Source organism: Pelodiscus sinensis, chromosome 1, assembly GCF_052426305.1.
Source record: "Pelodiscus sinensis isolate ZL-2025 chromosome 1, ASM5242630v1, whole genome shotgun sequence".
Lineage (NCBI taxonomy): Eukaryota > Metazoa > Chordata > Testudines > Trionychidae > Pelodiscus > Pelodiscus sinensis.
The window spans coordinates 166,563,452-166,624,495 of NC_143052.1; the positions used below are offsets into that span (position 1 = coordinate 166,563,452).

General features: G+C 42.8%; 1 protein-coding gene across 1 annotated transcript; it reads left to right on the plus strand.

The window, feature by feature from the left end:
• Nucleotides 1-41,055: 41,055 nt before the first annotated feature.
• Nucleotides 41,056-60,391, plus strand: CD247 (CD247 molecule; the record flags this gene model as incomplete). The annotated part of the gene is given in 8 exon segments (NM_001286921.1): nucleotides 41,056-41,167; nucleotides 47,187-47,240; nucleotides 51,215-51,301; nucleotides 52,662-52,697; nucleotides 55,153-55,209; nucleotides 56,289-56,330; nucleotides 59,091-59,443; nucleotides 59,770-60,391. Coding segments are annotated over 7 exon segments (454 nt in total), but the record flags the coding sequence as incomplete, so codon positions are not given.
• Between the last annotated feature and the right edge of the window lie 653 nt (nucleotides 60,392-61,044).

The following is a 61,044-nucleotide window of genomic DNA, read 5'->3' on the forward strand; positions in this document are numbered from 1 at the left end:
TGCTGTTGACTGTATAAAGGAGTTAATATTTATCTCTTTGGAGAGGAGGAACTCCTGTGCGTGCTGGGCAAGGAAACGATCGCAGAAGTTTTATACCTACAAATAATGTAGCCAGCATCCTGCAACTGTGTCCTCAAAAGACCACATCCTTGAAAAGTCGTCTTCTGGTGCTGCTCTACAGAAGCTAGCAATGTGGCACTATTATAGAGCCGCTGGGTGATTGATTTAGTCCTCCCCTGAACATGTTTAGACAACATGTTGGTTAAAGTGCTTGTGGACGGGCTGTGTCACTGTTCTGCCATTGCCAGAACCTCTAGAGAGCCGCACCATTCTCACAACAGTATGTGGGAGCTTTTCAAAGAGAACTTCGTTGTTGATGAGTCGCTAGTGTGAACATGGGCAGAGATAAAAGCCACGTCTACGTTGCAAAATCAACCATATGGGGACACCCAATTACAGTGTAGTTAAAGCACAATTTGGTCTTGCAATATAGACAAGAATGAATGGTGTCTTGACTCTTCCCCTGATTCATGCTATAGCCTTTGACTTCAGGTGTGCTGTCACATGGCTTGGCACCATCTATACTGCAAGAATGAATAGTGTTGTAGTGCAGGATTTAGAAACGGTCATCTTATCATCAGCTTCTCTTCTCCACTTCACGGTGTGGTCTTGTGTTTCTGCGATTCAGTGCTTGCTGCTTGCGATATTTTGCATTTATCGATTGTCTGGCTTCTCAAGAACTCATTGTTTTGCAAGCACTAATTAACCCTTGTACTCTCCTGAGGTACGTATGTATAAACCCTCTGTTCTAAATAGAGGAACAGTGGCGTTAAGTGACTCTCTCTCAAGATCACAAACTAAGCCACTGGGAGAATTAGAAATAGAACCAACTTCTGGTCTAGCCTCTAGAGATCTTGCCTCTCCAAGGGCTGTGAATTTTTGATTCTCAGACTAACTGGATGGGACTGTCTAGAAACTATTTGTTCAGAAATCTACTTCAGAACCTTTGTCCATGAATCTTCATCTGAAGCAGAAGGGGGGTTGCTTTTAGCAGTTAGTTTATATGAAAAAACAGCACTATAAAAAGAAGCCTATGCTGAGATAAGCAGAGAGACAGAAAACAACCCACTGTAGCAGGAAAAATAGTGAGATACAGTGCAAAAACAAAAGGCAAATGAATGGGGAAACACTACGATTGCAATTAAAGACAGCAAAAAACCAAGCAGTGGCCAAGGCAAAATCTGATGATCAATGAATTAGGACCAAAGGAAATCAGAATCAGATCCCATTGTAACAAAGATGAATGCTATGCACTTTAAATGAGACATTTCCAAGGGTAAGAGCTGGGATGCAGATAAGAGGATTGTTCATGTCTCTGTGATGACTTCAAAACCTGTCTGCAATGTTAGGGTAGCTGAATCTGTGCAGACGGATGAGCTTACCTAGGGATAAGACCCTACATTTTCAAATATGACTCCAGGTTGAACCTCTCTAAATTGGGACTCTCTGGTCCTTCAACATCTGTGGTATCGCAGGACCATGGAGGTTCCAGGAGTAGAATTCAGGTGGAAGGCTAGCAGCAGGCAGTGGGGCTGCCAGGCGGGGCTAGCCCAGCGGCAGGCTCAGGGAGCCCAGCAGGGCTGGTGTGGTTACAGAGCCTTTACATAAATAAAGAAGAGCAGCTCGCTAGCAGCTTTCCTGAAGCAGGCCTGCTGTTGGCTTTGAGACATCCTACTTGAAGGGTATAATATGCCAGCCCTGGCCCTGCAGCTGAGGGCTGCAACTTAAGTGTGGTTGCATATACATGCAAATATATGCAAATCTCTTCTTTCACACTGACAGCCATGAATATAAAGCACTTCCCACAATACCCTGGTGCTTCTAGCACCTCCTTCCTGGGGGCTGGAAACACCGACACTCTGTACCCATCTGTTCCAGCCAGCCTGTCCTTGCCTCTTTCAGTAATCACGCTGCCTGGGAGACACCTTGCCATTGTGGAGCGTGTTCCCAGTAGAGGCCATGTTCAAAGGATCCCACCTGCAGGCCACATGTTGAGCCCCAGAAACCCAAATTGTGCCCCATAAACAAATGGGCTGTGGGCTGCATGTGGCCTGTGGGCTGTGCGTTGAGTAGCCCTGTGTTAAATCTTTGCTGGTTCAGAGCCTAAATAAGCAAGTGACAAAGGGTGGCAAGGAAAACAGGCACAGAGAAATAAGACTTGGCTGGGGTCATACGTCACACACCACGTCAGCTCAGCAGATGTGCAAGTCTTTGCAGGTGCTTAGCTATACAATTTTAGGGACAGGGACTCTCTTATGCAGGTGTTCAGGTTTTAGAAAAATGCTCTCTGCTCTGTGTTGGGGTCTCTGGGTGCTATTTAATAACACTACCAATGATCAAAACATAAAATTGTCACGCCGTGGGATCCCCACACACATGTCAAATGACAAAACTTGTCCCTCAGGAAAGGAAAGAGGTTGAAGACTGGAGTATGAAGTGCAGGGAAGACAAATGGCCAAGTACACTAACAAAAACCAGGAACCAGTCTATGGTGAACCATACTCAATACAGCTAAAAGAAGGTGCCCTTTCTTTTCTGAGAATATTCTATTTTTTTCTTGCTAAAATAACTCAAAGTATCTATGCCTCTTCCTCTGGTGACTCTCCTTGGGTGCAGAGAAAGGGGTTTCACCAAGGAGGAGGCTGACCCCTTTGTTTTCATTCTTTTGTTGTGCAAAGCTTCTCAACTACGCAGGTTTCTAGTTGCTTTCCCCACAACTCAGCGGAAAACATTACTGCCACCAATCTCTGTGACAGAACAATGGGTGACAAACTGCCTTGTCATTTCAATCAAAGCCACTGGCACTTGTCATCTGATTTATCCAGGGTTAAACCGTTTATTATGCACTAACTCAGGCGGCTAAGGGTAGCTGTTTTTCTTGATCTCTTGTCATAAGTGTTGTCGGGTGGAGGTGGGAGTGAAAATACTGCTGGTTGAAATGACAGCTTCATTTTGGTAGCCAGAGATTCTGCTGAAAGAAAAAATAAATGTGGATAAAAATACAAGGCATGCAACTCATCAGGATGGTGCTTTATGTAGGATTAAAGTTATTTCTAAAATAAACTATCTCAGTTCTTGTTGCCTTCTCCACCTTAATACTTTTCCTCCATCTCCACTTGAAACTCCATGTCTCCTTTTGTGTGTGTGTGTGTATTAGTGTATGTGCAGAGACTGTATGTACTGCTTTAAATCCCTCTTCAAAATTCAGCATTTTCCACCAGTTTTCAACCACTGATTTTTTTTTTGCTGTGGTAGTACCTTCTGTGCTAGTGCTTCTTTTCTTATAACCTAAATGCAAAAGGAAAATACAATGCAGAACCAAATGGTGTAATCTGTTACCCATTATTACAGTGATCACCCAAATGCATTTATCTTTCCTTTGTCCTGTTATCTCTTCTGCTTTGTCATTTCTCAATGTATTAATTCTTTCTCTTTCTGCTTTCCTCTTTGCTTCTACTGTGATCCAGTCTAATACTCTGACAATTTGGACTTGGGAAACCTTAGTTCAATTTTGTTCTTCACGCTGTCTTCCATCTGCTATGTGATCTTGGGCAAATCTCTTTACCCCTTACTATTTCTTTTTCCCATCTATAAAAAGATACTTCTGTCACAATACCTGGGTTGGGTCACAGCTTAGTGTGCCAGGAAGAGGTTAGATACAACCCAATACAAAATTGAGCTATATTATGCTAGTTAACAGGGAGCTAAAACAGCCTCCTTTTAGGCAATCCAGTTCCTGTCACCAGCCAGACAACTAGATTTTTGTGATGGAAGATTATTAAAACCAAAAGCACCACATAAAAGATTTTTCCAGTTCAAGAGAACCAGCCGAACACTCTAGGTCAACATACAGTTCAAATCTCACCCAAAAATCATGCTTGTCGCTAATTCCTTTAGTGATCTAAATGAAAGGTTTATTAATTTTAAAAAAAAGTTATTAATTGGTTAAGGGAATCCTATAGCTTACAATTGATTCAGGATCTAGATCAGGATACAGCAGTGATAGTAATTCTGCTAGCTTTCAGTAAGTCTCTGTAGATCACCCCAAGAAGATGGGGGGAGATCATTGGTCCTCTATTCAAAGCTTCCCTTTGTTAGAAATCAGAGTCCAGAGATGTGGAGCAAGAGTGAAGACAAAGAATGATGTCATAGTCTGTAATGTAAATGTCTTAGTCCAGGTGCAGGGAAAGTTACTGGCACAACATGGAGTCATTGTCACATGTGCTTTGCTAAGTCATGAGGCATTCATTGCCTATATGCTGTCTGAAGAGAGGAGGAGTGGGAATCCTGGAAAAGCTGATTGTCCTTAGTGGGCCAACATGTAGGCTGGTTAGCCTTGATGTAACTCCATCAGTGGGTGTTACCCAGAAATGCAACAGGTTTCTGTTACGAACACATAGCGTAATTTAGTAACCTAATACACAATGATGATACACGCTCATAATTAGGATAGTCGTACTTAGCAGGGATGTTACAATGCATTTTATTAAGTAACCGTATAACCGCTGAAAATTTCTGTGGTTACATGTGAGGTGGCAGGCGGCACCCCAGGAGCTGATAAAGGGAGCCAGCTTTAAGCAAGCTCCCCACATGTACCAGTTCCTGCCTCCACACTGCTGCCTCTCATACCTTAAACCTCATTCCAGGAGGAATAACAGCTAATTCGAGTTAGGGCTTTACTTCGAACTCCTGTTTCACTGCCGCGTGTAGACGTGGGCAGTTATTCCGGGCTAGTCAATTTCCAGAATGGCAACCGCCCGGGAACATGCTAATGAAGCACGGGATATTTAAATCCCGTGCTTCATTTGCAATTTAGGTCATCCTCATTAGCCTCCCTAGTTCGAACTAGTGGGCTAGTGTAGACATACCCTAAGATAGTTATAGAATGAAATAATAGAATTAATAATAGACTTATAGAATTACATAGTACATTTATGGACGACTGCAGAGTACCAGAAGAAGGGATCTATTTAAATAGATCAGTCCAGCCATTGGAAATAAATTGCTGCAATTAAGTTAATCTGAATGGATACTTTCATAGCAGATTGGATAAAGTGTACTACACTTGAAGAACTAGACTTATGGTTTCATTTTGGCAGTTTGTTCACGATCATGTCATGTGGTACGTATAGTGAAACTATATAGAAAATCACTTGTATGCTGGCAGTACTGTCTCATTTTTTTCCTTGGAGAACTTCTAACATTCGAGGGGCCCGGAATTTTTTTAAACCTGCTACAAAAAGTTTCCTTATTTCAATTCTCAAATACACTAGCCAAAGCGCAGTGATCTGTAAGGGAAATAGGTTTGAGGTTTAATACCTCAGGACTCTGCACACTAGCAATTGCAGCGCAAGCTATATATACCATTGTAAAAGCCACTCATTGGAGTATATTGCACTTGCTCTTATGCTGGTGTAAGACCTTGTGATACTGGTTCTCAAAATCATGGCTTCATTATATAAAGAAAAACTATTTTAGGGTGACTTTTTGAGACTTAAGTTGTATCATATCAAAGATGTCTCTCTGTATAGACAGGGATGTGGAAAGTGGTTACACAATTTGAAAAGCTTCATAAAATAGTTTTTCTGTGACACATATGCCATGTACAGAAGACAGTGTGTGGGGGACATAAAAGTTTTAGTGACAATCACTTGGGAATAGCTGCCCAGCTCACTTTTGTCTTCACCTCTCCCCCGAGTAATACCATGTCAAATACTCTCTCAGTCTCCATTATGCACAGGTGCTACCATGAGTAGGTATGCACATAGGGCCTGCAAACTGTGGAGGAAAGGGACAAACCTGTAATAGGAAGAGAGTGGTGGCTCCATCCAGGGGCCAGCAGCAAAGAGGGCTATTGAGTGTAGGGGAGAGGGAAAGAGAAAATGAGTAAGAGATGATGGCTTGGAGAAGTCTACAGTTCCTCTCCCCTTGGCCATAGAAGGACTTATGGGGCTACTGTTGGAGCAGGGGCAACTGAATGACTTGAAAGATGCTATGCATGGTTACAATAGCCCTCCTTTATCCTACGGTCACCAATTTGAGCCCCTTCCTGGGCAAAGAAGAGGGCAAGAAGAAAAACAAATTAGTGAGTTTGGCATGTCCTGCTATCTCCCTTCTGCAAAGTAAAGGGGGAAATGGATGTTTCTAAGTTACTGTGGGTGCTACAAGACAAATCCTAGGCAATTTGTAAAATACTAGCATGTGAAACTCTTAGCCTAATTCTGTGAGGTGCTGAGCACTTGCAGCTCCCACTGACATCCATAAGAAGAGTAGAAGCTTAGCAGTTCTCAGAAACAGGCTTTCCAAGATGAGACAGTGCTTTGGTCATTCATGGTCCATTTTCAGCTGGATATAATTTATTCTTGTTTGAGAGAGGGAAACTGGAGAGCTTTTTTGGGAGGAGAGGGAGATGAAAAGGTGGAAAGATCACGATTAAAGGTTGGAAGGAGAAATTATGCTGTAACAGATTAAACAACTTGCAGAAGCAGCCAAGATACGAACAAATGGGAAAGCATCAGTTAGAGGATCAGAAGATAAAAAGCAAAGTCCAGTAAAACTCCAATAGTCCGGTATCCAATTGTACGGCACTCACGATAGTCCGGCATCAAAATGACAAGAGCCTAGTACAGTGGTTCTCAGCTCATGTCAGTCCACGGACCACCAGGCCAATCAAAACATTTTCGTGGACCACCTCCTTTTTGAGACATGATAAAAAAGAGCAGACAACGAACGTTTTGGTTTGAAATTTATTTCTTACTAACAGATTTTTGGATTCTCTTCTCACTGACAAACTTTTCAATATTTGGAGTGGTACTTGATAATGCACAACGAATATCACTTTCCACTGCAAGCTGATTCCTCTGTTTGGACTTAATGTGCAACAAACACGAAAATCTAGTCTCACACATATAAGTTGATGCAAATAGCAAAAGAAATCTGACTGCATGTGCTGACAGATTTGGGTAACTCCCGGTCACGCTGGCCCAAAATTTTTCTGGTAGACTGCTGGTACACGTCTTGAGCCGCAAAATCATTTTTCAGATCCAAGAATTCCTCCTGCTGATCCTCTGGAACACTATTAACATCTGTTGTAAATGGATTCCTGATGAAAGATAATCCATCCCTTGTCCTGTCCACCTCTGGAAAGTATCGTTGAATACTTGTGAACACAGCCTAAAACAGCCTAACGGTGGTGCCTGCTCACGCTGTGTGATTTTGGACAATGTTCCTGTGGACCACTGAAAAAGTCATCATGGACCACCAGTTGAGAACCACAGGCCTAATGAGCGAGCTTCGGCAAAAACCAAGTCACAAGGCAGCAGCTGAACCAAGCAAAACCGGACGGCACCGAGTCAGTCTGCACTAGCATTGTGTGACGCTGGACAGTGCTTGTGCTACAATAAAAAGGGTTAAAAACACCTTATATGCTGTGTGTGTATATACGTGTGTGTGTGTGTGTGTGTGTGTGTGTGTGTGTGTGTATATATATATATATATATATTAAAACCAGCTTATAGTACCTCCTGATAGTCCGTCATATCCAATAATCTGGCACCACCTAGGTCCCAAAGATTCCGGATTATTGGAAGTCTACTGTATTAGATTAAGGGGGAGAACTGAAGACATGATGGTCTGGTAACTTACCTTTATGTTGTCCTCTTCATGTTAGAAATGATCCATGGAAGCCAAGCTGTGGGGGGAAAAGTGCAAATCAAACATCACTTTAATCACGACCTCTGAGGCAATGGTAGAATTGCCCTCCCCAGCTCTTTGTCAATGTTGGGGGTGGGCACAAAAATCTCAGTGAAATCTTTGAAATCCTCTTGTATTGAGCAAATATGGTCAGTGAATCTCTCAGGCCTTGGGGGTTCTCTTCAGATCTGCTTATCCAACTCTAACCTGGACTATCCGGGTTTATGGTGAATATGCAGCAGGCCTGAGCTTTTCCCTTTCTAATACATCCCATCCTTAAACACTCTAGCCATCCTTAGATTGATCTTTAGTAGTTCTGACTTATTTAACCATGACTGGCTCTCTGAGTGGGGTGTTTTGGTGGCCCAAATCCCAAATGAGCTGGACTGTCCCCTTGTGGGAAGTCGTCTTTCCAGGCAGTCTCTTGGATGGCTGATCTTCACCCATCTGTTTTAAAAGCCTTCATAAGATTGTCTGGGAAGGCACCTTTCCTAGGGAAGCCAGGTTCAGTAACTTCCACACAGGCCAATTTATCTTTGGGGTTATTTTATTTTATTTTTTTTAAAGCTGCATTTTGGGGCTTCTCTACAACCTATGCCCCAGGGTGTATTGTGCAGTTGTAAATCAGTTTGCTGTTGAAATTATGTTCCCTCTCCCCAGGGGAAATGCTAATATGGAGGGAGACTGAGAAGAGAGTTCGCAATCAAACTTGTCTGAACTTCAAAAAAGTTTTGGCCCAGTCTTAGCTAAAGAGCCACCGTTATGGGGCTTTTTAAAAATTTGAATTTAACCAGTTCGCATAATCCATCTATTATAGCGTTTTATTTTGTGATGAGGTATTTAGATCAATGCATATAATTTCTGACATATCAAAACCCTTCTTTGAGTGCCTTAAATGTGTTGTGCTGTAATGTGGTGAGTTTTGTTTTTTTTTACACCAAAAGAGTGAATGGCAAAAGCATTTAATTGTTGGGTAACATTTTAGCTGAGCACCAAGTCAAAGCTATAATGTTGCCCCTGACAGAAACTATCTATTATATATTTGAGAGAGTTTGTGTGTCTGTCCATCCATCAGTGAGCCTATTTGTTCAAGAACTACTTCTACATGGTGAGAACTAGGCCCACCAAGTGTGTTATGCAGATTCCTTTTATCATAATTTAAAGTAATGTCAGGGTTTGGTTGTGCCAGGACAATGGGATGTGCATAAAATGTGTTTTGTTTTTTCTTTCATCAAATGGAAAGGGGGTATGTGATAGCAAAGACAGTTATACCCCAGAATGACCACAGGGGGGCAGTAAGTGCTCCAGACCCAGGGAGCAGCTGTCAGCCAGGCTGCACGGTCTTCCCTGCCCAAGACTGTCCCTGGGGAGATGCAGCCAACTGCCCCTATCCCCTGACCTGAGCCCTCCACCCCCTGCTCTGACTCCTGTGCCTCCCTACACCTCTAGCCCCCTGCCCTGAGGCTCTCCTCAACCACTCCTACACCCCCACCCCACTTCCCTGAATGATCCAAGCAACCCCAGGTAAGTTTTCTAGTAATAAAATATATTGCACATTCATTTACTTCTAATGTATTTTAATTAACATGATATAAAATGCACTTTGGGTTATTGAAGAGTGGAATACCCTTCTCAGCATCCTCTATAACAGAGCTACTAGAAACATTCAGAAATATCTGAGTATAGGTTCTGAGTCTGCTCCTGCAGCTTACTTTTGGCTTCATTGGGAGCAAGACTGGGCCCTCAGAGAGTTCATGAAGACTGATCTCAGCTGTGGTGTTATGGTGCTGGGTAGCTATGGTGTTATGGTGCTGTGGACTGTGTGTTCAGGAGGAGTATTGGTAGCTTTTTAGAGAAATGTACTTAGACAACGCTCTTGACAGAGAACTGCTGATGCAGTTTCCCTGCTTGCTTATGGGACCAAGGAATCCTAGGAGTGTTAATGCCAAATTACAAGTAGATATGCAGCTATCTCCCTAAAATGCTCCCTGCAGGTTCTCGCTGGTTACAGGTATTGCCGGCTCACATGATTTTTATCATGAGGCTTTTGGTATTCTGCATTTTACTCTCAGCCCGAGCTCAAGGAGACTGTTGATCTACAGGAGAATTTCAGCCTTTGAGAAAAAAAAGTTCATTATTGCAGGCTGAAAACATGACGCAGGAGCCCTAAAGACCTATTTTTTAAAAATCATGACATCTCATTGTTTGCAGTGTTGTAGTAGCCATGTCATTCACAGGATATTAGAGAGACATGGTGGGTGAGGTTATATCTTTCATTAATCCATCTTCTGTTGGAGACACAAGCTTTTTAGTCAGACAGAACTGTTTTTCAAGGAGTACTTTCCCTAGCGCTGAAGAGCTCTAAGACACAAGCTTTCAAGTTTACAGTCAACAGAAGTTGGCCCAATAAATGATATTACTTCACTTACCTTGTCACTCTGGCCGTGTCCAGACTCAGGGGTTTTTTCGGGAAAAGTAGCCTTTTCCCGAAAAAACTTCCCCTGCGTCCAGACTCAAGCCGCGTTCTTTCAAAATTATTTCGAAAGAACGCGGCTTTTCTTTCGATGGCGGTAAACCTCGTTTCACGAGGAAGAACGCCTTCCTTCGAAAGTTCCTCTTTCGAAAGAAGGCGTTCTACAATGTAAAGAGGCCGTCTTCGAAAGAGAGCATCCAGACTCGCTGGGTGCTCTCTTTCGAAAAAGCGGATTTCCTCTATCGAAAGATCCGCCTGCTGTCTAGACGCGATCTTTCGAAAGAGGCTCTTTCGAAAGATGCTTTCGAAAGAGCCTCTTTCGAAAGAAGCCCGCAGTCTAGACATAGCCTCTGAGACCTCATGACTTTTGAACTTCAGGGTTAGCAATACTGTGGCTATGATATTCTGTTTTGGCTCATGTCCCAAACTGCTGGATACTATTCATATGCTCTGGTAAGCAGCAGCCATATCCTAGCTCACCCCTCCAAACATGGATTGCATTTCTCTGATGTGAGTGTGATGCGATCCCAGTTTGTGTAAATGTCTGAGATGTTAGATCGGTTGGATGTTTTTTTGGCATCAGTTGGATGTTTCTTAATTTTAATGTTTCTTCCGTCATGTATTCTCTTCTCTCACCCTAATACACACTGCTCTATAATTTTAAAAAGATCATAGAGTCATAGAACCACAGAACTGGAAGAGACCTCAGAAGGTCATCAAGTCCAGCCCCCTGCTCTAGGCAGGACCAATTCCAACTAAATCAACCCGACCAGGGCTTTGTCAAGCTGAGACTTAAACACCTCTAGGGATGGAGATTCCACTATGACTGGCAGGCATGCTGACTTATAGGAAAGTCTGGTGCGTACAGTGGTATACTGCAAGGTATACTGGCTAACAGGTCAGACATGAGACTGAAATGAAGGGAAGCCTCTGTGACTGCAGATGATTGGTCACCGCCTTGAGTTATCACAGCATCAGCAAGTTCTGCATAGACCTCAGCAATGGAACATCTGTAGCAGCACCATTGAAATTAAAAACAATAGGAAAAAACCCCCACACATGGCCAGAAAGACAATGATTTCTGTGAATCGTGTATGCATGTGATACAGGCTCCAGGGGAGGAGGGTCTCTTACTACTTATTGTAAATTATAGCAGCATGCTGCTGAGTTGGCCCTTGCCAAGCAGTGTAAGCCACAGACTGCTGCCCTTAAAGGTCAGAGCTCAGCAATGAGCCAAGCCTGAAGTCTGACAGGATGCCTTTTATATACAATTCGCTAAATACTGATAGTGTAGTATTCAGGTCTACACAAGATATAAAGAAGAAGGCTGTACCTGCCCCCAAAGACACTAACCTGCTGAGAGAAAGCAATTTTTAAAAAATCTGTGATGTTTTAAAATAACTAAATTTACCTAAATTAAATCAGAAAGTTATGCTGCAAATGTATAATGAACTGATTTATAAATGCTGTTTGTGTTGGTTGGTGGTGGTTTTGTTTTAAATGGAATTACTGTTAGGGCATCTTATTTGAATCTCACAAAACTGTTTTTCCTCAGTCTCCCCTCCCTCAAATATTTAATATTTAAGATTCTGATCTTTCAAGCACTTGCCCAGCTATGTAAATTCATTCTCATGCACCACCTAATTGATTTCAGTTAGTCATATGCTTAAAACTAAGCAGGGTGCATAAGAATTTTGCAGCATCAGAGGCTAACATTTTATTTTTATTTGACTTACTTAGTGTCCCAAAATCTTTCAAATTGAAAGTTCTCCGGTGTTATCAAATAGGTAATTTAGATAGTCAATAAATTAAAAAGGGTTTTTTAGTTCATACATGCCTTAAGTCAGGCTAGGAAACCCATATTTCCGGGGTTGGGATTTTTCCAAAATTGCCGAAGTGATTTAAGAGCCCAAGTCCAAGTGACTTCGAACTGCAAACTCCTGTGGAAGATTATACCCTGTTAAAAAGCACGTCATCTTTTCTGACTTCTGGATATTTTAATTTATTGGAAGCTAGAGGTGGCAAATATTTGGTTATCAGTTTTTGCATTTTGAATGTATTGTATTTATTGCACAAAGGAAGTGTCCTTCCAAATGAGCATTTCTAGTGGGAAACTACTTAGTTTTTTAATGGTTATCAATATTTTCTCTAAATGCGGAAAGAAAGTGGAAAAACAAGCAACATGTATATAAAATCAATGTAAAAATCACACTTTAAATAAAAGTGAGTGATTTCTATCCATCCTGCTGTATAACAACACTGAGGGCTTGTACACGCTACCATTTAGGCTGGTATATCTCATGTTGCTCAGAGGTGTAAATAAGCCAGCTCCCAGAGTGACATAAGCTATACCAACATAAACACTGGTGGACAGTGCAGTCAGCTGGAATAGCTTTCCCACCAATATAGCTTACTACCTCTTGTGAAGGTAGCTTTATTATCCTGACGGGAGAGCTCTCTTGTGTCAGCATAGAGTTCATCACCAGACTTGCTACAGCAGCATGGTGCAGCTGCACTGGTATTGTGGGTCTAGTGTAGACTAGCCTACAGCCCTTGTTTTCAATCTACTTTACAAAGATTGACGGTCTGATATGGTCAATTTAAATATTTTTGTTTTTTGTTCTATGAAACTTCTAAGTTTCTAGGGTTATACTTCCTGCAGAAGCAAGTGCTATTTTGTGATGCACTTAATGAATTATGTTAGAGAGAGTGCATTCACCCAGATAAATTCTGCTCTTTAGTTTGTTGATTCTCTTCAAGTCACCTTGATGGAAAGACAGTCCCCCAAGTCACCAGGACTGTGTACAAATAATAAATTCTAGCTGATGTTAAGATGCTGCTCTTATGAAACTGCACTATCATGTCTTTTCTTGATGTGGATTCCACCTTTTGCTGATGGATCGGGGCAGGAAGGGAAGGTTGTAGAGCATCACTCCCAAGCCAGAAACCTTGATGAGAGCTTACCTAATAACTGTGTGCTGACTGAACAGTGCGGCTGCGTCTACACTGGCCGCTTGAATTTCCGCAAGAACACTGATGATCTCATGTAAGATTGTCAGTGTTCTTGCAGAAATGCTATGCTGCTCCCATTTGGGCAAAAGCCCTCTTGCGCAAATGCTTTTGCGCCAGAGGGCCAGTGTAGACAACGCAGTATTGTTTTGCACAAAAAAGCCCTGATCGCGAAAGAGCTTTTGCGGAAAAGTGTCTGGGTTAATCTAGACGCTCTTTTCCGCAAATGCTTTTAACGGAAAAAGCATTTGCGGAAAATCATCCCAGTCTAGATGTAGCCTGCATGTGTTGAGGAGGTTACCAGTGTGGTGGAAACCAGTTTTACTAAGTTTCTCTGAAGGGGGCTGGTGAAGTAAGAGTGGAAAATGGCCAGCAATATAACAAAGGCCTCAGGTATTAGCTGGGAGACAATGCTATGTCTACACTTGCAATTGATCAATACAACTTTTTTTGTTCATAGGTGCTTAACCCTTCCTACTGGAATAAGAAAAGTTTTGCAGCAGCAAGTGCAAGAGTGAATGATGCTTTGTTGGCGGGAGTGCTCTCCAGCCCAAAACGCGAAAGTTGCTTATGGGGGCTAAAATTATTTTGTTGGCAAAAATGCCAACAAACAGCATTCATGTGTACCGACCTTTAGTGACAGGGCTATGTCAACACAACCTTGTCGCTAAAAGCTGGGTAGTATGTAGATATATCCTTAGGAGACTCACAGAACAGGAGACAGGAAGACTTAGGCAAGAAATGGAGAAAGGTGGCTAGCAGGCCGAACTGGTTTTAATTGTAGGAGTAGGCAGGGTCAGAGGATGCTAACCAGTCTAGAGAAGCTCCTTGATTCTGAAGATGAGCCATGGGCTGTAGGGGAAGGATCCTAGGCACCCTACAAAGGATTTGCAGGAATGGTAAGGAATTTGAGACCTGGAAGTTTGTATAGGCGTGGTGTTTAGTATATATCTATGTATTTTGTGCTATTCAAAAGAGCAGTGGTGTTTGGAATCCCATCCTGAATCTGTTTGGTTCTATTTGGTTTCAACTATTATGTGCCCCTGAAAAGTTAAACTAAATCCAGGATGTCCCTATGACTGGAGTTCTTGGAGAAGGTGTACTTAAGTTCCACTACATTGAGGGGTCAGTCCCAGGGGCTAGACAGTTAGAGTTCAGGATCTCAGCTCTTGGAAGAGAGGATCTGGACATTAAGAGCTTGTCTAGAGACTACAACTGTAGTTGGTGCCTACACTATGTTCATATTTGAGGCTTAAAGAGTACCCAGGGAGGGCGAAAGTGACCAAAGTTGTGTGTGTGTGGTTTCTATGACTGCAGTAATTTGTCTTAACAAGGGCACAGAAGGAAAGAGCAACAGACAGAAACAGTTTGGAGACCTAATGGGAGTGGAGGAATAACAGCAGAGTTTAAGATCATCATTGAACTGAAATATATTGGAGAAGAGGATCATAAACCTGGACTTCACAAAATCACACCCCAAACTCATCTGTAGGCTACTGACTGATACCATGCTGCCAAAGAAATGCCGGTTTAGAAGGTTTGCATTGCAAGAAAAACTTGCTGTCTATATTCCACTCTCATCACAAATCTCTCATTATTTGAGGTTTTTATTCTTAACAGGCTGGTTCCTGGAATCATGACTTGAGTTCTTGCAGATTACCTGAGAAATGGGAGTATCATTTAAATAAAAGTAAGTTTTCTAGTCCTCGTGACTATTGGGCAAGAGAAGGGCAGGAAAGCTTGAAAACATGATTCCTAAAGACTCAAACCAGGAAGCTAATGAAAAGAATCCCAAAATTAAAAACAACAACAAAAACTATGGTTTTTGGTGGCCTGAGTCCAGTGCGTTTGAATTCGTGGGGCTGACAACACTGAATGATGCTCAAAGGGCATGCCACTATTTGTAATATCCTCTCCTCCTCCAAATTAACCTTTTCATGGGTGTTGCCCATTCCATCCTGGGGTCCTGCAGCAGCAAGCCTGTGGTTGAGTTATCCACAGCTGGCAACTGTGAGGAGCATAATGAAGGCTGTTTCTGTGCTGTATATGTCTGTCTGCCACAAATAGTAGGTTGGTTAAACTCCGCCAAGTGGATCAGGGCCAAAACATCTAGCTCGCTCAACCCTCCCAGTGCTTCTACGGCTTATGGTTAGTGAGCCATTGGCAGCTTGTGCAGTGTTGTGATAAGCGGTACATCTTGGTGGCTCTGGGGATGCTTCCTGAATAGGAGGCAGACCTCGGTCACTGAATCAGCCCTGGAAAAAAAGAGCAGCAAATGACAAGTGAACGTAATGGATTAACTGTCCTTCAGTTTCTTTTCATATTCTCCTCTGCTCAGCCTTATACCCTGTAGGCTGAATTAGAAATAAAAAATGAGTTTGCTCTTCTGCAGTATTCACAATGCCTCAGACTGCAAGCGAGGTGGTGATATATGTCCAGTTTTTAATAAAATCCTCTGTATCCCTTATCTTCTTTTTCATAATCCCACCTGCCCTCTCTTTCCTCCACGTTGCTTTTACCCTGTTCTCACCCTCCCTATAATTCCCTCTGGCCCTTGTCTACTAAACAGTGACACCAATCTAGCTGGGAGTGACACGGCAGTAAGGCTGCACTGTGTTGATGAGGCGCTTTCATGCTGGTGACAGGCACTCTTTGCCAGCCCAGTGTAGAAGGGAGAACCTGGTAGAGACCCTGCAGAGGAAAGCATGTAGGAGGTCTGAACGCTGCACTAACTACAAGAACTGTTACAAGTGATGTGAGTTTCTCTGTGCTGTGGCTTTGTGTTTCTTCCTGCACGTGCGAGGCGGGGGGTTCTCTCCATCAGGAAAGGAAAGCCAAGATTGTTACTGAAATGGTCTTTCTCTCTTGTTGTCACACTGGCACACACGTGTACATGTCTGAGAGACAGTGGACCAGAGTCATGCCTGTTGGAATTGGTCTTGTTACACTAATAATTTGTTTGGTCCAGTGAGTCACTTTCTGAACTGTTGAACACAGTGAAACTGGGAAGGAGAATTTGTGCGGCTTGGTTCTTAGGAGGGAAGGGAACTGAGAAGTGGAAAGAAAAGGAGTGTGGATGTGAGTGAGCATTGTCTTCCAGGAGAAAGTATTGATGGCTGAACCATAGTGATAGAGGTTGGGGCACGGGTTGGTTAGACTTAGAGAAACTCCTAACAATCTTTCTGAATTCTGAAAAATTTCGCCTGACTTTCTATTGGTAACATGATGACAATGATATTTCTGCCTCTCTTGGCTGGTCCCAGAAGCAGGACACATAGAGGCAATGATAAAAATTGGAAATAATGAGGAAGGTTGAAAATGAGCTGAATATTTTTGAATGAAAGTTGTTTAGGAAGGCTTGATATAGTTTTTATTCAGTCTAACTGGTTCTCTCATTTCTCAGGATGGGATGACATTATTTGGATTTAAATAAGGACCCACTGATCTTTTGCCCGAAGAGAACTCTTTCTAAAGTTTGAAGAAGTTCACTGCACTTTTTTTGGTAATGCTTTTCTACTTAAAACTAATTCTAGAAGCCCTAAAACATAATGGAATAAAACCTGTCTTGTATTTCCCATTTCTGGGAAATATCAGAATTCTTGCAAGAAAGTCTGATTTTTTTAGGGCGTCTCCTGAGTAAGCGATCAATATATGAATCTGAACTTTCAGATGCTTATTCAAACAACCTATGAACTACACTGCATATAGCTAAGTAACTGGAAAACACTGTTTTTCTGTCCTGTAACTTTACATTTCCAATTTGCAGCTGCTGGGTTCACTTAGCAGAGGCAGGTGCTGTTGTGAGCCAGAGCTGATGCAGCATATTACAACGCGTACAAACCATCCACTCCCCTGCTCTCTGCATTGGAAACTTTTCTTGTTTTCCCTAAAATAGAAGTCATTCTGATTGAAAGCATGTGATTGCTCTTTAGGTATGGAAAAAACATAGCATAAACTTTCAGATGGTCCCTTATCACTATAGTGTGCATGTGAGGAGAAAGATCATCTGTGTACCAGTAATCAGACTGAACTGATACGAATTTGTATAGTTTCAGTTCCATTTTGGCTGCTTCATTTCTCCTCAGCTCTGATATGCTGACCAAATTCCCACAAAGGTAACTAACAATATTCTGCCTCCCTAAATGAACCCAGCAGCTGCAAATTTTACAAAATTCTTTACTTCCTGTCCCAAATGGAACAGGAACCTAATGCTGGCCAGTCTTGCTTTGTCTAGTTAGGCAGCTCTCCTGTTCTACCTCAGTAATGGGTGACAGTGTAAATGTGGTTTTCTGTTTCTCGCTAACAGCTGGACCACACTGAGGTTTGAATGTTTAAGCTCAGGCGAAGGTGGGCAGTAGATGCAGCTTCTCAAGTTGCAAAGGAGCCAGATGCTCCACAGGAATTTCTGGTCCAACTGCCAGTTCCCCTGTGAAATGTACTGTGCTCTGTGTTCCCCTTTGGTGATACAGATTCATAGAAATGTAGGGGTAGAAGGAACCTCAAGGTCATTTAGCCCAGCCCTCACACCCGTGCTGAGGCAGCTCTATCACCGTCTTTGTTAGTCAAGAGCCTGTGCTCTTTCTCCTCTCCCCCAGAGAGTGACAAGCCATAGAACAGAAGTTACTGTTGCGTATTGCAGCCTTAACTTCCACAGGTGAATGTATCAGATATTGCATGACTTTCCTGGAGACCTATGCTGCACCCAGTGCTGGCCAGTCTTGAAATCCACAAGACCCAAATGCACAGTATTCACAGGATGAGGATGTTGTTGACTGGAATCCAAGGAAAACCATGCCATGTAAATTTGGCCATGCATTAGTGTAACTCTTGGCTGTATTAATCTTGTATTTTTTTTTAAAAAATGAAGTGCTAAAAATCACCTAAATAACATTTGGGTCTAAAGGCCTGTTCTATATTTAGGTTTTTTTTTTTTTCTCTGAGAACAATTTTTAGCTCAGGTATTGCAGCTCTCAGTTATTTTGTGTCCTTCCTCAGATAAGTTTGGTATTGCCCGTCTTTGCTAACAAACTTCTCAGATGTGTGTTTGCTAAGGCGGGAGGTTAGAGGGGTGTAGATTAACATCTGTCTTTAAGGAAAGCGTAGTGACTCACTTTGAGGTTTCAGAGTGGCTGGGGGGGTGTTAGTGAGGGGACAATGAGCATGTTTCTGTTACGTCTTATATACTGCTTCAGCGAGCTTAATTAAAAGGACCTGGTGGTTATGGACATTGTGATTTTTGTGGTTGGTTGCTACAGAAGCAAGTGTAGTTGCACACAGTTCTGTCTGCCAGCAAATGGGAACAAATCTCAGAGGTCAGAGCTGTTGGTTTTACTAGTGGGATTGAGAACCAGTTTTGAAACTAGATTGCAGAAGTGTCATGAACAATCTCCTGATTCAGCTGGATTTGAGCAAGGAAGAAAGGCTGAAGAAATGGATCAGGAAAGTTCTTGACCTTTCTGGCATTTAAAATATTCCTTTCTTTGCTCCTTCCAACCTCATTCAGAGGTCAGCAGGAGTGGTGGAGAGTATTAGCACACAATCTGCGGAGAAGCTATTTCTTGAAGGCATTCATGAAAAGCAGGAAAAACTTAAACAACGAATAGTCTAGCAGCACCTTAAAGACTAACAAAGCATGTAGATGGTATCATGAGCTTTCGTGGGCTTTAAAGCTCATGATACCATCTACATGTTACAGCTACCCCTTTGAAGCATGAAAAGCAGGGATAGGCCAATAATGCTAGGAAGACTTTCCAAGACTTTTCTCAAGGCTGGATTGATGAATAGTAGCAGGCCCCTGGAGTGAAATGCCACACTGGCATCATTTTACCACCTTCTGTAATTCCAGCACTCATGAAAGCAGACGTCCAAGGGTCAGATTAGCAGGATAATGGGCAGGGTATAGCTAGAGATAACACATGCAAGTATTGCCTCTGTGGCTGCTGGCAGGTACACATTTCATGTGTCATGTCATATGCAAATTTTGATCCCCAGGAGCAAGCTTTCTTATATAGGCAAGCAGAGAGAGACACGTGTGTTATTCTTTGGGCTTATTCAGCACACTGCTGGATCTTTCTAATAATGCCTGCCATATTAGTGATCCTCTTTATGATAGTGTGTGTGTGTTTGTAGGTTCTTCCAAAGACCAAGAATCTCTCTTTGGCTTGCCTGCTTCTCCTTCCCTTTAGATGCCCTAGATGCCAGGTGACTGAGAGCCAAGATTCCTACAGGAATAAAAAGATATCTGGGTTGTTTGGGAGTGATGGTGTAAGGCTCTGAATTGATCTAGCCTGCCTCCAAGATCAGACCTGTATTCTAATGTGTAGCAAATACAGAATTTGGTAGAGTAGAGAGAGGTAAAGAGAAGGAGGTATCCAAAATCTTTGTAACACCTAAAGAAAGATGAGCACTTGCTAGCATGGAAAGCAGTTTTGTAAAACAAAAAAGGATTAATAATTCCAGAGAACTGTAACACAAGAGCTGAGCACATATTAGTATTAGAAATGTGATGTTCCATTGGCAGAAGATAGCGATGTGTTTTCCCACTGTAATAAACCTGCAGAGCAATTAACTAAACCACCTTGTGAGATTGTTCAATTTACAATGCACACACAGGAAAGAGTGAGCAGGAAACTATGTTCTGTGTTGAAATTCCTGCTGTACTTGTGTCCCTTTTCTAAAATATCCTGACCAGCATTAACAGACTAATTCAGATATGAGCATCTTTCAGGCCTAAAAGTTTCATTTATGTAGATCACTTTTTTCACAATGTAGTGAAAATCGAAAGACTAGGAGAATATCCTCAGGATCTTGTTTTTTTGCAGATATGAATTCTCTCTATAAAAATTATTTCTCCTCTAAAGGCCTTGTGGCAAGTATTTGTGAAGTCTTGTGCATCAGTTATTTGAGGAGGATTACTAAGGTTAACACTGCGTAAATATTTTTTTCCTACCTGTGAACATTACTATGTGCTCTTGTTTTTGAATAATCCTAATCCTTCTTTTATCAGAATTAGTAAGAAAATAAAAAAAACTCTTAACTCTGATGGCAGTGGAATTGGGCTGTTAAAGTATACGGCACCCCAATATAAATGAATGGAAAACGGGTCCTTTTCTTCTCATCCCAGGTATTCCTGAAGATTGGGAGTTATTTGTACCTAATTTTAAAATCATGTTCCATAATATAATCTCTGCCCGACTATACTTCACTGGATAAAAACATCTGTATTTTTTGTGCTTGGATAGAAATTGAGCATTCAACAGCTAAAACTGCTGTAAACATCCACAGGGAGTATTATGGACATATCGGGCCTAAATTTGCTCTCTGTTGCACAGAGGTAAACTCGGAGTTACTCCGGATTTACATTAGTGTAAATGAGAGCAGAATATGGCTCCATATATTTATAACTGGATCATCTGAGCACCGCTGCTAATAACTTGCCAGTGGAGGTTGAAAGACTGGTAAGATTTAAACTGCTACTACTGCTCAACTGTTTGTAATATAGAGTATATCATGAGCGTCAGGTTAATTCACCCTACTTCTGCAGTAAAATCTCAAATGTGAAATACGACCTTGATGAGAAACAATTAAACTGTCTCCATTCAGGTAAGATAAAGGCAAATATGTAACTTTCAGTAGAATTGTATTAATTTACTAAGATTACTTTAAATATTAAAATAGTCATTTCTAAAATATTGGCTTAGAGAAATATGAGTCCACTGAATATTAGAAGAAGAGCACCCACTAACTTTGAAATAAGAGCTCATCCTTGTCCCCACCCCCACTTGTTAACTACTCAGGTCTCACACTACAAACCCAGTGTATTTGAAATATAATCTTGCACTAGATCTGACTCAGTTCATTCAGGCTGTTGTTGATTTTTTTGGCAGATGTTTTTGATAATTTAATGGAACCTCTTAGATACTGGCCATATTCTAATCACAGAACACGTTTATTTCTAAGAAGTCTAGAAGATGTTTATTTCTAAGCTGCAGCCAGTTGAAAACTTCAATTGTAGCAGAGTATTCAGTACCATAGTTTTAGCTGTGATATATGGCTTATAAATTTCACTATAAACCAGACATTTTCTAGCTGTCCAGAGAAATGGAGTGTGTGATATATTACAGAGGAGAGAGCTTTATCTAGGTCGGATTTATTAAACTCCAGGTAAAATATTTTTTCTGGTTAAAATTCATTAGCCAATGCCTGATAAGAGCATATCTTACTCTTTGTGTATATTATCTCTTTAACAGGCAAAAATGTCATTTGTTGGAAATACGGCCAGGAGGACGGAATGTTGATACAAAGGTGATGAACCATGTCCAAACCAATATAACCTCCGTCTCTCCTCACCAAACATGCTAGTCAAATAATTGAAGAGAAACTTCCTATCACCTTTTAATAGGCTGACTTTTTTTCCATAGGGATATTAGGGTTACATTGATTATAGTGTTGTGCGGAGTACTGGAGCAGACTGAAGCTCCTACCAGAGAAGGAGAGCTTTGGAAGGTTTGCAGAACTGTTTCAGTGGAATAAGGTATATCGGTCTGTGTATCTATGTGCATGCGTGTGTATGCTAGTGAGAATTTGGGGAAATCAAACTCTTGCCTTTATTTTTCTATAGCAAATCTCTTGATTTTGGATAATATTTGCATCTGAAATAAAAATGCATTTTGCTGTGTGTTGCATGCTGTTACTTTTCTAGCCTTTTTATCTGAAGATTGGGTGAGTAGATAGCAAATGTGAAAAATCAGGATGGAGGGAGAAAAGGGTCTATATATGACAATATTTCTAATATCTGTCACCCTATCTGTAGGTGTTAAAGTACTTTACAAAGGTAGGTGTAGTAATTTTATATCTACAATCTGTTAAGCAGTGACATTTATTAGTTTTGTGTCCTAAATGATGTAAAACCGATGGAGAGGATACACAAAGCATGTTTGCTGTGATTTCTGAAATCTATAATTCTGTTGAAAAAGGAGCAGTAGTTCCTGCATTATATTGCTTCAAAGGGTAACTGTTTAATTATTTATTGCACTCAGACTATGTCTGCAGTGAGATTCCTAATGAAATTGTATGGAGAGTCATACATACAAAGGTAGAATTTGATCCTTAGCCATGAATTCAGCTGTCTATTTCTTCTCCTCCTCTGGTTTTGCTCTCCAGGAATAAACCCTGCTGATGCAGCTCCAGCTTTTGAATAGCAATTATCAGAACTGTGCACACCCAGGAATTTATTTGCACAAAAATAAGGCGATTCAGAATTAAAATCCTGCAGTAACTTCATTGCTGGCCTTTGGTGTGTAGGCATGTGAAATGACTTGTTTTATACCAGATTGTAGAGTTAATCTGAAAACAGGGCAGGATTTGTACAAAATATCAAAGACCTGTAGAAAAGAAAAATAAATTTACAACAAAATCTGCTAATCTTCGTAACTTCCAAAACTCAACATTGGTTTTACAGTAAGAAACAGTTTCTTCTAACACTATTCATAACTGATGTGAACCATTCAGGATACATTTAAACTTTCACACTGTACGTATTTTTTCAGAGCAGTATGAATAGAACCTTGCCATGCAGTGCCTGCAATTTTTTGGCTTAGTCATAGATGGGCCCCAGGAATTTTAGGCGTTAGTAAAACATTCCGAACATTCGCGCGCGCGCTCTCTCTTCCTCTCTCTTCCAAAATAAAAATTGTCCTCTGCATAGGTCTGCTTTTATAGAACTGGTTGGGGGGGATGGGGCCTAAAATTGGAACAGAATTGTGCCTTTTATTTGCATTCACTTACATTTCATTTGGATCCAATGGACCTGAATATAATCTCCCTTTTATCAGTGAGATGCTAATAGCATTACCCCTAATTTACCCCAGCATGGGTAAATCAGAATTGAGTCATAACAAGAAATAGTTCTCAAGTTGTAGATTAGAAATAATCAGCAGTAATTTAAAAATGGCTTATTTTGTGGGATGTATTTTAATTAGCACAAAAAATAGTAGTCTCTTTTTGTGGAAAGAAGAGATGTAATGTATAATAGCAGTAATAGGGTTTTCATGTGGTATAAATAGCCGGCAGGTTCAACAAAAGTATAAAAGACACTAAGTCCTGTACACACTTCAATATTTTTGATTATATAGACATTATATTTACTTGTCACTGGGATAGTTTTGTAATTGCACTCTGTAGTTTTTATTAATTAAAAATAGGTAAAGATGATATGAAACGAATTCAGACCTACTTATTACGCTTATACTTCAACACTGTTTCAGTTGCACATAGAAAATAAGTCAGCTTCCACTCATCCTTTTAATGTAGCTCAAGATCCCAGAGGTGTCCCAAAAAAATGAATTTTGAAAGCCTAGGTATTTGAATTAAGCATCCTATCTCCATTGTATAAACTCTGGTTATGTGATACTGATTGTATGCTATGTGTAGAATAAGCTATAAAATATGACCATGGAAATATCCCAAAAAGACACAGACCCGGGGCAATAGAAATTCTACAATAAATCTCCTCTTAGTATTTTATCAACTTGGCACCAGTTTTAAAGTCTATAAAATAAATGCTCCCTCCCCCCGCACTTACACCAATCTGATTTCCAGGTTAATATTGGTACAAACCAGGATTCTGCAGACACAGAATAAAAGTGAAGTAAGTGTGTGTGTGTGTGTGTGTGTGTGTGTGTATTATATATATAATTTATTTAAGTGATTACTTCAGGGACATGCAATGCATGGTCATTCTACTTAAATCTATCTTGGGTGAAAGGACATACTGATTATGCAGGCAAAAACGCCATTGGTTTGATGGCATTTTGCCAGCATTAATAATAGAGGATCAAGCTCATAAATGTACTTTTAAAGCAATCTCTTGAGATGGGGGGATGGATCAGTAGAGCAGATTTTGCAATATGAGTCGTCTGAGTATGGTGGGAGTACCTCTGATGTTTCTCCTGGAATTATGGATGAGGTGAATACATATTTATAGGCAACCAAAGAAGGAATGGGCTTCTGGAATTTCTCTCTGCAGTGTTGTTCAGATAAATATAATTTCCCAGAAAGGTCCAAAAGAAAAACAAATGAATTTGAATGCCATATTCCATATACTAGATTATTATTATATATAACAACAATCACCTTCCCATGCATAAACTGTCATTCCTCACTGCATTTGTCAGAGAGACCTTTCAGGAAAAGGATACTATATGCGATCTATAAAGTACCATCTACACTCAAAGCTCCATCAATAAAATAATTGTGCGTTTATAGTGATAATGCATATTTTACTTTGCTCTGATTCCATACTCTTATTATTCATTTTGTTTAATTTTGTTTAGGATTTTTGTTGTATTAAAATAAATTTGAAGGTGTGCAGAAGATTCTGCTGCTAAGAAAACGTATCACTAAAAGATAAAAGTCCTACAGTATTCCCAATGATGGGATAACCTCATCCTCTAAGGCCATTGCTCAAGTGGTTTCACTATTGTAGTACTTGTTTTTTCTTAAGGAATATTTTTATTTTAAATGTCAACATGTTCATTCTCAGAACATATTTTGCTCACAGAGAAAAGAAATTCTATCAACAAATAGGTCTCCAATTTCTTTTTCCATCTCCACTCTGTCTGGAAATTTTACAGCATTCCATTTCCTGACATGACACGGTTTTGCAGCGCTTTTTTGTGTGCAAAGTACTTGTGACAGAGAAATGTCCTGCAATATCTTTGGGAGATAATTGAGTTTAGATACTGTTGGAGTCCATTTTCTTACATGCAACAATTAAGTATTCTTGTGGGCCTGATTGATTAAAAAGGACTACCTTGACCAATATGTCAGACAAGAATGAACTTTTGGGATGATATGTGTGAAATGGATTTCCTGGGAAATATTTAGGAGGAGGTCAATGCAAATTGTAAAGCTTCATTATATATTAATCTTTAGGTAACTTCATTTAAGAATAGTTGCATATTTTAAGCATTAATTTTGTGGTTATATCAACTGCATTTTTTTAAATTGAAGAATAAATATTGCTTATAGAAATTAATAAAGCAAGTGACATGCATGATTTAAAACTGTGATAAGTAAAACACTTAGCAATTTTTTAAAATTAACCAATTATCACTATCCATTAATATAGATAAATTAATTGTATTAGTCATAAAATGGATACATGCACTTAATACCAACATTTGTTTGAAAGTTCATGCAATTAATATTATTTTTTTTAATGCACATATGTCGATAGATTTTCAGCTAAATAAGCATATAATTAGCACTGTCTGACATTAAGGACAGATCTGGGCCCTTCTGGTAAATCTAAAAAGAATTGTCTTTTCCTTGATATAGAACCATCTTAACTTTTTTTTTTTTTTTTTTTTTTTTAACAACATAGAACATTAGAGCTGGGCAGGAAATAATTGTTTCATTTTAAAAAAAATCTTTCCATCGACAACTGGAATACAAATTCACTCAAACTTTGCAAACCAAAAATCTGGAAAGGATAGATGTAAGTCAATTGAAACATATCATTCAAATGTTTCATTGTAATTTCAACTTTTTAATACATTTACTATAATTTCAATTATAACAAGTCATTTTGAAATAGAGCACTTGAATTTTAAAACTTTTCCTCAACTTTTTTCTAAATAAGAAATTTGTTGAAACCAACCCACTTCCTGCAAACATTTTAGGACTTACATATTGGCATTTTCCAACAACAGTTTAGTCAAAATATTTATGATCTTCACTACCCAGCACTGAAGTATCTAAGCATATGCAAGTGCTTAGCACTTGGTATTTTGAGAGCACTTCAATGCCACGGAGAATTAGGTGACTAAATGTTGTTCACATTTTATGGATGAATAAATGAAGGCAGAGAGGGGTGAAGCATCTTGCCCAACACCACAGAAGTCAGTGGCAAAACTGAGATGTGACTGTTTCTGCCCAGTGGTGGTCTTGTGTTACTAGAGTAAATTATCGGGAGCTAGCAAATTTGCTACAAATTAATTCAGAGTTCCAAGTCTGTACATTCACACATACAGAATTCTTGGTTATATATTGTACAAGTAAGTACTGTGGTTAAGTATTACAATACAAATAAAATGACGTAATCTGAATTGGTGTCCCCTAAAATTGGGTGCGATGCTCCTTGTATGTAGCAATATTTCATTTTGATTTTAAATGGAAGTATATCATAAACTCTTGCAATGTGCACTGATAAAAGGCGATGGCTGTCAGCCCCAGTTTCAGAGCTGGGTGAAGTGATCACTATCTTCTCACAGATTTGCGAGGTTTAACTAGTTAATATTTGCCAGACCGTTTGAGGTACTCAGATGAAAGGCTTGTTGGAGGAGCCGATCAGGGTTGGTTGATTAACGTTAATTAATTATTTCACAGGCATCTTTTGTACAAGATCTATGAAATGCCTACATATTTCAAGTTACATTCAGGGAAAGAGGCTGAGATGCTGGGAGACTGTTGAAGGGAGAATATCTGATGATGAATAATTAATGAAAATCCCACCCCAATCTTCAAACTCTACCTCTCTCTTTACTCTGCATTTATTGTAGCTGCATGTATTCTGGCCATGTTTCTCTTTCACCATGAGAAGGGAACAGAGGCAGGGGAAGTGACACAAATGGCTGCTCATTAAATGGGTCAACAGCAGGGGACTGAATGTAATGGGAAAGTTTGCTTTTAACTTTCTGCCTGCCTGACACTTTTAGATATAGAGCCTCAGATCTTACGCCTGATGTAAACTTCTTTCTGCCTGACACACAGCTCCTCTTTACCGGCATGTTTATAACTCTCCCTGCCTGACATGATGCTTCATCTGAGCAGTTGCCCATGCGTCTCCACCCTTGTCTATAAACATATGAAGAAGTCAATTTGCAAGTGTATATCTATACTCAAATAGATATAAAATTACCTCAAGTCAATGTCTACAGTTGCATGACGACAGTGCAAAACAAACCCACGGAACTCCCCCACAGAAATCATAGGATCCCTCTTCAAGTGCCTAGGATGATGATGGTTAAAATCTAATTACCAGCTGTGTGGGAATGTATCTGAGTTAGTTAAATGCTACTGTTGTACGAGTGCAGATCACAGGCAGTGAGCAAAAGACCCTGCTGTCTGGGAAAACACCCTCAATTTGGGGGCACTTCTGAATGAATCCAGTCATTTCTCTTAATTATTACTTCTCCCTCCCTGGTAGATGGGAGTTTCATTTAGTGGACTGGGAGCTAAGGCTAGCTATTCCCAGCTCAATCACTGACTTCCCATATGATCTTGGGCAAGTCTTAACTCCTTGATACCTTAGTTTACTGACTCATCTGTAACCTGGTTATAATGGTACTTCCCTATGTCGTAGGGCTCATGAACCTCATTAATGTTTGTAACATCTATTGAGACCCTAGATCGACAGATGCTTTAGAAATGCTCAGTATTTATTTATGACTTAATCCAAATTCAGATGGCTTTGACTAGGAAGTGGCTGGGCCCTCCTATGAAGTAAATGAAGAATTCGTATGTGCCTTTGCTTGCTGGCACGGGTTTGACTTGGCACTCCCAAGTGATGTAGAAAGCAGTTGATTTCAGAAGAGCCTGGCATCGTGCCAGCAGGATGGGGTGTGTTTTGCGTGCAGCCCTATCAGTTCTTTCAAGTATTCACCAGCAACAGCACCTGCAGCTGCAGCAGCTTTGATCCACATTGACTGCAGCACAACAAAAGTTGTCACATACCTTGTAGCTCTTGCTCATGTCACTTCTAGGCTGGTGACTGGTATGCCTCAAAAGCATATTTATAAAACACTGGCTGCTGAAGTTCCACTTCCTTGTCCCTCAGTCCCAGTTTACATGATTTTGGAATACTGGATTGGGATAAATTCCCCACTTGCCCTCCCTGTTTGGTGGCCCCCAGAGTTGATACTGAGCTCATGGAATGGAGTAGAGCTTCTTGTACAAAGCTAGCAAGCACTGGAGCACCATATATCTGCCAGAGCAGAGTCTGATGACAGGCATGAAAGCAATACTCTCCTCTCCTTGTCCAAAAGCAAACGTCGATAGCATTGCCAATTATGCCTCAACTCTGCCAGTGTGAGACCACCTCTAGGCATAGAAGAGTCATTTGGGCTCTGTGGCTGCTATGCTGAGATTCTGTTTAAATACACTGCTCGGTTTTGAGTATTTGAGCACAGGTAACACTATTACAAAATCATCCGGTTAATGGAACTGCCCGTCCAAGGAATAGGTGTATGCAGCATCTGTCAATTGAATTTTACAAGATGGAGATTTGCGGGGAGGAGGTTGGAGAGGGTGACTAGGAAAATACTTATTAGGTTATCTAGTTCAAAGGACTCCTCGTCGCTTTAGTTCAAGACTGTTCTCGATGTTGTTATTATTTCTTTATTTATGTTAAACGTCAACAGCAAGCTGGGTGCTGTACCAGGCATAGTCCCTGCCCCAACCTGGTTGGTACTTAATATCTTTCTAATAATTATTTTCATTCGGTCTAATTTTAAAATTCCATGTTGGTGGGACTTCTGTCTGTCTTGGGTGATGATTCCACAGCAAAAGAATCTGATGCACTTGCCTTGTTGAATGGGACTGGTTATTGTGCACAATAATATATTTACACTTGACCACTCTTGTCTCCTTTCCCCACCTCCTCATATTTTTCACTTATTCATTGTCCCAGGATGCTATTCTGATATGGGAAAATTTTAGTCTGATTTTTCTTAATGTCCTCTGATTCCTCCCAATCATAAATTAAATATTTTCTCTTCCTTTTTTTGTTTACATTCTTTAAATGTTTCTTGGTTGTTATCAAGTTTTTTCCCTTACCCGAAAGATATGGATTCTGCTCTTCTTTAATCAACTAACTAATTGTCAAGATGAGTTCTACACACTGAATCTTCACTTTTAAAAATGACAAACAAAATTCTGGCAATTCTCCAAATCTAGCACCATATGTATCTGCATATCATTACAATAACAATGCTTATTTCTTGGATGTGACATATTATCTCATTGTTAAGGCTTGATTGCAAATGTAGGGGAAATTCCCTTTCTAGGAGTTTGTGAAATGTCCTTCTAGACTATTAGCATCTGGAAATACATTTAGCTACTAAAATTTTCCCTGAGCTGAGGCTTTTTGGGCACATAGGGGGTGGCAATTTGTGTGTGCGTGCGTGCATGTGTATATATATAGAGAGAGAGAGAGAGGGAGGAGAAGAATGGAGGGACAAATAGCTAGCCCTACCAATTAATAAACGGAGAAGAAGTCAAACTAGAAGCAACCTTTAAAATATAATATAGTTATGGTCCTTGTTGCTATAATATCACTGTTGTAAGCTGTAGTATGTTGGACATTCCTATAGACCTGTGGTATCCAACACACTAGTCACATGAGGCTATTTTGCCGACTGTGTGACTAGTTTGCATCAGAACAGATTGGACACCATGGCTATAGAATATCATTTTGGTTTCCACAAGGGGACTTAGAAGTTTCAAACAATCTATATTTTGCAGTCTATCCAATCTTTTTTATTTGGGCTCCCGACTGTAAACTCTATTAGTCTATAAAATAATTTCCCAAAGGAAGTAGTAGAAACTGTCAGTTGGGGGCACTTAGAATAGATTGGACAAAGCAATAGAAAATATACCGTAGGGAACAGTCGTACATTAACTAGATTTGACCTCTAAGGTCTCTTCCAGCTCTGAATATGGTTCTGTGCTCACTCTAGAAAGACAATACCTGTCTAGTCTCATTCACGCCTAAGAGCTGAAAGGGACTACATGGCTTATGGCTGTGTCCTGAAGCTACTGGATAGGAGGGGTTCTGTTTGTATTCTTGTTCAGTGTGCTGTTACTAAGCTCCTTAATCAGGTTTTCTCCAGGAAAACCCTCTGTGCAGAGTTCTTTCATTTCTCAGTGTTGCAAGCAGTTGCTTTTTCTGAGAATGACTGACTGTTTTGATGAAGCTAGGAGTCCCCTTCAAGAGATGAACAAGACTTTCCTCCCCCTCTCCCTCCCCCTGCTTCTGATGAAGGATCAGGAGACGTTCAGAGATGAGGATGGTTACTGTGTGTTATGGGTATGTTGAAAGTTACTCTCTTTTCCCCTCCTCCTCTCCCTCACAGCCCTTCAGATTGGGAAGGCAGGTTGATTTCTCGTGACAGCAAGTGTACTCTGCCCCCTTGAAAGAGCTCAGACAGCTGGAAGGAGACTCTCTTGACTTGCTTCTGTCACCAAACACTGGACCTTTTTATCACTGGTTTTTATTCTGTGCTGTGGTAGGAAGGGCTCAGATCTCTGCCTTTATAATAACATGGTCTAACCAGTGGCTGTACCCATTGAGGAAATTGATAGTGCTTTTTCTCTCTGTTCGTGAATCTATTGCTTTCCTTATAAAACCTTCCCATTAAGGTCTGCCTCAAGTGTGCCCAAATACTTTCACTCTAAGGATGTGCTGGGAGCCTGAGGACTGCAGTCTATATGGGCTGCCCCTCCATTTTAAAGATGAGAACAAGAGTAGGCCATCTTGTAGAACTCCATGGCTATGTCTACACTGCAGACGTCTTGTGCAAGAACTGTTTTGCGCAAGAGTTCTTGTGCAAAAGGTCTTGCGCAAGAGCGTGTCCACACTGCCCTATGCTTTTGTGCAAGAGATGTGCTTTTGCACAAGAGCATCCATGGCAGCGTGGATGCTCTCTTGCGCAAGAAAGCTCTGCTGGCCATTTTAGCCAGAGGGGTTTCTTGCGCAAGAAACCCCTGTTGCTCATCCACACTGCCGTCTTGTGCAAGAGCTCTTGTGCAAGAGGGCTTATTCCTCGTGGGGAGAGGAATAACTCTTGCACAAGAAGCCCTCTGTTCTGACACTTCGCTGTAAATTTACTTGCGCAAGAACGTGCGTGCAGTGTAGACGCTCCGCAAGTTTTTGCACAAGAATGGCCATTCTTGCGCAAGAAGCCTGCAGTGTAGATGTAGCCATGGATGCCAGTTGCCCATTGGCCACTGTGGGTTATGCGAATGGGTAGTGATGAGCTGGTAGTGAATACAGAATGTCTCCTCTAAAGGGGGTATCTTCTGCTGCAACATCCGTAGCTATTGAATTAATTCACTTTCTCGTTATGAAAAGGTGGGGCTAGAAAATCTCTGTCTGGAAACACATTCTGCAACTTCCAGCTGCAGTGCAGATGTGAGCAATCACATCATTCACATTATAGACCTTGCACATACACAGAGGAGAGCCCTGTGTACTGTTATTTCCAGCTCTTCACAGTAACTATTTACTTTTGGGATTATTCATTTCTGACTTCCTTGAATTATTTATTGACGCCCCATAAACAATTCTGAACTTGCTAACTGGAGAGGTGCAAAGTAGCCAGTTCCTGTGTTCATTCTCTTTAGACTGCTCCACCAAGGTGTCTAAACTCTGGGCTAGAGGAACTCTTCCCCCCCATGTCCTGTGGTGAGAAGGGTATTTGGTCCCCATGTTTGTTCAGTCATGGTTTTCTCCTCAGTATACATTTCAGCCCTATATTTTTGTGTTCCTTGATACTAAGTGAGCAAATAAACTGAGCCAATAGCTGATGGCTGAACTATTTTTCTTCTTCACGAAAGCAGCTCAACACTAAAGGTCAGCAATAAAGATAGGATTGCTTTTGTCTATTTGGAAAAGAAAGGACGCAGGGGCTAGTGAATGGAGTCTATCTAGAGATATCTGGGTTCTCTTCCCAGCTCTTCCAGTGCTTTGCTGAGTGATTGTTGGCAAGTCACAGGTAGCTGGAAATGTCAAAGGTGTCCCAGATTGTAAGCTCTTTGGGATGGGGTGCTTTTTATTCCATATTTATACCACAATGGAGTCCTAGTCCATGAATGAGCAGGTCTCCTAGGCACTACTGTACTATAAATAATAATTGATCAACTGCTGAAGAGTCAGTCTTTTATAGTGTCCAAAGTGCTGAGCAGCTGCAGTTCCTGCTGACTCCAATTGGTGTTTGTGAAAGCTGGTCTCAACGTGTCGGAAGATGGGGAACTCAAAACAGTGACCATTTTATAAAATGTTGGACTTAACTTCTGTGCTTTGACTTCCTTATTCGTAAAATTGGCCTGATGCTTGCCGTACAGTATAAAGGTGCTACAGGCCTTAATTCCTAAATGTTTTATAAAGCAACATGAGTTCCTTGGATAGAAGTTGCTACAAAACAACAAGAGTGGTGCCCTAGAATCTAAGGAAGGCTGCAGAACCCAGGCTATGTCAGAGGATAGTGCTAAGAGGCTATAGCAGAAGTGGGCCATAACTTGGCAGCGGTTCACCAGCGGGCTGCCACCAATAGATCTAATTACATGACCACAAGTACTGAAGATAGCAGACTGGGACACCACTTCTTGCAGTTCCCACAATAGGAGCTGCAATTGCTGGTACCTGCAGCTATGCAGGTAAATATAAAGGTGGGGAAACCTTAATTTAATTAAGCCTGTGATTGAACAAATCATTTACCCATGTGTCCCAATGTGATTACTACTCCCATGTGTAATTAATGTTACAAGGAGGAGGGAGAAAAATGGTTCTTCTTGGCCTCTGAGGCTAGGACAAGAAGCAATGGGCTTAAACTGCAGCAAGGGAGGTTTAGGTTGGACATTAGGAAAAACTTCCTAACTGTCAGGGTGGTTAAACACTGGAATAAGATGCCTAGGGAAGTTGTGGAATCTCCATCTCTGGAGATATTTAAGAGCATATTCGATAGACATCCGTCAGGGATGGTCCAGGGGGTACTGGGTCCTGTCATGAGGGCAGGGGACTGGACTTGAAGATCTGTCAAGGTCCCTTCCAGTTCTAGTGTTCTAGGATTCTATGTACTTTGCTGAGTTGAGGCCCAAATGAGTTGGATGAGCAACAGTTGGCTCCTGATTGCTGGATCATTAGAGGAGTGGTTTGGTCACCCACTCTTCAGGACTGAAGCACCTCGAATCCCTCAAACAACAGGGCTGAAGCCAGTCAGCATCATGTAAGCTTTTTGCTGTTCTGAAGCAGATAAAGTTTCTTGACGCTTAGAGAGAAGCCCATAACATCCACAATTCTGAGCAAACACTTCAGATCCTATGGTGTTTTCTACATGAGGAGTTTGCTTTGGTGTCCTGGCTAATTCTCTTCTGCCCTTAGGAGGATGTATGTATATGTGCATGCATGTAGGTTATGAAATGTCTGACTAGCATCTCTTGTCTCAAAGCACAACCTTAGAATAATAGGCTCAATTCTGTTAGTGCTGACCTGTGCCTAGGACAGGGGTGGACAATAATTTTTGCAGGGCAGGGGGCACTTAATGAATTTTGGTATGTGGTCACAGGCTGACTCCACCCCTGGAAGCAGGGGAGAGGGGTGAAAGGGATGTGGGCTGGAGACTAGTCTTCCACCAGGGTTGTCCAGAGCTGGAGTCCTTGAATTAAAAACACTGCAGGCTCCTGACCCCACCGCTGTCATGTTGCTTGGCAGGTGCCTGGGGTTGCTGCAGCTATTTAAAGGACTCGTGGATCTGGCCTCTTCTGGGGTAATGTCACAACTGGGAACCGTGAGCCAATTCAATAGGATCCTGCTGTCTGAGCCGCTACTTGGAAATTTGATGGCACGTGCAGCAGGATATAAATAGAAAGCAGCCAGATGCAGTCCCATGGGCTGGATCAAAGTGTTAGGCGGGTTGGATCTAGCTCCTGGACCGCATCTTGCCCAGCTCTGGTTTAGGAGATGCTAGAGATTGGCATTTGTGAAAACTTTCACGTTTTAGAGGATTAGGCTGTTGTGAGGCTGCCAGTCTTTGGTTCTACGTCAGTGGGAGGGGGTGCGGGGGTGTGTGCATGCTGCGTATTTGTGTGCATCAGATAGATAGATGACTGGGAGATAAGCCCCTAGGATTGCAACATAGCACAGGAAACCTTGTGCTCAAGAGACACAGCTGTCAGCCCTGAGTGGAGGGGTTGAAACTGCTCTCTCTAACCACACTGAACACTCAGGCTGTGTTCAGAGCTGAACTCTGCTTTGACTTCAGCATGGCCCCTCTCTCTCTGTCTCAGGCCCACGGGCTTCCTCTCCTTTAGTTGTTCTTTCACTCCGTTCTCACTAAAAGGTGTGGTGGTGGTTTGTTTTTTGTTTTTGTTTTAAAACAAAAAAGTGCAGTGGGTTACCCTCATGGGAACTGGGAACAGTCACTTTCCTGCTCTGTGGGGTATAAATGCACAGGTGGATTAAGGCTGCATTAGTGGCATTCGGACTCCAGAGTCAGAGGGGACTTGGCTGAGGCAGTAAGTCTGCAGCAGCGCAAAAGAGTGGCTGCTGCTACTGGCTGCTTGCAGTGTAAGTTATCTGTGAAAAGATTCTGTCTATGTGAGGAGGCTGAAGAGAACTTCTCAGGGGTCTAGGTTAGGCTAGGTCAGTGTTTCTCAGCCCATGGTACGAGTACCCTTATGGGTACTCGAGGAAAGTCTGGGGGGTACTTCAACACAATTGAATTTTTGTTTTAAATTTTACAGCATTTTATTATTTTTGTACTTTTTACACCCAAAAACGTAATTGCCCGCCCAGCTATAATTAAGTTGTTTAAAGAAATGTGTTGCAGCGGTAGAAATCAATTTTGTATGTTTGAAAACTGTAGGTACTGCGGGTACTTATAATTTTTTTTTTTGAAAAAGGGGTACTCTATTAAAGAAAAAAAAGTTGAGCAACACTGGGCTAGGCAGTCTGACTAGCAATCCTAAACTTTAGGTATGTTCCACTGGGTAAAGTTCAAACTTTGTGTTGCAAAAGCCCTGCATGACTCTGACCCTCCTGCTTATCGACCTTGCGTCATTCCATGTCTCTGCACTGCTCTGGTTTGCCTGCAGTACCAGCCTCAGGAACATAAGTGACAGCTTTTTACGCTTTGTCCATAGGTCGCCACTATGCATTTACATAGATGATAAGCATCGTGCAGGTCCTAGCTAATCCTCACAAACACCCTAGTGAGGAAAGTGGGTAAATATTATCCCATTGTACTGGAAGTACAGCTAGGACATAAGGTGCAGTTACTCTCCTACGGCTGCACAGTGAGTGGGTATTAGATCAGAATTAGAGCTCAGTACCTCCCCAGACCCAGCCTTGTTGCCTTCCTAGGGGTGGAACATCTGCCCGTCTCTGCATTTCAATTTCTCCTACTCAGCTATGTGTGATGCCACAGGAGAGCTGGTTGACTCTCTGTGACAAGTTTCAGGAGTAATCTGGAAAGAGTTTACATATATTTAAAATATAAAAATAACAGTACGTTCTCTCTCTCCCTCTTCTTCCCCCCTCCCCCCCCCCCCCCGCCGCACCCCTTCTCATTGCCTATCTTTAATTTAAGTTCCTTAGGGCAGAGATTGTGTTGCATTCTCTGTTCAGAAACACCTTGCATTCCCTCACCATATTTGGATCATCATCAGGGTTTGAAGGTAGGAAGGACCTCTTGTTTTAAAAACGTAGTTGTTCATTGTTGGACTTATCTAGCTGGGAGCAGCAACAGACTCATAAACCTCTATGGCAGGGGTCTCAACCTCAATTTATCGTACGGTCAGTGCCAGTCCTCAGCTCCTCCTAGTGGGCCAACAGGCACCCAATTCTGGCAGGACTTGGGGGGGGGGGAGGGTGTTTCTGCACATTCACCCCTCTCTGCCTCTCATTGCCTCCAGGACTCCTGGTGCCATCACTGGCAGCACAGTGGGGTTAGCACAGCTTCCAGCTGCTAGCTCTGCGCCACTGCCTGCAAATCCCTGTGGCCCAGGGAAGTTGTGCCTGCACGGGATGGTTTGGTGCAGCTGCCCTGGGCCCGTGCTATGCGCAGACTGGTTCCCCATATTCCTGTTAGCCTGGGTGGGATGGGGCCAACAGCAGGGGCTGGGCTCCTCTGCACTTCGCTTCCTCACAGCTCCCACCACCACACAGCAGGCTGCTCCACTCCTTTGCCATCTCCCAAGACATCCTGTGCTGGGACTGGGGTGTTCCACTTCCCACCGCCATGGTGAAGTGGAGCAACCGGAGTGGCCTGGCAGATGGCGGTTGGGCTGAGCAAAGGCTGCTGCGTTGTTCTGCTCCCTCAAAGTGCCTGCGGCTGCGGTGAGTGTGGAGGGCCCCACCCCTGCTGCTGCCCCATTTCAAGCCCCCCCATAATCTCCAAGGTTGTATCCCTCCAGGGAAGGGGCCTGAAGGAAGGGATATGATAGGGGGAGGGGGAAGAGGGCAAAATGGGGTGGGAAGAGGCAGGGTAGGGAAGGGGCTGAACTTGCTGCTCAGGCCACAGATGGCCCCAGGGCTGTGAGCTTGAGACGCTTGCTCTATGGATTGGGCACTAGAGGCAACATATAACATGCACTGGGCAGCAGAATGGGCACCGCTGCAAATAATCATGAATATTAACTGAGCCCTATGTAACTTATTTTAAGAGCAAGGCCCTTGTAGGGAGGTTATTAAATTAAGTCCTTATTCTGTTAATTTTTTTCATAGATTTTAAAACTTCAGCACGTGTGTATGAGCAAGAAATCAAAAGAGACTACTGTCCAGTGTGTCATTGTATTTAAATCTTAGCTTGTTAATGTATGAGAGCGTGAATGAACACAGACACTTTCACTGTCTTATTGTCCACAGTGAGCCACTAGGGCATTTTTGCCTTAAAGCAAAAATATCCCCATACTTTTAAGTCCTATAAAATATAGGTAAGCGTAAGACTGCAGCTTCTGTGGTTAATTCACACACCAGTAACTCATTTATCAAAGCCAAAAAAGCCCATTTGTCAAAAGATGGTAATGATAGCACAGAGCCTGAGTTACGAAATAAGCCATTTAAGAGGCCCACACGGGGTTTAATTCCTTTTTTTGCTTCAAAATATCTAAATATATATTTCCGTGTTCACGTATCACATGTGGTAGAAAGTACGTTAATATACACGACAGTAGACGGTTCTCCCATAAGGTAGTTCTGTTCTTCTCGTCTGACATTCTGGGGAGACCTCTTGTGTGGTCATCTGAGCAGCTTTGCGGCAGGTTCATTTCCTTCCTGTCTCCCCCCCCATGTCTATTGGCTCATCTGGGTTTTGTTCTCTGCTGTGGGAGTGTAGGAGTGGGGGTAGGGGCATAGAAACAGGCGCTCTTTGAGCAGCTTTCCTATTGGCCTTGTCAGACTAGGTTGTGGTCACTCTTTGTCAATTGCATTGTCCCAGTTGCCTCCTACTTGTCAGAGTCTTGAGGCCCAAATCTGTAAACCCTTGCTCACAAACATTATCATTTTTATTTTGGTAGCACCTAAAGTTGTTAGGTGGAATTGGGTTGAGACCCCATTGTATTAGGCACCGTACAGCCACAGAACAGAAGATGCCTTCTGTGCTGAAGAACTTTCAGTCTAACATAGTGCCATTGAAATGACTTGCAGGACTAACAGGTGTTCATAGTATAAGGGTTTGCTGGGTTGGGCCCTTTCAGTTTGAGTGTTTTTTTTTTTCCCCCATGGGAGTAAAACCAAGTTGTGATTCATCAGCAGGTAGAAAATCAAGTGACCGCACATGTGTATGCTTAGGTCTATATTCATTATCCCTTCCTACGACTGACTTTTGTTCCGGCATGTTTTGTGTCTTTTAAAAAAATATTGATTGAATTGGGTATATAAGAGACCTGCAAGCAGAACTTTACTTTTCACAAGCATAAAGAGTACAGTAGAATCTGAGTTGCAGACACTTTAGGAATGGAGACTGTTCATTACTCTGAACAAAATGTGGGTTTTTTCAAAAGTTTACAATCGAGCATTGATGACCTAAAACAGCTTTGAAACTCCAGGAAAGAAATGCTACTTAATTTTTTTTAGTAGTAAACATTTAACAAATACTGTACTGTATTTGCTTTTTTTGTCTCTGCTGCTATCTGATTGTTTACATCTGAGTCCAAATGAGGGGGTGTGGTTGACTGCTCTGTTCATAACTCTGAGATTTTACTGTACAATGAAAGAAATGGCTTATCTTCAGCCAAGGATTCAGTCAGTGTGTATTTGATCATAAGTCTCAGTTTATAGACCTTTTTTAACTTATTTTTATATGCCCTATTTTTTAACAATGAAGCAAGAAGGTGTTTGGTTCTTTGTCATTTGTGAATGGTCAAGGATCAAAAGGGTTTAATCAGCTAGAAAGAAAAGCAGAGAGAATTTAAACACTGGGGAAGCTAGTCTGGCCCCTGTATCTTTCAAACTGGTGGTAGGTTTGAAGGCGTCCATTATGTGAACAGAGATTTCCTGGATCTGGGGTGGTGTCAAACAGGGTGCCTCCCAAAGTGAAGGGCCCTGTGCTGCTACACACAAGACACATGCCTCGACAAAATGCAGACAAGTGAATGATTTAAAAAAAGAAAATGGGCATCAGGACTCTTGGGTTCTGTTCCCAGTTCTGCCATAGATTTACTGTGGGACTTTGGACAAGTGACTTAACCTCTTCTTGCCTCTGTTTATCCATTTGGAGGTGGGGAATAATCCTATAACAGATGACTTTGTGCTGAAGATTTATTGAGATTTGTAAAATATGTTGAGTATTCTTTAAAAGATATGTATAGAAGTGTTAGGGTGATGTGCCACTTTCCTTTCCTAACTTCTATGCTTAGAGCAAAAGCATAGCTGCGGCAGTACAAGTAGTGGGAGAGTAGCCACCCTGAATATGTACTTCTCTAAGACGTTACCCACTTATTCATGGTGGCTCATCCCCCTGAAGCAGACACTGCCACAGGTTTGTTAGTATTCTAGCTCCTTCAAACCTAGCATGGGTCTGTCTCCTCAAGCTGGTTATTACTCTCCCAGCTCGAATTGTAGACATAGCTTGTAAGTATATGGTTTCTAAGCATCTGAAATGTTTTGGATTGAATGTCAACACTCAGTTTAGAAAAATAATTGTAAGGTATTGACAGTTTCGTCTGCCTCCACATAATACTCCTCCTCTTTAAACACAACTAGCAACAAATATTTGTGTCCTGGAATAAATACATGTATAGTCTCTCCAACAGAATTTACAATAGTATTATCAAGCGTTTACAACATAACTAAAAGTGTACATACCCTCTATGTATGAATATAGAACTTAATCCATCACCATTAACTTACTGGACACTTGGATCCTTTAGAAAGCAGATTTCCTCCCATTGATAGCTAGAACAGAAATAAACATCTGCAAAGAACTTTGTAATTAGAACTCTTTAGAGAGAGTGTCCTGTATGTGAACACAAATCTGAATAAAGATCCAGATTATAGAACATTCTATGCTGTAAAAATTCCTATATCGCCCTCATCAGTTGTAGCATCAGAGTCTATTCTGGTAATGAATTAATCAATGTGACTGACAACTGTCACTTGTGGTGTATGGGAATTGCCAGTCTGGCTCAGATTCAAGGTCCATCTAGTTCAGTATCCTGTCTTCCATTATCCAGTAGCCAATTGTAAAAAGAAAGGTGTAAGAACTCTGAAATAGTAGATGTGAGTCTCAGGCTGATCTCTAATAACTAGACCCTGTTTATCATTGATGATAATTCTGGATTGTATTTGATATCTGTATGAATGCCAAGACAGAATTTTTCTAAATGCTTGATCTCAGCAACTTCCGGTGGCAACAAGTTCTATAATTTAATTACATGTTTGTGTGAAAAAGTATTTCCTTGAACAGGTTTTGAATTTCTCACTTTCTTAATTTCATTGTTCTGAGACCAGGAGAACAGAATTTTCTAATCTAGCTTCACTACACCATTTCATATACTATTATCTGGTCCCTTCTTACTTGTCTACTTCCTAAGATGAACAATCCTGGACTTTTCACTCTCTTCACTAATTTTCTATATGCTTCATAGTTTTGTCACCCTTCTCTGAATTCCCTCTAATTCTGCCATTCAAATAACCTGTTACTTTCCTCAGTTTCTTGGAAAGATGCATCTTTCTCTGCATTTTAGATTACACTGGAACCTTTCCTCTACAGATGGTTCTGGACTTGAACTCTCGACTTAAGACCGCTCCAACTTCTAAACCTGAACTCTTGGCTCCATAGTTGAATTTTTCAGCTCTGACTCCTCTTTTTAGTTCTCTCTGAACGGGTTGACATGATTTTAATAGGTGCCACTGGAGACAAGCCATTCTGCTGCCTACCACAAGATAGGGTCAGAATGTAACCTTAAGCATATTATATTACTGGGGACAGGATAGAAACTCCTGTTCTTAACTTTCTGTGACTCCCTGCAGAGGATAATAGTGGATTCTAATGACTGACTTGATGGGAAATAGTTGTTTATGTCAGCCTTCTTCAGATAGCTGCACTGTAGGTGATCTTTGGCCATAGATCTGCGAGTGTTGCCAGGTGTCCAGTTTTGAACCAGACAGTCCAGTATTTGAGCTTTCTGTTCAGGAAACAAACTGAGAAAATATAAATGTCCGGTATTTTCTAACTAAGATGTAATGTAGATTGTGATGTAATGTCACGTGTGTCCAGTATTTTTGTTGAAACCATCTGGCAACCCTAACATCTGAAGATATCCTAGTCACAAGCTAAACTCCATATGCATGCCACAGGGAATAGAACTTCGACTTTCTGCTTCATAACAGTCATCTTTGGTCTCTTAAGAGTCTTCCTTTACAGTCAGTTGTCTTAGGGCTTTTTTTATCCTTTTGTAGGCCTCCAGCCAGTACTACGGTAGTCCATAATCACAGGCACTGAAGTGGTTGTTGTGCTGTTGAGCAGGGGGCAGCAATGCCACTTACAAACCAGCCAATATGTTATAACCTAAGTGACCTTGTTTTTATTAATGTATTTCCGTACAGATGCCTCACCAGTTCCAGGACTGACAGACCCAAGACTCTGTTACATACTAGATGGGATCCTCTTCATCTATGCAGTCATCATTACCGCCCTCTTTTTGAAAGCTAAGGTTAGTGTAATTGCCAGAGTCTCTCCTCAAAACACTGAACCCTTTGTCACATAATCCAGGCTGCCTATGGTCTGTGAAAGGGTTGTCGGAAATCAGATTTTTCTTGGATAGTTGTATAGCTTGAAAAATTATGCCTAATCCTATGGCCTTTTGTGTGTCATTGCAAATGAGAAGTGCTGAGTTTGCCATTGGATTGTTGTGATGCCTGAGAGCCTGTCGCTGAGCATGGGGATCTGGCTGGAGTGGAAGCCGTCCTGTATTTGAGTGCTTTCCCTACATCTCTTGAAGATGTAGGGAAAGCATGGCAGGGTTCTTGTAACTCCCTTTGTGGCAAGGCCTTTCCTTTTCTGAAGTGGGCTGTGAACACTGTCAACCAATGTTTCCCTGTAACCTGTGCTGTTATGTGGCCACTCAGGAGAAAGTCAAATGCTGCCCCACTGATGAGAGCAGCACTCACAGCTATGGGTTTTGTTTCTACTGGTGGTGCACGTGATGCACATAAAATTATTCTGCATGTGGAGGTAAAAAAATTCACACATGAATAGAAATGATTAGAAGGAACATTGCTTTTAACTGATTTTGTTTTTCTAGAACAGAGCCTAGAAATGCTGCATGAATCCCAACCATTAAATGCAAAAATGTAGCAAAGAGGTGCAGCTGATCATCTGCCTGGGTGTGTTAATTAAAAAGAAACAGGCAGTGCTCCTTCAAGTGTCTCAGCCACGTACCATCACGATATAGAAAGTACAAGGTCAGGCCTGGGAGCTTTCAGAAAGTAGCCAACTGAGTCACTGTGGGTGATGGTGGCAAGATTCCCCAGAGCATTTGCAGCCACAGGATCTTGACTCCAAACTTAATTTCTTCTCTCTCTCTCTGCCTTAGAACTTTTTCAGGTGATTTTTAGACCCACTTTCGGCCCGGTCTTTGGACTGGATATCCACACAGCGAACAGTGCCAACCAGCCCTAGCCTGATACTGCTTCATTTTAATGTGGTCAGAGCTCTTCCTGTCTCTGGGCAACGTGAGAGCCACGTGATGATGATTCAGCTCTGAAGGGTTCCAACACACCCTGCCGACAGAGCACAGAATTGTGGGTTTGGTAGCTATTATGAGCACAGGTTTATTAGTATTGTGCTTTGGGACCCAGCCAGGGTAATGAAAAGAGAGTTCCTGCATTAGAAAGGTCATCAACTGAGGTAGTGGCAACACAAAACAGGTGTATGGAACAGACAAACAGGAGCAGGCATGCGGGGGACAGAATAAAAGGCGGATGCTTTTGCAATATAAACAGCAGCTTCTGCTTGCTTTGGCATTCCCTGCTAGTGGTGTTTACAGCACAGGAAGAATTTGAAGGATAAAGTAACATGTCTACTAGTTTTGGTGGGGAATATCTTTATTTCCTTCCTTCGCAATGCTTACTGTGGGAGGAGTGGGCAGTAAAGATAGGCCTTTCCCCTAAAGAGGAAGTGGTGTCAGAGGGATGGATGGAAAGTGGAGCACCGGTGGTGGGGGAACTTTAAGGGAAATAGACCTCCAGGCAGTTCAGTAGTTCCCAAACTTCCAACCTCACAAGTCACTTTTGCTGGAAATTCTTAGCTGTAACCTGAAGGGGAGGTGCAGAGAAGAAACATCACATGATAGATACCAGTCTCCTTTGCACAGATATGCAAATATATGTAGCCTCCTAGCTTCCATTGACTTCAACGGAACCCTAAGTACCGTTTTGGCTCTGGTCCTTGTTAACTCTGCACTGTGCTCTGACACTACAGTCGTAGGCATGGTACCAGAGGCAGTGCAGAATAGCGAGGAGATGCTGGGCCAGCACTGTGAGTGAGTTCATACTTCTTTTAAAGTAATGAAGAGACAGTGATAAAAGGGAAGAGAGAGAGAAGAATACATCAGGGACGGGGGCATGAGCATTTAGGAGAAATCCCAAGCTTATACATTTTTTTTAAATTAAACCACCATTCTGGATGTTGTTGATGACTGGTAATGGGGACATGGTTTTAGGAGGCATGGGCTCCAGCTGGGACCTGTGACGTGCCATCGTTGCTTCAGATGGTGGTTGGGTGACCCATGAAATGAATTGTTGACTTCTGTCCAATTTTCCCCAGAGGCCAGTGTAAGGGTGGCAGGGAGAAGCACAATCACCTTTTCTGCTAAAAGCAGAGGGGATCTTCCCTTCTCTTCCTGGCTTAGGCAAGCAGCTCTTCCCTGGCATCTCTGCAGGCTCTCTTTAACCAGTGCAATGAGAATTCCCTCTCAAGTTTCAGTCTACTCTAATTAATGGGTGCAGCCCCAAAATCCATTCCAAATGGTACCTTCCGGAACAGCCTTCCAAAGAAGCCAGAGATTGAATAGGTCTGGAATAAGATCTCTCTTCTTCTGGATCCCTCCAGTGGTCCTTGTAAGCTGTGTGCTTAGGACATTATTAGCTGATGAGCAGACCAGCATGTGTTTCAACTGGTGGTGCACACCCATACATGCCTTGGTGCACATAACTAAATGTATTCCACACATGGATGGAAAAAAATCAGAGGAAGCACTGGTCCCTCCCACGCAGAGCTTAGGTGTGCTAGCTGAGGCTGGCAGAGGGGAAGCTTGCCCTGCAGCTGCTGGCACTCATCTGTTCTACAGCTAAACAGCATCCCAAGGTGGCGAGTGGATCCACCATGAAAATCAGAAGCAAGAAAATTTTAGAATAAATTAATGGAATTCAGCTGCATCAGAGAGATTTTTCCTGCTATTTTGAATCCCAAATGACAGATGAAAGTGCTGCTCTAGGACTGCTAGTCTGTGTGAGCCTGCTAGAGGGGAAAGCTCGACAGACCCTCTAGGCTGAAGCAGGGGTGAACTAGCCCAGCAGTTTTTGTTCTCAGACCAGATCTCCTCTAAAGTTTGAGAACAAAGTGAGAGAAATGCATCCCCCTTATTAAGTGAAATTTTAGTGACAGATTTGCCAAGTAATTGACTATTGGCAGCAGGTGCATGTACTCTGCTTGGAGAACTACGAGGTAGAGGATTTTACCCATATGAGATGGCATAATTTACCTCCTGCAGTGGGTCTAGCTGTTACCTGAAAGGGTATGTAGTAATAATCCAGTGATAGCAAATGAATAAATTGTTGCTTCAGAGGAGAAGGCAGGAGAACAAACCCCTCCCTGGTGCTACACCATTTATTTAAGATGGAGCTAAAAATTGGAGTCTGTCATGATGGGGAGAGCGAAGAGTAGCTGTTCTGATTCCCCTCAGCAAGGGGCGTTTGTACACACAAGTCTCTTCTTCCGGGTGTTCTTCCCTCTGAAAAGTGCTGTGTGTGTACAAAATTCTGTTCATACACGCAGTGCAAATCTTTTGCCTCAACTTGCAGTTTAGGGCCAGAAGGGACCATCAGGTCATCTAGTCTGAGCTCCTATATATCACAGGCCATTAAATGTCACCCATTTACCGCCATATCAAGTCTTGAGACCTGTGTAGACCACCCCTTCGTCAATCTTTTGGTACATAGGCATGTCTGGGGTAGAAAGGTTCCTCCCCCCCTCACCCCATGCTTTCTTGTGTAGAAAGCTGGCTAAAAAGAGATTTTGCTGAATTCTCCAGAAAACCCAGAGCAGCCTCTGTGGGGTTAAAAACATTTCCCAAGCAAATCTTGGAAATTATGGAATGGAAGTGATTTTATGTTATGACACTTAAGATGCTCTACATTTCTGCAGACCTTGCCAGTTCTTTGCTTTAGCTATTGGGCTGTAGAACTGATACCCTTCATGGTTGCTGCATAAGCAGAGCTGAGGGACTTTCAAAGACGTGCTGGCGCCCACTGCCTGGTAGTGGTGTTGGTTTTACATGCATTGATTAATGGCCCCTGGCTAACCAGCAGTCTGTTTTGGACATTTGTGCTTTAGGGTCTGTGGCTACACCCCATCCAGCCCCCTTTTAAGCCTGTTGCAGCAGCCAGCAAGCACTTTCAGACTGAGGATGTTGCAAGATCCATACTGATTGCAGCAGCCCCCTTCCTCACCTGTACAAGTCTGGGGTCATAGAGATCTTAAATCCCAGAGACAATGCAGTCATAACCTGTAAGTGTTTTGGCTAACTGAGGTGTCTCTATAAACCTTTGAGGTAGTAGAGATGGAAGATGCCCCAAAATGGCAGGCATATCTACTCTATCAAGGCGCACTTGAAGCCAGCGTATTGACACTATTATCAGTTTCCTACTGTACATCATTCAAAATGGTGTAGCAACCACCAACCTCAAGTTGCCTTCACGGTTTCCAGGTATCAAACTGCACAAGCAGACCTTGACTGTAGGCTTGGAACCTGGTTACCCAGATTTTCGTCCTGTGATTATGTACTACGCTAATCAAGATCAGTAGGGACTGAAGTGGAGTTTCCTCAATAAACATATGAGAGAGCTGCTTGTAAGGTACTCCAAGGACCTTCTATTTTGAATCCCACCACATCATCTGTTGAAGCCCAGATTTCAATCTTCCAAATATGTGGCAAAGTTTCTCTCTTCTCTCTCTCAATAAATCTGCTGAGGACGGTGTCATTTGAGGTAGATATGTTTATGGGTGCAGGGTTGTCTGTTTATATTGTGACAGACCCAAGACTCTGTTACAAACTGAAAATTGTAAATTCCACTGCGGTAAGAATGGGGTTTAGAAACTCTGTAGTTTACAGGGCCTGCAAAATATCCAGAGGTGAAAGTAAGTGGGTGTGCCCAGGTGCTCTGACACGAGCTGACTGAGCTATACCAAAAGCCAGCCGGGAGCTATTTAAAGAGCAGGCAGGGACCCAAGTTGCAATAGGACAGTACCTATAAGAAATTTTAAGTTACTTTATCTGCTGAAAATATTCTAAGTAAGCTGTACCATTGGGGGGGGGGGGGGGGAGGGGGGAAGAGGGAAGAACCTAAATTTTAGACCCCAGAAATGTAAACTTAGTCTTTCTGCTAGTTTTCAGCACAGAGGACATTTGAAATGATTAGGCAGAGCTGGGTTTGAACTATGAGAGGCTAAAATACTTGTAAAAATGTGGTGGGTTTTTTTTACTTTTTGAAAAATCTCAGAACTGATTGATTTCTCTGCCTCTTTACCTAAAACTAAGCCTGGAAGGCCAAGGAGAAGTGTGTGTAGTTTCTTGCAAGAGTTACGCAGGGTGCAAGCAAAAAAAATGTGGACTCGAGGAAAATTTTCACGCAGCCCTCTCTCAATCTAGAGAGCAGCTTCTGCTGCTGCACAATCTGGAGACTTAAAATGTGTCACTGGTGTTGATCCTGCAGTGTGTGTGTGTGTGTGTGGGGGGGGGGGACACCTCCCGAGAGGGGCTGAGCATCCTCAACCCCCACTGAAGTGAATTGAAACTGAGGATATTTGGCATCTTTATGCAGGTGGGAGGCATGCGGCAGGGTGGTGCCCAAGAAAGGCCTCATTAATACTAGCAGGCCTTCCTCTTACGAGAGACTCTCCAATAACAGACTGCATGCACTGGCGTAGAGCTCACCAGTGATCCTGCAGGAACACTCCAGAGTGCATGTGCACAGGGGAAGGGGAAACACAGTAGGAAATCCTATGTCTGTTCCAAGGGGCTGTTGTAAAGTACTGTTAAATAGTGACAGATCCCTGAGAGTGGACTGACAGACAAATAAAAGCTCCCTTGGGAGAGCCGGGCTGGGATTTGTATAGTTTCTTGACCCTTTTAGGCACTCCAGATGCTTGGGGTTATCAAACCTCCCGGATTGACCTGCAGTCTCCTGGAATTGGCATCAGGCGTTTGGTGACTGTTGAACTCAATCCTGGATATTTGAATGGGTTATTTTTAGAAAATGACATTGTCATGTTGTGAGGAAAAAAAGATTTCCTGGAACAGCATCAGAGTTGGCGACCCTTGATGGCACCGGCAGGGCTGCAGACTGTTAATCTATAGGCATCCCACCTAAGGTAAGAATAACTTCTCCAAAGGGCTCTATCTGTGATGCTGCCAGTGCCAGGTATTCACTTTTTTCCCCTCTCTCTTCCAGTTGAGCAGAGCCCCTGAGCCCCAAGCTCTGCAAGGCCAGGATGACGTCTATAATGTAAGTGCCGGCTGTTCTTATGTCCATGACTTTTTGTTTTAATCTGCTCATCTGGTCATGCTCTTTCCTCTCCTTCAGCTGTCTCTGAATGAGGTGGCTTTCTTCTGGCCTGACAGATTTCAGGATGGGCTGGATGAGGCAGACGCAGGAGGAACGATCACAAGTGGGTTTTGTAGTAGCTACAAGGGGAAGTGGCTAATGACTCACCTTGGGGAAAGCTTCCTTCTCACTCACCAATAGAACATGAGGACTGTGGTTTAAGACTTGACACTAGTAACATGCAGGAGGTGCACCAAGCATCCAGTATAGGTCCGGTGCTCTCCAGTTGGCAGATGAAGCTGGTCCAATATGTGCACAGGAACTGGTGTGTGGGTCACAGAGTGTTGTCTGAGAGTCCATGAAACACACGTGCCTCTCTGCCTATGCTTTCTTCTACAGCAAGCCTGCCCCTGAAGTACTACCTCACACTGAGTTGCATATACTTATTTGAGTAGCCCCATCTAAGTTGCCTGTCTCTCTTTGCAGTTCCATGTGGTAGGGTTAGAGAATGGATATCTGGAATGCAGCATTTTAAGGGTCTCAGATGAACTCTTCCCAGATTGCAACATTCAAGCAACAGTTAATATTGTGGGTTGCTGGAAAGGAAATTGACATAGATGGTCTGTGATGTACCAAACCTGACCACTATGCTTATAGAAAGCACTACATTTTATATATATAGATATATATAGTAGCCCAATGTCTGAGACTCTAATGCTGTAGCGTTACAAGTTGCCTCTAGGGGGCGTTGTTACCTCCCGCCGTGGCGCTCGGCTGACTTCTGCGCCGCTCAGCCGAGTGCCACGCTGGTCAGAGGTGGCAGTCGGGGACAGCGAGTCTGGCCATGGGAGATCAGGAGGAGGAACTGGCTGGCAGGGAGAGGGAATCGGCCGGCGGGTAGCCAGACTCACCTGGGCATGTGCAGATCCCAGGGTGCTGCCCGCGCCCCACTCATGGTCCCAGCAAAGCAAGTCCAACTGTGGCTCCAGGAGCAGGGACAGAGGCAACTAGAGGCTCCCAGTGCCAATTGCACCCCACCTCCCAGCCACTCCCCCGCCCCACCAGGCTTCCGTCTGGCACCCGGCTGGAGAACCAGAAAATACCGGACATTGTACATGTCTGGTATTTTCTGATTTTTTTTTTAATGGACAGGGCCCGAAAACTGGACTGTCTGGTAGAAAACCGGACACCTGGCAACTCCATACATCACCGCCCCGCCCTACCCTTCACCTCCTGCTGTGGCACTCAGCCGGGCTGCCGCAGAGGAGTCCAAATGGCCGCATGCTCCCCGCGGCGGCCCGAAGCGAAGGGGGGCGGGGCAGTGACGTGTGGTGTGACAGTGGCCCCAGGCCTCGCCTCCTGGCCGTGAACGTCACTGCCCCACCCCCCTTGCCAAGTGCCATGGCGGGAGGCGATGTACACGCCCAGGGGGTGGGGCCTAGACGAGCGTGCATCCCCAACAGAGACAGAGGAGAGTGGAGAGAGAATGTGAGGCAGGAGGGGGAGAAGAGACAGAGAGAGTGGCAGAAGGCGGAGGAGAGCTGAGAGACAGAGGGAGAGGCAGTAGGAGGAGGGGGGAGAGAGAGAGAGCGACTGGAGGCTCAGGAGAGAAGATGGACGTGGAGGAGAGACCTGAAAATCCCATCTTATGATGGGCTAATTGGCTAGTTTGTAATAATGATGGCACGGTATTTGGAGCTGTTGTACAGTATTATGTATTTTTTACAAATAAGTGTCTTTAAAAATGCCACAGTTTCTCAATGTGCTATTCATCTCCTGGCACGAATTGTAGATTTGCTAGAATTTTATTATTTTACCTTCAGAAATGTGGTTGGCTTTAATAAACTAATACGCTTACACTAACTTTTACCTGTTCCTCAGCTAAGAGGTTGGCTAATGCCGAGGGATCAATTTAGTTCTACACATTTGTACCCTGTTGCTTTCTATCTCTTTGCTGATAGCTTTTTGAGGGATAGTATGGTATAGCACAGTGATATGATTATCTTCCATTTCAGCATGACAAGGCACAAGTACAATAAACTCCTGGGAAGGGGAAGAAAGAGATTCTCACACCACGTATGCTTAATTAACAAGAATTCATGCATCAGCCCTAGAAAAAGGACATGCTTGTAGTGGTGTTTTAATTGCCTCTTAGACTTGGTGAGATCAGAGTAAGCGCAAGATCCTACTGGCCAGCGATGGAAATTCATCAATTTCCTGCAGTTCCAGACAGGATCCATGGAAACTAGAGGTTTCATGGCCTGCTGGACACCGGCTATATCTTTAAATATCCCCTAGAGTTAAGAATTGGGGTTGGATTTTTATTTGACCCTGGCAGCTATCAGGGGCTGAATTTGATCCAGCTTTATAATCCAAACCATGGAAACCTCATTCCACCTTGTTTGTTGGCCTGCTGGCCTCGCTGGGCCCCTGCTCTCCCACATTCTTGCTATGTGAAGGGCCCCCACGCACTGCCCGTTTTTGAATGAGGCATCCACTAAATCTTTTCCCACACCTATCTCCCCAGGTATCTGGGACTTTAAGGGCTAGTAATTGATTTGACCCTCTTTCCCCATTGAGAAGCAGCAGCTGCAATTTCTGCTCCTGCTGAGGGTGTGCTGCACAGGAACTGCATCTCTGAAAACCTTGGCACTGTTCCTTAGGTGGCTCCACTCTAAAGAGCCTGGGAAATGTAGGGCATGTGGATCTTACTCCAAGAAGGGGTGAGTGTGGAATCTAGCAGGGGGGACCCGGGCAAGATCAGAGCTTAGAGCCCTGAATTAGCAACTGTCCATTTCCAGGTTTTTTGATTTGGTGGAAGATGGGGAAGGATCAGACATGCAGAATCTGAGCGCCACTGGAAGATTCACTCACAAGCCCCACTTTTGTCTCATCTGGCGCATGAGTCACCATGGCGCCATTGGTCTTGTGACTTGCTGTGTAACCTTACACCATGGGAAGTGAAAGACTGGATCAAACCCCTGGTCCTTCTTGTCCAATATCCTGTCTCTTGTAGTGGCCAGTACCAGATGCTGCAGCAAATAATGCAAACTGCTCCACTGTGGGCAGATGTGAGAATCATCATGAAGTGTTTGCTTAATGCCTGATGGCTTGAGATCAGGTTAAGATTTGAAGGCTGATGGTGTTGTATCCCTTCCAATAATCTTTGTAGCATTAATTATTAATCTCAGGATGGTCTTATCCATGTAAGTGTACAGTCACTTTGAATTTTGCCAAATTCTTGACCTCAAACATCTTGTGACCACGAGACCATCTGACTGTTGAATAGGTAAAAAAGTATTTTTTTTCCTCTTTTGAATTTGCCGTCTTTTCAAGTCCATTGCCTGCCCCTCATTCTTGTGGTATGCGTTGGTGAGAAAAGAAGGACCCAATCTGCTCTTTTATATCGTGCCTTATTTTGGGTACTTTATAAAGAGTAGACAAATATGAGGGGGCCGTGATAAAAGTAAATAATCTCAGTCAAAAATGATCTCAGGCAGAGGGTTTCCTGAGTTTACTGAAAGCAGTCAAGACTTTTTAAAGGGCAAAAAAACCAATGGTGTCATGTCATGGCTGCTGTAGCTATGGCATCAGTGTATCATCTGCTAAATACAATAAGATCTAGTCCAGCTATGAAATCCTATTTCAACTGACTGTGATTTGCCTTTTGCTCTGGGGGCGTAGCTGTGGGGCCAGCAGATCTGAATTCTAATGGATATACTAGCAGCAAGCAGGGAGGCTGCTGCATACGCCCTAGATCATCAGTATTGATTATATTTCTTTTAAAACTACTTTTTTGGCTTATCTATCAGTTATAACTTGTACAGTAAATTGGAAGTTGAACTGGAATTCACTTCTGCTGCTAACTAAGCCCAGCTCTCAGTTGCTCATTAGCACAGTCTCTGTCACTCTGACTTTTTGCTTTTTCATTGCAGAAATTGTCTCGCACAGCCAGAGATGAATATGATGTTCTGGGAAATAAAAAGAGAGGCTCTGATGTTGAAAAGGGAGGGAGAAATCAGGTAACTTCCCCGCACCTGCACTCTTGTTTAACTTTGCTTCTTTGTAATCCTGCTCCCGCACAAAAGGAATGTGCAGGTAGCCAGTCACACAATGTCCTGGCTAGTGTGTACGGGACACCCGTATCCTCTGGGGCTTCTACACTGTCCCTCAGGATGTGTCCACAACTTGGGTAGATGCCTTAATCTTCAGTAACTGGGGTTAAGCATTGTTTTGAGCTCAGGTGAGGGCTGAAAGTTTTAACCTTAAGCAGGCTTTTGTAATTGGTTAGCGGCGACGGTGTGGCTAGAACTGAGGGCTGCTGGAAAGAGGCAGTGCAATATAAGGGCAATATAAATAAATTGACTTGGTTGAGGAAATCCTGCCCTATTATGATCACCTTGTGATGAGGGTCCCGCGTACCTGTAGCCATGCTGGGCTTAGGGCGCAACACATTTCACCTAACCCCCTGAAAACATTTCTTGGCACAGCTATGTTGGTGATAAGGGTGTATGTGTTTTGTGCTAGTGTCAACCCTTCTGCAGACAACACTACTAGCAAAACGGCTCACGTGGCACTCTATATTTGTTCAGGGAGCTGCAGTTTTGCAGCAACCTATGTCCATTCTATGAGGGCCTTGCTTTTTTGAATTTAATTACCTCCCTAACACAGCTGTATCAGCAAAAAATTTTAGTTTAGTTTACACTGTTCATGTCTCTCGCAAGCCAAGGGATGACCGTGGGTGGAGCCAGAAGTGTCCTAGCAAAGCGCATGGGTGGAGTCTTCAATATGCAGACTGTAAAATCTTCACCCCTGCACTTTTCTTAATAGCTCACAGCAGCCCGGAATAGGAAATCACACGTTATCTCTAAGCTGAGGATGTAGAGGCAGGGCCTGAGTATTTCGTTGAAGGGCTTTGTGACAGGTTAGCAAGTGCCAGTGAAGTAACATAAAAATCCAGTGTTTAAAAGTCCGAGGGGGAGCTGTGTTAGTTACTAACTGAAAAATCTAGAGACTAACAAAAAATGTAGATGGTATCATGAGCTTTCATGATATGACCCACTTCGTCAGATGAATGGAGCAAGGGGTCCAGAGGTACAAATAAACAGCAGAAAAAGAGGAAAGAGGGAAAGAGAGTAACAAAAATCTCCAAAGCAGCAGTAGCTCTTCTACCTACGTCTGTATGGGTGCCACGTGGGAGAGCAGTTATGCAGGAAAAGATGGTGCCAATATGCATCCACTGTGTGCACTGGATCTATAGCAGTATGTCAGTACATAGTCAGAACCATGAAAATGGCACGGCCAATACGCAGCCATGTGCGTAGAGGCAAAGGACGCGGACACTGTGTTGTGTAGTCAGCTCTTCTTCCCTTTATTTTTCAGCAGAGAAGAAAGAAGTCTCAGGACACTCTTTACACCGTGAGTAAACAAAGGAGCTTTACGGTGTGGTAAAGGCAGTGTTTGATCTGTGCGCCTGCTTAGGAATGTGTCTCGGTGCTAAGGGTGTGTGGGTCAGATTTTGGATATGTTCCTTATCATGTCACTTTTCCCAAAATTAACTAAACTGACCTGCTTCATATGGGGAGGTTGGGGACTGCATGGGGCTATACAGCCATCTCAGTCTATGGCCCATCTTTTTTTCCTGCTGGGAATACCCTCACCTGCTCCTTCCTAGGTACAAGGGAAGTTCTGTCAATAGTGCTTATCTGTGTCCCAGTAGCATCCTACCTGGGATGTTGGTTTTTTAACACTGTATCATAGTGAAGGGAACTAATATCTTCTGCTATAGGGTAACAGTAGTGGCAGTTAGCACTGGAGTCCTGTGTTTTCCGCATGTGTTGGGAATTTACAGCTGCATCAGGGAGTCAGTTTCCCTTACAGAGTGTAAGCACAAGTCCTGATGGCAGCAGGGCTGTTAAGAGTTAGTAAACCCTTTCCACAGCAGATGCAAGAGGGCACCCTCTCTCTCTCACCTTGCAGAGTTCCTTTTCTCCATCCTCCTACAGCCTGAGCAGTAGCCTCTGCCTGGCCCTCACACTACAGCCAGAGGAGCTGTTCTGAACCTTGCTCCACACCAGGATTTGCTAGTGAAGGAGCCAAGTACGGGTAGAACAGATTTCACCTAAGGCTGTTAAAGAGTAGTCGACTATCCGATAAGCATTTGCTCATTGGATAGTCTTTTGACTAATCAACAGGCACTTCTGCATTCCTCCTTTCAAAGGAGGAATGCGGAACTCCACATACAGCCTGGGGCCAGAGGGAAGTCCTTCTTTGAAATGCACAAGAGTCCACAGTGGGGGCTCTTATGCATTTCAAACGCCATGGAGTCCTGGGCCAGCAGGGGGATTCCCCAGCTGATCCTGGGCTCCCTGTAGCTGCCCCTTTGAATTGTGCAGATGCGTGGTTTAAAGGGACAGCTGCTGCACAGCTGATCCATGGCGGCTGTCCCTTTAAACCACACATCCACGCAATTCAAACGGACAGCTGTGGGGAGCCCAGGGTCAGCTGGGGACTCGCCCGCTGATCCCGGGCTCCATGGCTTTAAATGCACAAAAGCCCCTGCTAGGGACTCTTGTGCTTTTCAAAGCAGGCACCAGCATGCAGCCCAGAGTCAGCAGGACTTCCTGCTGGCCCCGGGCTGTATGTTGGAGTTCTACATTCCTCCTTTGAAATGTACAAGAGCCCCAGCAGGGGCGCTTGTACATTTCAAAGAAGGAATGTGGAAGTGCCTATTGACTAGTCAATGGAAATTCCATCGACTAGTCAGTTAACCACATTTTAACATCCTTAACTTCATCTATGCTGCATATTTATGGGTTTGTCCCTTGCAATATGCCCTGCAAAGACCAACTAGTCTGAGATACAGGGGAAAATCGGGACACAGGATTCATTGATCTTGAGAAGCTTCATGACCACAATCCAAGAAAAATCATCCGGTGCTGTATGAGAATGAAACAAGTGGCTGAAGGCTAGTCAGCTAGAAGGCCATGTGAAGCAACGGAACAGTTTCTAGTAAGAGTTGGACTATACCATGCCTTGGCAAAAGTCCCTTTTTATTTATATGGGTGCTCAGTGAGCTTTCAGAAAGAGCCAGATAGTGGCACCTTGCCACATGGCTTTTGCAGCTGCTGAGGTACCTGTGAGAGAGACCAAAAAGGAAATGGGGAAAGACTTGAGAGAGATGGAGAGGCATCCATGAAAGGAATGGCATGAAACGTAGCAGCAATAAAACAGAATATATGCGCTGCAGATTTGATACCTTGCAGGAAGATGCAAAGACCAAGTTTGGAGGGCAGCCAGATTTGGAAGTTCAAGTGCCTAGATTTAAGAGTAGAGATAAAGGTGAATGCAGCAGTTAACTTAAGCAGATTGGGAAAGGCGTGGACTAAATGGTGAAAAGTGAATGGAGTGCTGTGCAATAAGCAAATGCTTATCAAATTGAAAACTAAGAATTTGCAAGTCAGTAGTGAGGCTCCAAATGCTGGGCACTGAGGAAGAGAAGCAGATCTAGAATGCAGTGGCAATGAATGTGTTCAAATGGATGCTTCCAGTTAAGAGGGCAGAGGAGGCGGTGATTGGAAGAACAAATAGGAAACAGGATGATTTTAAGACGGGTTGGAAGACTCAGAGCTAAACACTGTACAAAAGGATTTGAGGAGTTGTGGCATTACCAAGAAAGTGCTTTAAGACAGACAGTAATGAAGAAGATCTCAAAGAACCATCCTCACAATGGAGGCTAGGAGTCACGTGAGGTAGGGAAGGACTAGAAGTGAAAGGGAGGTAAAGGAGCAACCCCGTAGTGGGGCTGAAGACATCAATGGGGCGAGCATGGCTTCTTACATTGCTAATGCTGTTCTCTAAATTTGGTTACTAGTCTTTGCAGAAGGACAAGATGGGTGAAGCGTACAGTGAAATTGGGAAGAAGGGAGAGGTGAGTGGTACCTTTCTTTACACCAAAGGCTGAGAATTTTCCATCCCGTATAAGATGTTCCCACTACAACATACACCCTCATGACTTTCACATGTAAAGTGACTTCCCAATTTAAAAACCCTTCCCCCTAGAGCAAGAATTGACTTCTTTCCAGTAGCAATTGCATTTTACTAGTGATTTGCAAACAGCTAATATATTAAAGATTGAGAGCTGTAAAAACCAGGTGTTACTATTAATGTAATTTTACTTTTCTGTTCATGATTTGAGTGCAATCGTAGAGGTTAGACAGTAAGTGGTGTCCCATCAATACTGGAAACATGCCACTTCCCTTACCCATTCAGTTATATGCCTGCAGCATAACTTAAGAACAAAAATTAAATGGGTTGATTTTTAACGTGCTGCCACTCAAACAGCTAAGGGCCTGGACTCAAAGTTCCAAACAAAAATTCACCTTCGGAAAAAGACAAATTGGAGAATTTCATCCTCTGTCAGAGTGTGTTTGTTTCCGAAAGCTATGAAAACAAGGCCATTTTAGTATAAGCTTTAATAGGCACTCCAGCTGATGATGTTCTCCCATCCCCTTCCCTTTACATGGGGGTGCACAAGCACGTTGTCACTCATCCTTTTGTACATATCTGATAGTGTCCAAAGGTTGCTGCAGCCGCTCTTTGAAATGTCAGGCTTGGCTCACTTGGAAATCTGCATCTTACGTGATGGTGTTTCGAGCTGGTTGATCTGACAGCTGCTGGGGCTATTTATATGCATGTCATTTTATTGACCGGTTTGAGTTTATGTCCTTAAGGGTCCATGAATGCTACTTTTGCATCAGACAGAGAATTAATTCTGGGTGAATAGCTGAAGGTTAGGCAACTTATTGCACTGTCCTCTGTATTGGAGAGTGCAGAATCATCCTCTCTCTCCCTCCCCGCCCCCACAATGTGTAGCAGTCATCAAATGAGAGCTAGTCCTTAATTGTACTCATAAGCTTTTTTGTGAACACTGCAGATTGAAATACAGTAAAATGCCGCCACAATCCAAAGCAGGCATGGCTATTAATCCATGACTTTTATTTCCCAAAGCACCAGAGACGGCGAGGCAAAGGGAACGATGGTGTCTACCAGGTAGGGAGTGCAGCCATAGCAATGCTCTTATCTAATGCCGTGACCTGAGTGCAGCTCCTATGTGTACGTCTCATCTTAGCTTGCTCATGGTTATTGCTGTGGGGCTTTAGTGTCTGACCAGTGGTGACAGCTCTGAAGTAGCTGCAGCATAAAGCTCACCCCCACTTTTGTTAAAAATAGCCCAGATCCTCTTACATGTCCCTACTATTTGTATTCTCTAGCAGGACAGGGAGCTGCTCTACACTAGTCCCAAATCTCTGGCAGCTAAACTTCCTAGAAAATCAAGTTGCATCCTGTCATCTATATCACTCCTGATCCAGAGAGGTCAGCTCTAACATGAAAGGGATGTGTCTGGTTGTTCTTGAAGTAGCCCAGATTATCTGCTGCCTAATATGAACCACCATTGGCTGAGTGCTGCCTGGCATCTGCAGCGACTCAATGGTAAAAATCAAAACTTAGTTCTCCTGGCCGACCACCAGATACAGTCATCAAGCAGCTTTTGTTATTATACAGTATTGAACAGGCTCGTGGATTGGAGGATTTTCTTTTGCCCATATGGCACTGACCAGTAGCAGAAAGGGTAAGTTAGCAGCAAGGAGCTGAACCAGCTCTGCAGCACCAGTTTGAACTGGTATTTTTACCTGGACTGGGAGGGAAAAAAAGTTAGGGTACCAATTAAAAATAAAGTTCTGTACATTTCAGCTCAATAGTTTAGGCTGTTGTAAACCTGTTGTCATGCGACAAACAAACAAACAGACCTGGCTTGAGGCTTGTCTATCCTAAAAAGGCTGCAGCACTTCAGTGAAGATGCAACCTATACTGAAAGGAGATCTGAGAGGCAGTAGCTCTCTCACGGTCTGCACTGGGAGTTAGGTTGGTATAACTGTGCTGGAGCGGTGCAGCTATACCAACCTAAATTGCTAGTGTAGACCAAGACCTAATATAAAAGGAGAATAGAAGGCAGCAAGTCCATATGCCTAGGGAGAGAGGAGGGGCATCTTAGGAGCTGCCTGTAGACCGCATGGGGCCCAGAGATAGATGAAGCCCTGATGGGTATTTGTACATGCCAATAAAAAACCTAGGGCAGTGAGTCCAAGAGCTCAGGCTGACGTCCACCCTCCGAGACTGCTTTCACAGCTAGAACGTCTACTTTTTAGCCCTATCGCCTGAACCCCAATGCCATGGGTCTTTTATTGTTGTGTAGCTGAGGTGTCCTCCCCAGGGAGAGAAGAGGTTTAAGGCTCCCTGATCCCAAGGGTTAATAACATGTCAAGCCCAAGGAAAAATGTAATTGCTCTTCAACCCTTGGGGCAATGAATCCCTTCAGGAGCCCCACAAGGCAGGACCCTGCTCTAAACTCACTTATTCTTTCACTGAAGAGGTCTCATAGGAAAGAACAAATAGTCAAAAATGTGATGTAAAGGAACTAAAACAAAGCGTTCATAAAAAAAAAGCTTAATGTGAGTTTTCATAGTGTTTTTTGCTAACGTTGAAAATAGTCAAATTATATTTTGTTTCAGTTCTCAATTTACTTCCACTAAGACTGAAATTTGAAGTGAGCAGTTCATACAAGTCAACAAACTTTTTTTTTGGGTGGCTTGAAAGAGAATTAAAATAATCCAATTTAAATATAGAATTGACCCCTCCCCTCAGCTATTAGCTCAGCTTTCCTACTTTAGTACTGAAGTTCATTTGGGCTCTTGGAGGAGGCACCAAACCTTAGATGCTCATGTTATATTCCCTACAAAAAGGGGGAGAGGAGATTCCCCTCCCTTCTCTTCTACAATTAACTTCCCTTGAGCAATTTTGTTATGGTGATCATAAGTGCAGCTGGGAACTTAGTGGGATCTCCCTTAGAAGCTTTCTCCACAAAGGCCCTAGTTGCAGGCTAGAACACTATAGATTCTCTCAGTAGTAAATCAAAACATTTTTGCTGAAGTGGAATGGACACTGAGTCATACTATAGCTGGGTGGTTAAAGTATGTTTAGTATAGTATAAGCCCATCTGGCTTGAGATGTGAGACACTCTGGTTAAAGTCTCTAATCTGCCTGACTTGGAATGAGCTGGGCTAGGAAAAAAAACCCTCTGATCTCAGTCAGGTACAACAAAGATTACAACTGGCTGGTTGTTTATCACCTTGGTATACTGTTGCAATAGCAAAGCATGCTGGGAACAGGTAAAAGAAATAAAACCACTCGTCAAAGCAAACTGAGCAATACCCTAGACAGTTTTAGAACAAAAATCAGAGGGATTGAGGGGGGAGGGGGAAGCTGAGTTGGGGAGAAAGAGATATGAGTGCTGCTGCCATACCAAATGCAGCAGGCTGGTCTCATGAGTCAGTGTTAAACTCAGGTGTCATGCCGAAATTCCTACTTTGCATTCTGCCTCCCTAAATTTCCCCTTCTGCACTCACCACTCTCAGTTGGATGTAGCTTATTGTGCTGTCCAGCTCTGCCTACCTGACACATTTGTCCACCACTGGTCCACCATTCAGACAGAGCCTGTTTGGGAATGAATGTGCTGCTGCTGAGGTTAGTATTGTAAAGCACTGAGAGCTTCCAGGATGAGTTAGTGTAGCAATGTTTTTCATTAGCCCTTATTCAGCATGCAGCCTACCTTCAAGTTAACTGAGGACCAATGACCTCTTCACTGCTACAGAACGAACCAGGGTGCTGAACTTGTTTTCCCACTTCATGCAAAACTAAAGGCTCTACTCCAAGTGTTACCTCAACCATCTTACCTTCTCTTTCTTCTTTCAGGGTCTCAGCTCTGCAACCAAGGACACATATGATGCCCTCCAGATGCAGCCCTTGCCCCCTCACTAAATGGGATTCATGCAGTGGATGGGCAAAACCAAGACAAGTCCAGATGCTTTGGGGGAGGAGAGAAGGGAAACAACCATCAAATCAAAAAAGACAGTCCAGTCAACACCCATTTTCTCAGGACAGCAAATTACTTCAGCATGGTTCATTGCACAAAGTAGGGACAAGTCTGGATCTAGTTCCCCTCCTCCCATCCCCCCATCCAAACTATACAATCTCAAGCTTTTGCTTTTAAATGTACATATCTGTAAAACTATTCCTAATGATAGTAGCTGTTTCCTAGGCAGAGGTTTGTACCAGCAAGTGTTGTAGATGGGGCAGGAGATCAGGAATCTTGGTTCTCTTCCTCCTCCTCACTGAGCCTGGCTATTTAATTCCCCATCTACACCCTATTTACCTACCTCATAGGGTGTTGAGGTTTAATTATAGGCTAAAGCACTTTTAAAGTACTTGAAAGGAAGGTGCTATAGCCACATCCAGTATTATACACAGGAAGAATAATCTGCATCAGCGTAACTGTGGCAGTCTAGCCCAAATACGTTTCTGCTGTAAATTTAGCTTTATTTCTAAGTTGGTTTTAACTGCAGAGAGCTGTTCTGACTGTAAATGATGACAGGTTCCTGTAGTGAAAGACATATGTTAAAAGCAGGCTCTACCTTTTACAGAATGCGGAGGAATCACTGCTAGGCTCCAACAAGCAACCAAGAAAGTAACATCCCAGTGTGACCAGCTCTTGCAGTGCATGGACTGCATCTAGGAATGTTAATGGAAATATCTGAAAGCTAGGGCTTACCAGCAAGGTTCCATGGTGAAAACAGAAGTGGTGCAACATATAGGTTTTACCAGTCCTTCCATTATGATTGAGACAGAGGATTAGGCTTTTAAAGACTAACAGGTGAAGTAATGCTGGAAAACACTGGGAAAGTTACGATTAGTTAAGTTTCTTAATAGACAATCCAAACCGGACCTTTCTCTTCTCTCACTGTTGCTAATATTCTTAAAGGGATGTTTTTTCCCCACTTAACAGGAACATGTCTCAGTGCTGTCTTTTATCAGTTGTGCTGGCCTTGTTTTATATGAGTATTTTGCTAAGGAAAGTGTACACAAGTCTAAAGAAATGTACGAATGTTTAAATAGCTTACAGGATAATTTTAAAAATTAGCATAGATTCAACATGCAGGTGATGGTGACTCAATTCAGATGGTTTTTGATGAAATAATAAAATTGATGGGGATGTGTAACTGTGTCTATTTGAACCATGTGCCATTTCTTCTGCTGCTATCCACCATAAGGGCTGCCTGTATGTACCTGAACGGTTACAGCTGGGATGTCAAACTAAACTAAGCAAGCTGGACCAGGATAATACTTGCTGGAAGGCTTCCATCCAAGTATTGCTGAAATTTGTGCTGGTAGCAGCAGTATCTGTAGATCTGCTCTGTATGAAGGTATTTTTTGCACTGTTTTAATTATTATATTGGTTTAGAAACAGCTACCCATGCACAAGCTAAATTTATTGAAATGGACTATACCAGTATAAGCATGTGATGCTTATACTGGTAGGCAGGTTTGAGAGGCAATGCCTTTTTTGGGTCTTAGTGTTCAACCTGTCCCCTCTTCCGACCATTCCCGAGGGTTCCCACAGCAGGCTCTTGTTGCTTGTAGACTGGTGACGCCTCCTCAATGGTGGATCTATTAACTTAAAAGTGAAAAGCCTTCCAGCTTGCCAGACCTATTAGCATCACACTGAACCTGTAAGAGAGCCATTAAGTGGTAATGAAACCACGTACAGGCACCTGCCAGCTCTGAATTTACTGACAAAACCAGTTGTGCATTACTATGGCTACAGGGCCTTCGTTTAAAGTTTGCTTTAATATTTCATTAGTTTGTTGCT